Genomic DNA, 72,089 nt, shown 5'->3' on the forward strand with positions numbered 1-72,089 from the left:
GCTAGGATTTCAATCCTAGCCGTCTGTTTTGATCGGACGGCGGTCCTTCTTTCTCGGTTGAAGAAAACCGTGGCAGGCTGCCCCCAGCCGAAAACCCTCGCCTCATTTTCCACTTTCTCTCGCGACAGGAGCCGTCGGTAGTCCCTCTCCCGACTCCTCTCCTTATCGGCGCCGGCCCCTTGCCTCCCGAGCAGCCCGTGGCCAGGAGAGGCACCGGCCGCCGGCGGCGAGGTCTAGCGACCTCCTACCACGTGCGCCTTAGGTCCTCCCTCCCGCGAGGTGCTCTGGAGGTGAGGAGCCCGCCCCGGTCGGTCTTGTCCGCGCAACATAGCGGCCGGAGCCCACGGCAGTCTCGTCGACCCCCCTCCTGCTTCCTGTCCACGGCGGTTCGCGGCAGGTCGAGGCCCCTCCCTCGCGCGGTGGCATCCTTGCCCCGCCAAGAGAGACTCTAGGGCCCCGTGAGGCTTGTCTTGGCGCCGAGGGAGATGGGGTTGGCCGACGGCCGTAGTAGCCGAGGGTTCCCACGCCGCGCGCTGCCTTGCTTCGTTTTTATTTTGGCGCCGGCCCGATCTGGCCTTCGGCCCCTTTGCATCCCCTTTCTTTGCAGCGGTGGCCTCCTTCACTCCTCTTGCCGGTGCGCGCCCTCTTCCGAGGGAGAGTGCGCCGCCGTCAAGGGAGGTGTTGGGGTGCCATCTTCCCTGCCGGGGTTGTTCCATGTGTTCGATTGAAACAACTCTTTTGCCACCCCCTCGCTGGTGGCGCGTCCGCCTTGTGGTGGGCGCGTCACCGTCGAAGGATTTGGTGATGGAGTCCTTAGCCCCCGTGGGGTTACTTTGTTTTCGTTTGCATTTTCCCCTCCTTTTGCTTTTTCCGGATCCGATCCGTTTGCTTTCATCATTTTTTTTCTTTTGGATCTAGATCCATTATTTGCCTCCGAGGAGGTGGGTTCTTCTTCCCCACACCTCGGCTTGCCGATGCGTGTGGGGATCGAGAGGAACAGGTGCGGCCGAGGCGGCGCTCTTTGCCGGAGAGGACTCCGGTGAAACCTTCTTTTTGCTTTGAACTTTGCCCTTCTAGGGTTCATATCGGGGAGGGGAACTTTTTTCGCTTTCGTTATCTTCTTGCAACCGTAACAACATCGAAAGCCTCATGGCTCTGATACCATTGATAGATCCTGTGGATCGACAAGTCTAGATGTGTTCGGTGAGAGTAGTGGTATGTTACCTTGTGATGAACTCGATGAGCTCCCTCCGGTGACCGTCGTGAGGTGGTGACGACAGTGGGGAAGGAGAGAGATCCGGTAGTTGCGGTGATGGACTTCCCATCGCTTCAGTGCATCCCTCTAGATCGGATTAGGGTTAGAGAGTGGGGAACCAGTGGTGGCGGCGAACCTCGTTACCTGTGCCATGGTCCCCACCTTCTCCTTATAGCACTGCGCGACAGGGGCCCACCAACCTTCTTGGGCTGGACGCCCCCGATTAGGGCGTGGGTCAAGGTTCCAATGGGCCGTTGGGCCCATTGAACGAGGGATCAACCTAACATAATCATCACGCAGCAAATGTGTAATCAACTCATACAAAAATTTGAGCGAGCTCAAAATGTGTAAAGCTCAAGATCAGGCTGTAGAAACTGGCTCATGCTCAGCTTGTAACGATCTCGAGTCGATCCAAGCTAATTTCAAGCTAAATAAGATGATTTTAAAATTATTTTAAGTTTAATTTTAAAGTAAGATAGACCACAACAGAAAAATCATTATAAAATTCATGTTATTCTCTCTCAACCGAAGATTAGTATTTAACAACAATAGATTGTGGATAGTAGACAACAAAGGTGCGTCTGCTCTCAAAGTTTGGCCAAAATAACAAGATATAGTAATCACGGTTGCCCACGTGTCATACTGAGGCTAAATTCTCTCCACGATTAATTTCCATGTTTCTTAGTAGGTAAAATGAAGAAACAAATCGTACAGATCATATATGACAATGGATGATCCTTATTTTTCATAATAAACATGAAGATTACGTAATATAATTTAATCGTGTCGAGCTATTGAGCTGAAATTGAGCGAGCCAACGCTCGCTCAAGATCAACTTGTTTCTCGATCAAGCTACATAAAATGCTCATACTTAGCTCATTTCTTTTCGAATTGATCTCTTGAGTCGAGGTAAAATATAAGTCGATCTCTCGAATAGCTCACGAGCCTTAACCTTTTTTTGCAACCCTACCTATGGCATAAGAAAGGAGACGGAGAAGAAAAGGAATGTCTGGACGAGCGTGGCCGATAGAAGATAATGCAAATGATTCCTGCCAAAAAGAAAAAAAAAAGATAATGCAAAGGAGAGGTATCTCTCTCTGTGTGTGAGGTGCATGGCTGCACGGACGAGGCAGCACCGGTTAATGCACTGTCATGAAGGACAGATCTGTTTGATTGTTGGTCGGCGGATTTACATCCCTTTCCTGTTCTTTGATGCTAAATATAAGTTTTTTTTAAAATTCACTACAGATAACATATGGATATAGATATATTTTGAAATGTAGATTCACTTATTTTGTTAGGTATGTAGTCTCTAATAAAATCTCTAAAAATTTATACTCCCTTGGTCCAAAAATACTTGTCCAAAAAATAAATGTATTTATATATATTTTAGTTTTAGATGCATTCATTTTTATGCATTTCTCGCGCAAGTATTTTCGGACGTAGGGAGTACTTATGTAACGTCCAAGATACGATCGTATCCTTATTTTGGCACGAGGTCCTCGACAGGGATAGAAGCGCATCCAGTCGTTTTGCAAAAATGAATATCGTTACAAGTACATGTACTGAAAAGATGAGTATATGAAATTGGCTTACATTAGCCACAAACTACATCAGAGTCACATCAGTACACAATAACATACAGTCATTATGAAGAAGAGCAGGGTCCAACTACGGGAGAAAACAAACGATAAAAAAACGACGTACATCCTTGCTATCTCAGGTTGCCGGCTTGGAACCCATCCTAGATCGACGGAGAAGAAGAAGAAGAAACTCCAAATGAATAATCATCGCGCTCACGTCTTAATATCACTTTACGTGTACCTGCAACTGGTGTTGTAGTAATCTGTGAGCCATATGGACTCAGCATCTCATTTTTAAAGGTATCAAGACTAGCAAAGCTTAATGGGTGTGGTATGGTTAAGTGGTGAGGCCGCATCATGCGACTAAGCATTTATTTAAGGTGGCTAACTTACGAGTACAACAATAAAAGAGGGGATGATCTACGCATAACGGACGTGAACTATAATGATCAACTGAATGATCATGAACATCTACTTACGTCAAACATAACCTCACCGTGTCGTCGAGCAGAGCAGGAGCTCACGAAAGAGACGGTCACGATTACACACTCAGTTGGTAAGATATTAATTAAGTTTACTTTAAGTTATTTAAAACCGTATGTTAAACAAAGTTTCCAAGTTTGCCACATAACCACAAGCATGGCTTTCCAAAAGATTTAACCCTGCACGGGTGCTCCAACTAGTCCATCATAAATTACCACAAGTCGCATAGAAATCCTAGACCACGAAACTCGCGATCTCGTCGGATTCCTTAGTGGAAAACCTTAATCTGGGAAATCCCAAAGCATAATCGGAATCCTGATGCACAAGATATTTCGTAAAAGGTAAAACAAGTCTAGCAAGGTCGCCCGACGTGTCGGCGAACCAGATAGAAGCCGTGTGTCTCGTTCTCAGGACACGATCGGATGGGACTAGCTACGAGTAAAAATCAAACCTCGAGTTTCCTCGCGGTGGCCCCACAGGCAGCCTAGTTTGGACCAACACTCATGCAGAGCACTGGCCCGGGTTGTTGATTAATTATCCACGGGGGTCAACTGGTCCCTATGCAAGTTTATTAGTTAGTAGGCAAATGTAATACCAAAGTTGGGCCTTGCCAAACAAGCTTTAACTAAGACGAATTATCAAGGGGGTCTCCATAACAACCCCGATCGTGTTAGGAGCGCTCAATTATGGAATATAACACCGGTAGCCGAAACTAAGGCGGCAAAGGGGGAACAAAACACCAGTCTAGAAAGCCGAGTCTTGCATCTTTTACCAAATATATAGGTCCATTAATTTAAATAGCATCAATACGGTGATATAACAAGGAACCCATGTTATCACATGGAAGCAACTGCACCTGCAACTAGCAACGCTAACACATGGTTAAGCAAGCGATAACATAGTCAATCAGTGGTTTGCTAGGTTGTAGAAAGGTTGAAGGTTTCATGGCAATGTTGAGAGGCTGACATTTAACAGGTGGTAGGCAACGAGACATAACAAAAGAAACGAGACAACTAGCATGGCATTGATAGTAATGGTATCTAGGGAAATGATCATCTTGTCTGAGATCCCGTTTGGAAGAAGATCGAATATGTGAAGCAGATGAACCATCGTAGTCGAACGGGTCTTCATATTCCGACACGCCTGCAAACTCTAACGATACGAAGCAGACCAGAAACAAGAATCAACACACAATATTCATCATGGCACATGCATGATAGCACATGCATGATATGATGCACACCTTAATATGATGCATGTCAGTTAAATTATGCAAGGCAAGACACGACAATTCACATCACACAGAACACTACACATTAAGTAAAGCTCAATATGCAACGAGTTGCATATTAAGAAACTCCATATTTAATTATTTAGTTACTCTCATTTAAGTACACGACAATATTAAATGTTGTTAGACATGGCAAGAGGTGAAGCATAAATAAACTACCTATCTAGGCATTTCAAATGAGGCCGGAAATCCGATATGACCCCACGCGTTAACTTTAAAATCTATCCAGATTTGTCCTAAACATACTTTATGTTTCTTAAACGGCAAAAAAACCCGGTGCACGTGATTCTACACGTCGTTCTAGTCGATTTACATATATAGTTCAACTCCAACGGAGCTACGGTTAACTAACTACAAGTTAAACTGTTTCTATCACGTCGACACATAAACCAATGCAAACAGCATGCTAAACAGTTTTAAATATGCATAAAAGTTAAAAAGTATTAATCTACATAAAATTCTAGTCAAGTTACATATATAACTTGTCACAATCCGACGCGCGGATTAAAAGTTACGGACATTTTAAAATCATTTTTTTGAAAACTTGAAATTAGCAAATTCACAGGAGAAAAAAATATATACATGGACCGAATTACAACATTGTGCAGCGGTCTAGGGTTGGAATCGACCCAAATGTGTGTGTGTGTGTAAAATAAACAGAACATGGCAAAAATGAGGGTGCATGGGTTTCAAACCGTGGATCCCTTGGGTGTAGTTCGAACGCATTGTCCAGCTCAGGTACACACTAGTTTGTGATATATGCGGGATATATTCTAGATGAATCAGAACTACGTTAGGGTGCAGATGTGTTCGCTCGACAAAATAACCAGAGGAAAAACGAATTAGAACTTCGTCGGGGTGCAGATGTGTTCGCTCGACAAAATAACCAGAGGAAAACGAATCAGAACTACGCCAGGGTGCAGATGTGTTCGCTGGACAAAATAACCAGAGCGAAAACTGAGTTGCTTGGGATTTGAAAACGAATCAGAACTACGTGAGGGTGCAGATGTGTTCGCTCGACAAAATAACCAGAGGAAAAACGAATCAGAACTACGCCAGGGTGCAGATGTGTTCGCTCGACAAAATAACGAGAGGAAAAACGAATCAGAACTACGCGAGGGTGCAGATGTGTTCGCTCGACAAAATAACCAGAGCGAAAACTGAGTTGTTTCGGATTTGAACCCAGCACCTCTTGCTGTGTTTAGAGCATGGTTAATAGTACAGCCAATAATTGGCTATAAAGAGTTGTCATGTCATATAGAGCCAACCTAATAACTTCCATATACAATAATAAGTTTTAGACGTGTACTAATTTAGTAGTAGTTGGCCCACTTTACAATTTCACAAAATGTCTTGGGTCTCGTGTTGTAGCTGGCTACTCACCAAAAGCACACTTCTCTTCTCTCGCCTCCAACTAAGCAAGGATATAATATTTTAATCCTTATAGCCTGCTTATGTCACATTATTGTACTTGCTCTTAAGCGCATGCCACCACTAGGTTAGGAGCGGATAGTGATACAGAATGGGTTTTCCCCTAGATGAACCACACTTTGACGCTGAATCTATTCGAGCCAAAGCCTAAGTGGGTCAACGTCGGCTCGGACGGTGGAAAAGCGTGCGCGCACGAACGCTGGATGGCACAGGGGCCGCTGGACGCTCAACTTGGGCGTCAGATGGCAGGCTGAAGCCCCTCGCTCCGATGTAGGGACAACGACGTTGGCTCCCCGCTCCACGTGGCTGAGTCCTAAGGTCAAACGCGAGCTCCAACTTGAGGCGGCGTTGACGGGAGGCTACAGGGAGCCATTAGGCATGGCAGCTCCTTTTCACAACGAGAGAAAGAGACCTAGGTGAGAGAAGAAGGAGACGAACGAGAGAGGAGATGGGCACGGGGGCGACGGGTCCTGCATGCCGGCGCTGCTCCGACGGGTCGCCGGCTGTCGAACGGCAGGGTTGAGCTGGCTTGGCTGGCGTAGGGTTCCGACGAGGCACACACTCGAGGAGCTCGGGATCCTCATGATCCATCGAGCGGGGCAGCTCGGGCGCTGACTGCAGCTAGTGAGGGGAGGCACTAGATTGGAGGAGGAGTTGTGGATTGGATGGATTTGGGACCGGGAGGAGGTTCTATGGTCGGCTCGGCTTGCATCTGGGGGATCCCGAGGTGGGAGACAGAGGTGGCGGCGCCTGAGGGGATGGATGGGACAAGCTACCTAGAATTTAGGGCTGACAACTATTTATAGCATGGGGATTAGGGTAGATTGTTTTTGCCCCGATTTGGACCGTTGGATCGCGATCCGACGTCTCATATCGGAGGGGGTTTGCTAGGTGGGTTGGTGGGTTGTGTAGAGAGGGATGGGCCAAGAATAGAGGAAAGTTTGCGGTCCGGCCACGAGATTTTTAAACACCGAAAAAGTGTGTCGATAAACTGATGACGGTGCCGCTATGGTCGACCGTTCGGGTATCAACCGGACTCCGATCGCGACGAAATTCGATAAGCGGCCTACCTACACTATATTTAGATGGCACGCCAAGTTTCAATCCAATCCGAGAATATTTTACGGACACTTTTAAAAACAAATATTTAAACGATGTTGCGGGCGCGTGCGTGTGTGGTCGGGCTCAAAACAGTCGACGACAAACACAGAGATAACCGGCAGCTAATAATGGATGCAAGTTTTGAAAACTGACGGCAACGGAGTGCCGATGCAATGTAGATGATGCGCATGATGCGATAATGAATGCGACAACCAACCTAATCACAGGGCGGCAACGGAATAAAAGGGGAATCTTCTGGAGCGTCGGTCTCGGGCTGTTACAACTTAGCCGCGGACTCACGAGCATGCGGAGCGGTGCCGTGTGAACGCGTGGCAGGAACGGACATGACGTGCGTCGCCGCGCCTTCATCCTGTCCCCCATGAATCATTGGAAGGTTGACCAACGACGCAACATTCGCATTGATTTCGGCGGGAAACAAGACGATGAGGACGACGACCGCGCGCGCCAGTTGCTGACTCGGCAGGGCCAGGGTTTGTTTGCGCCAAAAATGTTTCTGCCGGGGCCAATTTCGACCCTAGCCAGCGAAAAAGGGCTTCTGGGATGCTACTGGACCATTTTTCCGTCGTCGAAAAAAAATGACCGAAGGAGAGCGCGGGTGGAGATGCTCTTAGGAACGGAGGGAGTAGGTTGCATCGCATGAACTTTAGCATCTAAGTCTCACCTTTGATAGACACATAGACGCCTAGTAACGACGTTGTAGTGGGCTGACACATTAGTTGTTGTGAATGTTAGTTTAGTTCGTTTGTTTTATTCTTTTTGTTTTATTTATTTTTCTTTTTTATATATTTTAAAATATTTTCAATATATATGGGTATAGGTCATAAAAAACTAATTCATTTATAGACTTAAAAAAATGCTCATCCACATAGAAAGAAAGATGATCTTGCCATGTAAAATATGCTCGCATAATTTTAAAAATTGCTCAAACAATAATAAAAATGTTCGTGTCATTTAAAAGTCTTCACATGTTTTAAAACTTGTCATGACGTTCTTAAAAAATGTCGATAAGATTGTAAAAAATAATTCACGTAATTTGCAAAATAATGTTCTTACCAATCAGACAATTGTTCATGTACATTTCAAAAAATTTGGGCGTTTGAAAATGTGTTTCAAGGCATTTAGTAAAATGTTTATCAAATAAAAATAAATTATTATTTATATTTATAAAAAAATCATAACATATTAGAAAAACTTTGTGTCAATTTAATTTTTCCTAACACTTGAAAAATGTTTGCATTTTTTGAAAAATTACATGGTTTTTTGATAAATATTCATCGTAAGTTTGGAGTTTTTTGTTTTATATTTTAAAAAGTATTCATGTATTCCAAAAATTCTCAATGTGTATTTTACAGAACGCTCAACACATACTCGAGTAAGTATGCATCTATAAAATTGTCTACGTGTATCAAGTGAAAAGTTGACATGTATTTGAATGAAGAAAAGCCAATAAAAATAAAGAATCAATGATGAAATAATATATAAAAGGCGCACAACAGAAAGAGGAAAATGCGCGGAACCTTTCCAACAAATCGTTAGGATTTAGCAGAAGTTAGAACGAACCGGTCGTTAAACCCTTCCAATTAGCCGGCCCACGTCAGTGATGTATATAGGAAATGCTATCGTGTACTCCCTCTGTTCTTAAATATAAGTCTTTTAAGCAATTTCATTATATGTCTACATACAAAGCAAAATGATTGAACGCACATTCGAAAATGCGTTTATATACATCCGTATATAGTCCATTACTGAAACCTCTAGAAAGACTTATATTTAGAAACGAAAGGAGTATTCAGTAAGCGAAATATAGGGTGTTTTTAGTAGAATGCATAAAGGATGCATGAACTTAAAAGTTCCCTTCTTGACCCATTATTTGGAGTTTGGTAGCGGCCTCCTCAGCATGCATAAACGCAACTCAAATACCCTCCTAACATGCACCAAGAAAGAACACCCCAACAGCCGTTCGCTGCTCATTATGCATCAGCGAAACGAGCGATAATGTGTTTCAAAAATATTTAGAATTTTAGAAAAATAATTTAATTTTTAGAAAATGTGCAGAATACCAAAAATTGTTTGGATTCAAAAAATGTCCAGATATTCAAATATTTGCAAAAAATGTCCAAATTTTACAAAATAATATATAATTTCAAATTTGTTAAAAATTTCGAAAAATGTTTTTAATTTCTTAATTTTGAATTTAAAAACATATTTTCAAATTTTGTTTAAATTTTTGGAAAGATTAATCCTTTAAAATTTGTTTAAATTCTAAAAAAACTTTTGAATTTGGGAAAATGTTTAAATTTTCAAAACATGCTATTTTTCCATGTTTCAATTTTCTCAAATTTTTAAAAAGTTTTGTTTACTTATTTGAAAATATCGGTTGCTAAAGTACCGGACGACGTGTCTAAACACATGCAACCTATCAAACAGAGGCTCGGCTTAGCATGTCTCAACACATACACCGCTACGAAACAACAGCGAATGCATGTGCTTAGCGTGTCTACACTCAGCATGTATTAGAGGAGACCAATAATACTAGGTTGGAAATACTACCAAACACACCCATAGTCTGTCTTGGGGATGGCCACCATGTGTGCTTAGGCCAGAGATCTCTCTTTTGTCTCTATAACGATTGTGATGGTTTAATAAAGGCTTCGTGAGATTATTTAAAAATAAGTAAGTGAAATAAGTAAGTGAAATAAGCCTGTTGCGCTTTAGTGCAGCCCTTTTCTATTCCATCTTAGAGTAAAGTTAGGCCTCTCAGAAAAGGAGAGTGCTCCCCCTGATTAAAAATAAGGAGAGAGAGTTCTCCCGTCCTAGCCTGGCCTTAGGCCAACTCCATCGCACGACCCCATCCTGTCCGAGCGCGTCCGTTTGAGGTAAAACGGACGAAGCAGACGACCCAGCGCGCGGTAGCAAACGGACTTTTGTCCGTTTTATATCCGCTTTCAACCCATCCTCGACCGAACTTTGCGCCGATTTTGGATAAAACGGACAACGTGCGGATGGGCAGGACGCGCGCGCTTGTCTGCCCTTGGCCCGCCTGTCGGTGGCACAAAGGAAAACCCATCCCCGCCCCCTTTGGCGCCATTTCCTCATAAACCCTCCCACGTCCCGCCGTCCCCCTCTCTCCCCCGTCCATGGCCGACGCCCATCCGAATTCCGACGGCCCGGCCGTCGACCCGCCCGGAATGGCCAAGAAGAAGATGGCCAAGGCACCAAGGAAGCTGCGAGCGGAGTGCACGCCGGAGGAGATCGCCAAGTTGGACGCGGATCAATATCATGAACTTCAAAGGAAGAGAGGCAAGAAGACGGCCAACTTCGTCGGAGGTGGAGATGGCGAGGCGTTGAAGAGGCCGAGGGGCAAGACCAACTCCAAGGTGGACGACATACGTGATGCCGCATCCATGGCCTTGCATGATGCTTTGCATGGCATGATGTCTCAAAAGAACATGAGGGACAAGAAGAAGCGGCAAAGCAAGGACGGGCAAATGAAGCAATACCTGGAGCTTCAAAGGAAGAAGCTTGAGATGGAGGAGGCGGCCAAGAAGAGGAAGATCGACCTGGAGGAGGCGGCCCGGCAAAGGCAGCTCGACATAGAGGCCGCCAATGTCGAGGTCAGGAAGAGGCGGCTCGACATCGAGGCCACCAATGCCGCAACCAAAGTGAAGGAGGCGGCCCTTACGATCATGAGCGTGGATTTGACCAAGATGAGTGAGAAGACGAGGAGCTGGTTCGAGGCCAGGCAGAAGGAGATGTTCGACGCCGACGGCCTGAACTAGGTCGTCCGATCGGCCGTGGCCGTTCTTTTTTGGAGGCTGACATGGGTGCCGCCCGCTGGGCCGCTCGCTGTGTGGCGGCGAGAAACAGATTCAATTTGGAGGCTGACTGTGTTGCCGCCCGCTGGCTGTGTTGTCAGGAACAAAACTATTAATTTTGTAGGCTGGCTGTGTTGCCGGTCACTGGCTTTGTTGCCGGCGAGGATGTGTAGGCCGTTGGCTGGATTGCTGGCGTGAAGTAGGACCGCTGGCGTGAACTAAGCCGCTGGTATTTGAAGCGTTGTTCTTTTGGAGGCGAACAAGATAGGGCAAACAGATGCGGCCGCGCGCTGAACGTACGGCCAGCGCATTCCAGGACAGACCCGGACACGATCCCATCGTTTTATCTTAACGAACGGAATTCAGGTAAAACGGACATCCGTTCGAAATCGTGCGGTGGAGTTGGCCTTAGTCCCAATGCATTGGAGAGGAATTCGACAGGAAGAGGGAGTCCGTCTCCGGACCGGAGCAGATCTACTAGGGTTAGCTTCATAGTATAAAGGGTAGCGAGAAGGCGCCGCCGCTCCACAAATCCACCTCCAGTCAACCTCCGGCGATAAGATCCGAGAGGAGCGATGGCCACCAGAGGTTTTTCGCCAAGTCCGTGCACCAAGTCGGAGGACGCGGTCTCCTGCGAGAAGGTTCAGTGCACCACCAAAAGGAAGGCCCGGGCCGCCGGTCGTTCCCATCCGAGCAAGGGCTGCAGTCTGACGGAGATAAGATGGGGGCGGTCGCCGGCTTCTCTGACATAAGTGGACAGTTTATTGGACATTATGGGATTTGTCCGGATTGTCCACAATATCTTATACGGGATTATGTAATTGTCCAGTTAACGTTTATGTGAGATATATGGCGCCCACGTACGACCACAAAATACAGCACTTTCAGTAAAAGCAGTTCCTAGCTAGTAGCAGCGCCGGTTCAGTTCATGGCCACTTTCAGTAACTGTACATATAGCTAAAAAATCAGATCCCAAAATGGGAGTACATAGATCATCTGGATACGCCAAATCCACATGGTGACACATAGGAGTTGATCTGGGTGGCTGCACGACGTGTGTCAAATTCATCAGAAACTCCTTTACACAAGTCAGCGGTATCGGTTACTTCGGTCAAGTCACGATGTTGAGAAAGCTGTCTCGCCAAGGAATCGACGTATGCATCAGCAACCTATGTCCTAGAGCAAGGCATGCAATTGACATATTGCTGGCTGCCGTGTGCCTGTTTGGAACAGGAGTTAGAACTCGCCAACAAAATATGAAAAAAAATTAACGGTTGAGTTAGAACCCACTGGGCATTTTTGGGCTGCCCATTTATGCCATTTAACTTTTTAAGTGTCCATGAAAGTCATTTAAGATTTATTTTAATGGATGGCATACGTGGGACTAGTCGGTCCCAGCGCCATTTACATCCCAATCTCTGAGGCACACAAGATCTCGAAGCAGAAGCAGGAGCATGAGGAATTGGCCTCTTATATTGTAGGTAAGAAGGAAGACGGTGAGCTCCTCTCCGCCCAAGAATTCGATGCGTTCATAGCTATGATGGAAGAGAAGCACGAGAGACTCTGGGCAGAGGAGACAGCTGATGGAGTAAAAGTCATGGAGTACAAAGATTACTCGTCGTATCCCAAGGATAAAGATGGTTTCGTCGTACTGAGAGGTTGAGTGTTCAATTGTGCCAATTTGAGATAATGCCTGCCTTTCTATATACTTCGATGTAGTGCCCATCCGTATTATTACCGATCCAGTGTCATCTTATATGGTGTGGTGTGCTGACCCCATCTTGTTGTTCTCTATTAATGTGTGTATAATAATCACTAGTGGGGACGGGGCCTTTAGCCCCGGTCCGTAAGGGGCTTTAGTCCCGGTTCACCAACCGGGACTAAAGGGGCGGGACTAAAGGCCTAACCTTTAGTCCCGGCCCTGTTACAAGCCGGGAATAAAGGTGCTTTACGTGGACGCCTCGTAGCGCCCGAGGGGCAGGACCTTTAGTCCCGGTTCGTTACAAGGGCTGGGACTAAAGAGTTTCAGATTTTGTTTATTTTTGGGTTTTTTTGAATGAAATTATTTTTGGGTTTTAGGGTTTAGGTGTTCGGGAGATTAACGTGATGCCTCGTTTGTTGTTCGGGAATTAGTTTTCATATAATTTAAATAAAAATAATTATGCATATATATATAAGATTAACTTATCTTACAAGCGAGCATATATATACAATTATATGGAGATCTGAATTATCGGGACTAGAGCCCGTCTATTCGATTACATGGACGAACATCAGTAATGGCCCCTAGCTACACTAAATCATCCTTTGTCATCTATAGCTTCCGTCCTCAGAAAGGTCGCAAGCTCCTTTGCAACAGCAATCGCGCGTTGCTCTGGTAGGACCTTCGTCCTCATGGCCGTGTACTATATAAGAAGAGGAGATGAATATGAATATCAATCATGATAACAAAGAATGACGGGTAAAAATAGAGGTGTGAATGTTCATTGCTTACGTCGAATCTGTGATCCTTGTGCTCAAAGGTAAACGTGCGAATGGTCTCGCAAACATAGTATCCGCATAGATGCGTTCCCCGTGGCTGCTGGTCGCACTTTACGAGAGTAGAATATATATAATCAAAATAATAATCTAGCATCATAAATGTATTGAAAATAGAAGTATATCATACTACTACTTACCTGAGCCGCTCTAAAGGTCAGCTTCTCAGGAAAGTTACCGGGAGTCACGCACTTGAACCGCTTCCAAACCCTGCCCGACAAGGATAATGATTTGCTAAGTTTTTCATTAATTGATATATCAGAAAATCATCGAAAGAGACCGATAGAGCGCAAGAATGATTGAAATTACCCTTGAAGCATGTCCTGCAGGCTTTGGAACTATTCCAAGTGTCTCGATAATGGGTCGAAGGCATCAACTCTTTCCTTATCAATTTGAATGTCCAAAAGAATCCAATGAAAGCTGCACATGTATGTATGTATATATATATATATATATATATATATATATATATATATATATATATATATATGTTAGTAACTTATCAATTACACTTATAAGTGAATGGACACAACAGAGTAAAGACCCTCACCTGAAGTTGTATGGAAACAGTATGTGGTCACAGAAATTTTGATCTGTTAGAAACCTTAGAAGGTTTTCCTCCGTCTCCTTGGGTTTATCAGTTAGCGTCACTATATGTATTTTATCTAGGTCAATAAACCCAATATTTAGGATGCTCTTACTTTTACAATCCAGAATCTTCATTCTGCATAATAGAGTACAAGTTATATATAGACAATGAATTGAAATAATTAAACAAGTTATATGTAGACAACGAATTGAAAAACTTACATCTGGAAGATCATCTTCGGGGGCGTCGCCATTGTACATCTGGAAGAGTTCATCAAAGTCGATATGGATTTCTTCGGGGCGGCCGTAGTACTCCCGTGGGACACTCAGCACGATCATTGTTCTCCCATTCTTTGATTCACTTAAGTACCATGTATGCAAGTAACGCATATTTGTTGGGAGATCATCTTTGCTGACCAAAGTCTCTCCCATGACAAACTGTGGCTTAGGGGCTACCACAGCCTTGGGTAACCTGTCGTCTTGGAAAGCCAGAACATCTTCAACCGAGACACCCCATTGAGCCGCCCAGTCCTTTGCTATTTCAAAAGCTTGCCACTGCACCGGAGGGGGAACATTCTCGGTTAACACCTTGAGGGGTGGGATCGACTGTTTGGCCTGTTGTCCAAGCTGAGGAACGTCTAATTTTTTTCTTGCTTGTAGTTGAACTTGATTTGCTCCCACTTGCACTTGCACGTGATCTGCTCTTTTTTAATTCCTTCTGCAATGTGCGTGTATAGTCATCAGGCTTATGGTGTAAGTCATACTGTGATGGAAGGGTCGTGAAGTATTTTGCCCATGCTATTTGCTTCTCGGTGTATTCCGGGCGGGGCTCGGGTTCCTTCTTTTTCATCTGCGCTTCATGATGTTCCTTTGCTATCCTGGTGTTTTCCTCGGGGGTACGATCATAAGGTCTGATAGGAAGATTAGCATGAGGTACCTTTGGGAGGGGCGACCGTTTGCGCTTTGGGGGGCTCCGTCGCTTAGAAATCGTCGGCGGAGCGTTCTTGGTGGCACGCTTCCGCTTAGTATCCTGTGCGGGCGGCGGCGGAGACGGACGACCCAAGTCCGGCGGCGGTGATCGAGATGGACTCGTGTTGTGCTGGCCGACGCCATGTGGAGGGCTTGGAGGTAATGGAGGTGTAGGTGACCTGCGACGACTCGGAGGCGGTGTTGTCCTTGGGGCCCAGTCTGGAAGCTTGATGTAGTTCTTGTCCCATAGGATGACTCCACCCAGTACTTCTCCGAGTGTCCTCTCATCTTCGGGTCCAGCTATGTCGAGCTCCATATCATGAAACCCCGCCAGGATTTCATCCACCCCGACTTTAGCAAAGCCAGCTGGAATTTCACGGCCATGCCAGCGTGCATCAGGGCCAGAAGGTAAACTTGTCCGACGGCCACCTTCATGGATATGTTCTTGAATTTCTGGTGGAGTTCACATGATGTTGACTCCTTGATTCCATCCACGGGGTAGCCGGAACTGCCCTCTATCATTCTTCGTGCATCGTCGGGCGGGGCCTCAGATTCAGCCACGCTGCTTTTCCGCTTAGATGGGGCGCCGGTAATATCAAGTGCAGGATCTTCCTGGCGCGCTACTCCTCTAAGCTCATCAATCTGCTTCTGTTGCTCGTTAATCCTGGCAAGCAACTGGTTGAACTTGTCGTTCTCCTCATCCTGCTGCCGCTTCTTTGCTCTCTCTCGGCTTCTGTAAGTGTCTTGGTCTCTGGCAAACCCAAGCCACCACGGGTAAGAAGGACCGAAGCCCCTTTCTTTGTCTTCAGATAGTTTTTCCATAGCTTCTTCTTCCAGCTACGGAACAGTTCGGCCATCTTCTTTAGAGTCCACTGCTTGACTTTGGCCCTCAGTTTGTCTGCGGCGTCTTCATTCTCACATTCTGGCAGGTTGAAATGTGACATGAGATCATTCCAAAGATTATCTTTGTACCTTTCGGCGACATAGTCACTATCGGCTGCCCCTTTGCGCTTATTCCACTCCCGAACGCTGATTGGGACGTGATCCCTAACGAGAACTCCACATTGCTTCTTGAATGTGTCAGCAGCATTCTTAGGAAGCTTGGGTTCACCCGTAGGCAATATCACCTCAAAGGTGTAATGCGTCCGTGCATCCAACTTTCTAGTCGGGCCTCGTTTCGTAGTTTTGCTCGATATGGAGGCCTAAGAGGGAGAAACATTCGTCAAATGAATGTATATGTATACAATATAGAGCTATCTCCAATATTTTTCACATATTACAAGTGATTGTCGAACTTCATATGTATACCTCGCCGGACTTTATTATTTCTTCACCGGCTTCTCCACCGGCTTCTCCATGACCCGGGACTAAAGGCCCTTTTTCGGGCAGAGCAGAAGGCGGGAAGCAGGGGACTAAAGGGGGTCTTTAGTCCCTGGGCGTGGCTCCACCCGAGAATAAAGCCCCTCCTCGGCTACACGATAAGTTTAGTCCCACCTCGCCCAGCGAGGGGGACTAACACTTGTTTATAAGCCCCGTCGCAGCTTCTCCATCGAGCTCCTCTCTAAAGCAGGCTTACGGGCCTAAACTCACTAAAAATTGAAACTATATTCGAAATTATGGAGAAAATTCAACCTGAATTCAAAGTGAGTTCACTTTGAATTTAGATTGAATTTTCTCTATAAATTCTCATATATTTTCAATTTTTTTCTATTTTCAAAATTAATTATTTTGACAATCCAAACTATTATCTATTTTGTTATTTTCAATTAAAAACTATGTTTATTAAAAATTCTTTTTGCATATTTGAGAATTTGACAAAACTATGATAATGAAAAGTGTTTGAAATTGAATAAATAATTCAAAACTATTTTCTATTTTCAAAAGTAATTATTTTGACTATCCAAACTATTAACTATTTTGTTATTTTCAATTAAAAACTATGTTTATTAAAATTCTTTTTGCATATTTGAGAATTTGACAAAACTATGATAATGAAAAGTGTTTGAAATTGAATAAATAATTCAAAACTATTTTCTATTTTCAAAAGTAATTATTTTGACTATCCAAACTGTTAACTATTTTGCTTTTTTCAATTAAAAACTATGTTTATTAAAATTCTTTTTGCATATTTGAGAATTTGACAAAACTATGATAATGAAAAGTGTTTAAAATTGAATAAATAATGCAAAACTATTTTCAATTTTCAAAAGTAATTATTTTGACTATCCAAACTATTAACTATTTTTCTATTTTCAATTAAAAACTATGTTTATTAAAATTCTTTTTCCATATTTGAGAATTTGACAAAACTATGATAATGAAAAGTGTTTTAAATTGAATAAATAATGCAAAACTATTTTCAATTTTCAAAAGTAATTATTTTGACTATCCAAACTATTAACTTATTTTTTTTGAGCTAGTTGACCCTGAAATTGAAAAGCACTACAAATGAACTTTGAAAATGTTGAAAGTTGGCATGATATCATCATTTCACCCACATAGCATGTGTTAAAAAGTTGAGAGGGCTACGACAAAAACTGGATGCACTTCGTGTACAAAACGGACAATCTCTCTCGAAGTATCAGTGTTTCGAACAAGAACTCATCTCTTACAAAGGGATTTCATTTTTTTGAACTTATTTGAACTCCATACTTTTTGTGTGTTCAAAATGCACCATTCAAAGTCACATCACAAAATTTCAACAATTTCTGACTTCATTTGGTATTCTTCGTGCATTTACTTATTTTTTTTGACCTAGTTGACCCTGAAATTGAAAAACACTACAAATGAACTCTGAAAATGTTGAAAGTTGGCATGATATCATCATTTCACCCACATAGCATGTGTTAAAAAGTTGAGAGGGCTACGACAAAAAATGGATGCACTTCGTGTACAAAACGAACAATCTCTCTCGAAATATTAGCGTTTCGAACGAGAACTCATCTCTTACAAAGGGATTTCATTTTTTTGAACTTATTTGAACTCCATACTTTTTGTGTGTTCAAAATGCACCATTCAAAAGCATATCACAAAATTTCAACAATTTCTGACTTCATTTGGTATTCTTCGTGCATTTACTTATTTTTTTTGAGCTAGTTGACCCTGAAATTGAAAAGCACTACAAATGAACTCTGAAAATGCTGAAAGTTGGCATGCTATCATCATTTCACCCACATAGCATGTGTTAACAAGTTGAGAGGGCTACGACAAAAACTGGATGCACTTCGTGTACAAAACGGACAATCTCTCTCGAAGTATCAGCGTTTCGAACGAGAACTCATCTCTTACAAAGGGATTTCATTTTTTAGAACTTATTTGAACTCTATACTTTTTGTGTGTTCAAAATGCACCATTCAAAGGCACATCACAAAATTTCAACAATTTCTGACTTCATTTGGTATTCTTCGTGCATTTACTTATTTTTTTTTGAGCTAGTTGACCCTGAAATTGAAAAGCACTACAAATGAACTCTGAAAATGTTGAAAGTTGGCATGCTATCATCATTTCACCCACATAAGATGTGTTAAAATGTTGAGAGGGCTACGACAAAAACTGGATCCACTTCGTGTACAAAATGGACAATCTCTCTCGAAGTATCAGGGTTTCGAACGAGAACTCATCTCTTACCTGGATTTCATTTTTTTGAACTTATTTGAACTCCATACTTTTTGTGTGTTCAAAATGCACCATTCAAAGGCACATCACAAAATTTCAACAATTTCTGACTTCATTTGGTATTCTTCGTGCATTTACTTTTTTTTGAGCTAGTTTGACCCTGAAATTGAAAAGCACTACAAATGAACTCTGAAAATGTTGAAAGTTGGTATGTTATCATCATTTCACCCACATAGCATGTGTTAAAAAGTTGAGAGGGCTACGACAAAAATTGGATGCACTTCGTGTACAAAACGGACAATCTCTCTCGAAGTATCAGTGTTTCGAACAAGAACTCATCTCTTACAAAGGGATTTCATTTTTTTGAACTTATTTGAACTCCATACTTTTTGTGTGTTCAAAATGCACCATTCAAAGGCACATCACAAAATTTCAACAATTTCTGACTTCATTTGGTATTCTTCGTGCATTTACTTATTTTTTTTTGAGCTAGTTGACCCTGAAATTGAAAAGCACTACAAATGAACTCTTAAAATGTTGAAAGTTGGCATGCTATCATCATTTCACACACATAGCATGTGTTAAAAAGTTGAGAGGGCTACGACAGAAACTGGATGCACTTCGTGTACAAAACGGACAATCTCTCTCGAAGTATCAGCGTTTCGAACGAGAACTCATCTCTTACAAAGGGATTTCATTTTTTTGAACTTATTTGAACTCCATACTTTTTGTGTGTTCAAAATGCACCATTCAAAGGCACATCACAAAATTTCAACAATTTCTGACTTCATTTGGTATTCTTCGTGCATTTACTTATTGTTTTTGAGCTAGTTGACCCTGAAATTGAAAAGCACTACAAATGAACTCTGAAAATGTTGAAAGTTGGCATGCTATCATCATCTCACCCAAATAGCATGTGTTAAAAAGTTGAGAGGGCTACGACAAAAACTGGAAGCACTTCGTGTACAAAACGGACAATCTCTCTCGAAGTATCAGCGTTTCGAACGAGAACTCATCTCTTACAAAGAGATTTCATTTTTTTGAACTTATTTGAACTCCATACTTTTTGTGTGTTCAAAATGCACCATTCAAAGGCACATCACAAAATTTCAACAATTTCTAACTTCATTTGGTATTCTTCGTGCATTTACTTAATTTTTTTTTGAGCTAGTTGACCCTGAAATTGAAAAGCACTACAAATGAACTCTGAAAATGTTGAAAGTTGGCATGCTATCATCATCTCACCCAAATAGCATGTGTTAAAAAGTTGAGAGGGCTACGACAAAAACTGGATGCACTTCGTGTACAAAACGGACAATCTCTCTCGAAGTATCAGCGTTTCGAACGAGAACTCATCTCTTACAAAGAGATTTCATTTTTTTGAACTTATTTGAACTCCATACTTTTTGTGTGTTCAAAATGCACCATTCAAAGGCACATCACAAAATTTCAACAATTTCTGACTTCATTTGGTATTATTCGTGCATTTACTTATTTTTTTTTTTGAGCTAGTTGACCCTGAAATTGAAAAGCACTACAAATGAACTCTGAAAATGTTGAAAGTTGGCATGCTATCATCATTTCACCCACATAGCATGTGTTAAAAAGTTGAGATGGCTACGACAAAAACTGGATGCACTTCGTGTACAAAACGGACAATCTCTCTCGAAGTATCAGCGTTTCGAACGAGAACTCATCTCTTACAAAGGGATTTCATTTTTTTAAACTTATTTGAACTCCATACTTTTTGTGTGTTCGAAATGCACCATTCAAAGGCACATCACAAAATTTCAACAATTTCTGACTTCATTTGGTATTCTTCGTGCATTTACTTATTTTTTTGAGCTAGTTGACCCTGAAATTGAAAAGCACTACAATGAACTCTGAAAATGTTGAAAGTTGGCATGCTATCATCATTTCACCCACATAGCATGTGCGAGAAAGTTGAGAGGGTTACGTTAAAAACTGGATGCACTTCGTGTACAAAATGGACAATCTCTTTGGAAGTAGAAGCGACCCCCACAATAAGAGACGACATTCTTCTTCTCTCATATATGGTGGACACTAGCTCACCTGATTTTTCAACCGTCGATGATGGTCGCTACTCCTACTTCCCCTAGTGCATAACCAATATCTAGCACAAGGAGAAGAAGGAGAAACGACCCCCCACTGCAAGAGTCGACATTCTTCTTCTCTCATGTATGGTGGACACTCCCTCACCTGATTTTTCGACCGTCGATGATGGTCGCTACTCCTTCTTCCCTTAGTGCATAACAAATATCTAGCACAAAGATAAGAAGGAGAAGCAACCCCCACAACAACAGTCGGCATTCTTCTTCTCTCATGTATGGTGGACACTCCCTTACCTGATTTTTTGACCGTCGATGATGATCGCTATTCCTTCTTTCCCTAATGCATAACAAATATCTAGCACAAGGAGAAGAAGGAAAAGCGACCCCCACAACAAAAGTGGTTCCGCGGCACGCCACGTGGTTCCGCTGCACGCCACGTGGTTCCGCTACACGCCACGTGGGACTAATGGTCTTTCATTTTTAAATGACTGTTTTAATCAAAAACAGATCTGTTACAAAAGGGATTTCATTTTTTGAACTTATTTGAACTGAAGACTTTTTGTATATATATGTGGTCGAAATGCATGATACCATGAAGTTAGAAAGGGCTAAACCATTCAAAAGTAGCAAATGAAGTTAGAAAGGGCTAAACCATTCAAATTTGGAAACTATAATGGTACAAACAGAAACTAGACATATATAAATTGGTCCAAGCACTACATGATACTAGTCCAAACAGTACATAATAATAGCTATCATAGATATATAGTTGGCCATAGTTGATACTGGTCCAATCAGAATGTCCACCTTATTCAAGGTGACGCTGGCCATAGTTGACAACTCGAATCTTGCGGTACAACTCGTATGAAACGTATGCATCTTTTGCTGCATACTCAATGTTGATACGATCAAGTGGGGTCTTCTCCCAAAGTTTGTGCTGAGACTTTGGGAAATTGGTCTTCATATCACCATATTCCTCGTCGATCAAGGCAACTGCCATATGAGCCATCGAAGTCCTGACATGTCGAAGCCTGAATACCGTTTGGAGATCAATGAGGCAACCAGTTGGTATCTCAATACCGAAGCTGTACCTCATCTTCAGCTTGTCATTCGTTATGTCAACGGTAGCAAAAGTGATGCCGCTGCGAAGGAAGTCCATGAGTTCTGGACAATGCTTGTCACTACTGCAACAGAAACAAATTAAAATGGAACAAATGTTACATACTGCTGCAATAAGGAAATATGTTTCACTACAACTAAAGAGAAAATTATCTTTAGGATTCAAATAGAACATATGCAATGGAACCCAGAGAGATCACTATAGCTATTCAATGGAACCTAGAGAGATCACTAGCTATATGCAATTTTCATGACTATGACATATCATATTGCTATCCAATGGAACCTAGAGAGATCACTAGCTATATGCAATTTTCATAACCTTGGATCAAAGAACACCGCATAAAATTGTATCACTACAACTATGATTTCAATGGAACATATTGAACCAATCAGATTTTTCAGATTGTGGAACACTATTCCAATCAGATTGTGTTCCCTTCAACTAATCAAAATTGTTTCACTACAACTATTTGAAGCGAACCAACTATGATTCCAATGGAACATATTAAACACTAGTTGATTCTAATACGATTTTTCAGATTATGGAACACTATTCCAATCAGATTGTGTTCCCCTTCAACTAATCGAAATTGTTTCACTACAACTATTTGAAGGGAACCAACTATGATTGAAACAAATAAACTTACAATGTCATTACCTTGGATCAAAGAAAGCCTCAAAACTTACCTCGCCCATTGGAAGATCAAGACATGGTGTGTGAAGCATAGTTGGATGACGGCAACACCGCGTTGATCGGCCGTGTACTCCAGATCAAGCCCCAAGAACTTCTCATGATCCATTGCGGCGTCAAGCCATCGTTCCTTCAACTGTTCAAGAAAATACGGCATCTCGCTGCTCTCGTTCGTGTACACGACATCGAGCATGGTCGTGCCATGTGCGAGCACCTCTCCTAAGCAAGTTGGCATGGTGGAAGAAGAGAAGGGAAGAAGAGAGGAGAAGAACAGAGAGCGAGAGCGAGAGAGAAGAAGAAACAGAGAAATGGCGACTCTGCTTCGGTTCATGCTTTTCATCGCCCGAAACGACGCGGGATGCAAACCGTTTAGGGCCTTTAGTCCTGGGTTGAGCCACAAACCGGGACTAAAGAGGTATACCAACGGTTGCCACCACTACGGCAGGCCACGTGTTACGCCTTTAGTCCCGGGTTGAGCCACCAGCCGAGACTAAAGGGGGATACGAACGGTTGCCACCACCACTGCCCACCGCATAGCCCTTTAGTCCCGGTTTGGGACACGAACCGGGACTAAAGGCTCCTTATGGGCCGGGACTAAAGCCTCGAGGGAGGCATTGAGAATTGGGGCGACATGGCCGGGCCTTTAGTCCCGGCCCAGAGGCAGGCCGGGACTAAAGGGTCCCGGCCAAAGGCCCGTTTTCCACTAGTGAATCTTTTGTTGTTGTTGATGTTGCTATATGTGAAGTCGACTATGATATGTACCAAATGTTAGTACACCCTTTCTTTGGAGGATCACATTATTCACTACTTGGCTCATGTTTTTTAATATCATATTGTGATTCTTCTCTCCAAGAATCAGCAACAAGCTGGTATATAACCGGGCATATACTTCATGTTTACTACTTCCTAGCTGTTTACATTTGATATACCCATCTAGATGTTGTAAATAGCAGATATCTAACTATGTCAACTTTCGGATTAATATTTATGGCCGTCTGACGGCCCTGCCCGTGTGGAAGATTCATCTGTTGCCAATGGTTAAGGTATTTACTGTGGTGAACAACCAATAAGTGGAAATTTTCACCATATTTATTTTACAGCTTCATTCTTACCTGAATTCAGTTGCAGGTCTCATATACATCATGATCCAAGCAGTCATTAGGATTGTTGCTATGATACATTCTGGATATTTAATTTAATGGATTTCTACTTCATGAAATTGGGGCCATGATGGTCCTCTTTGTGGTGTTTTGCTTTAGTTTTGTAACGATCTCCCCCGTGTGCTTCTTCAGTATTGGAGGAACATAGAAATGTAATGATTTCTCCAATGTATTTCTTCAATATTGAAAGAACATAGAAATCTTATGTTAGTATATGGTTCATAGTTTATGTTAGTATATTGAAAGAACATAGAAATCTTATGTTAGTATATGGTCCATAATTTATGGTTTATTGTTGGTTTTTATGTGGTGTGTCAATTCCGCCTTGCTGTCCCACCTGACCGACATGGATTATGCCGCTGTCAGAAGCCCATCTTGGGCTGCCCACAACTGCGTTTGTGGATAAACCTGCGGGTATTTGAAAATTTGCTTCTCGTCGCATTTATTGCCTTCTAATACAGCTAAAGCTACAGGCACACCTCATTCAGTTCTTGAGATTATTTTTTTGTAGGAATGGATAAACAATCAGAAGTAATGCTCAGGCTTCTTTCATTTAGTTGCAACTTGCAACAGTCCTCGTGATTTCTCTGCAATATACTGAGCTATTTGTTTTAAACAAAACATTTCATCTGTCTTTTTTTCAGATATTTATGGTGCTACTATTTTGTTCCTCAATGGGATCATATTTCTATTGTGCCTTTTCTGTCTAAATGAAGAACAATGGCATTTTCTTCCCAGCAAGTCAAATTGCACATTTTAATAAGTTCCGAATTTTGTAAATAGAAGTGACCAATTGTTATGACCGGTACAACGTACCAACGGAGGAGGCCCAATGGACAGGGTTAATTACGGGCTTAGCCCAAGTTATCTTACCTATCTTAGAGTCCAAGTTATATTAGAGTCCAAGTTAGAGTCCAAGTTATCTAGGGTTTAGTGGAGGCTGTCCTCCTATATAAACACATGTACCCCTTCGATATTAAGCAGACAATAAACAATATATTCTGTTGTCGTCTCCCTCAGGAGACGAGAGCCCCAAACCCTAGCCGCCTCTCTCTCTCTCTCTCTCTCACGCCGCGACGGCGCCCAACCGCCGGCGCCGGCGTCCCCAACCTCGCAGTCCGCACTTCCACCCCTACAACCTACGTCCGAGACTTGGTAGAACCCTAGCCTCTACCAATTTGGTATCAGGTAGCTTGGGTTCGATGAGTTTGTCGGACCTTCCCACCACCACCGCCGCCGCCACCACCGCCTTCCCCGCCACCTCGCAGCAGCCGCCGCCGCCACACCACTCGCCGCCGCCGGCCACCTCAGGTCCGGCCGCCTCTGGTCTCGCGGCCCTGGCGGCCGAACCCGCCCCCGTCCTCTCCCCGGCGGAGATGTCCTCGGCGATCCGCGACCTCAACCTGGTGGTCTCGAACCTCCGGACTTTCCTCCAGGCTACGTACGCAACCCCGCCACCACCGCCTCCGCCGGCGGCGCCCTTCGCGCCACCGCCCCCGGCCACTGTCGCGCCCCAGGGCCTGCCGATCACCCAGGTCCGGTGGCCGCCGTCGCCGTCCCCGCTACCGACATGGATTGACACGCCGACCTACACGACTGCGCCACTACAGCCGACGGTGTTGCAGCCACCCGCCCCCACCTTCGGGGGGTTCGGCGGGTACACTGATCCGTACGCCGGGAGCTCCGTGGTGCCGCAGCACTCTCCTTCCGCCGCGTTGGGTCGTCACGAGGGCACCTACGCGGCCTCGCCACACGTGCAACAGCCACCCCGCTTCACCAAGCTGGAGTTCGCCACCTACGACGGCACCGTCGACCCCCTGAACTAGCCCAATCAGTGCGACCATTTTTTCAGGGGGCAGCGGACCATGGCCTCCGACCGCATGTGGATCTCCTCCTACCACCTCCGTGGAACCGCCCAGACTTGGTACTACGCCCTCGAGCAGGACGAGGGCGGGATGCCTCCGTGAGAGCGCTTTCACGACCTGTGTCTCCTCCGGTTCGCCCCCCCATACGTGGGAGCCGTTTGGCCGAGCTTGGTCGCCTTCCCTTCACCACCTCGGTGCAGGACTTCGCCGACCGCTTCCAGACGTTGGCCTGCCATGCGCCTTACATCACGGCTCGCCAACGCGCGGAGTTCTTCGTCGGCGGCCTTCCCGACCACATCCGCATCGACACCGAGATGCGCGACCCCCAGGACCTGCAGACGGCCATGTATTACGCACGCGCGTACGAGCAGCGCACCAACGCCCTGCAGCAGGCGTTCCCGGGCCGCGGCACGCGTCCCTCGACCCGCCCCGCCCCGGCGGCCGCCACCCCGACACGCCCCGCCCTGCCGGCCGCTACTGCGGCTGCCCCCGCGCCGACACGGACCTTCCGGCGCTTGACGTCGACCGAGCAGCTCGAGCGGCGCCGCAAGGGCCTGTGCTTCAACTGCGACGAGCCGTATGCGTCGGGTCATACGTGTGCCCGCCTGTTCTACTTGGAGACCGTCGACGACGTGGAGGTGGAGGCCCTCACCGCGGAGCTCGACGCCACCACACTCTCCGAGGCCGGCGTCACGACCTACAGGCCGGTCGACGCGACCGCCTTCGTCGTCTCCCTTCATGCCATGGCTGGCATCAAGACGACAAAGCCGATGGTGCTTCCGGTGACGATCAACGGGGAGCGTCTCACCGTGCTCGTGGACACGGGTTCGATGCACAACTTCCTGTCCGGGGACGCCATGCGCCGCCTCGCACTCCAACCGGCGGGCTTGGAGAAGTTCAGCGTCACCGTCGCCAACGGGGACCGCCTTGCTTGCCAGGGGGTGGCGCGGCAGGTTCCCGTCCTCATCGGCGACGATCCGTTCTCCATCGACTGCGTCGACATCGACCTAGGCTGCTACGACTTCATCCTCGGCATCGACTTCCCGTCCACTCTCGGCCCCATCCTTTGGGACCTCGATGTGTTGTCCCTCATCTTCTGGCACGAGGGCGGCCGTCGCGTTCAGTGGACAGGCATCGGCGGCTCCGGCGCCGTGACTCCACGGCTCCAGTTGATGGCGGCCGCACTGGACGAGGCGCATCCCCTCCTGGCCGACCTCCTGCAGCAGCACAGCGACATCTTCGACGAGCCACAGGGCCTCCCTCCCGCGCGGCCCTATGACCACCGCATCCACCTGCTGCCGGACACGACACCTGTAGCCGTGCGTCCGTACCGGTACCCTCAGCTACAGAAAGACGAGCTCGAGCGTCAAGTGGCGGTCATGCTCGCGCAGGGCATCATCCGGATTTCGACATCGCCGTTCTCCGCCCCTGTGCTCCTTGTGCGCAACCCCGACGGCACATGGCGCTTCTGCATCGACTACCGCGCCCTCAACGCCCTGACGTCCAAGGACAAATTCCCCATCCCCGTCATGGATGAGCTCTTGGACGAGCTACACGGAGCGCGCTTCTTCACCAAGCTCGACCTTCGCTCGGGCTACCATCAGGTGTGCATGGACCCTGACGACATCGAGAAGACGGCGTTCCACACTCACCATGGCCACTTCGAGTTCCTGGTGATGATGTTCGGCCTCTCCAACGCGCCGGCGATCTTCTAGACCCTGATGAACGACGTGCTCAGCCCATACTTGCGCCGCTTTGTGCTTGTTTTCTTTGATGACATTCTCATCTACAGTGCATCTTGCGCGGAGCACCTACAACACGTGGCCATCATCTTTAACGAGCTTCGAACGCATCGTCTTCACCTCAAGCGCTCGAAGTGCTCGTTCGGCACGACCTCCGTCGTGTACCTGGGGCACGTCATCTCGGCGGACGGGGTAGCGATGGACGCGGACAAGGTCGCCGCCGTCGCCACGTGGCCGATCCCGCGGTCACCGCGGGCGCTCCGCGGCTTCTTGGGCCTCGCCGGCTACTACCGGAAGTACATCCGGGACTTCGGCCTCATCGCCGCGCCACTGACGCGACGCCTTCTACTGGGACGAGGAGGCGACTACGGCATTCAAGGCTCTCCAGCGGGCGCTCACGACGGGACCCGTCCTCCAGATGCCAGACTTTGATATGTTGTTCATGGTGGACTGCGACGCCTCTGGCATCGGCTTCGGCGCCGTCCTCCACCAGGGCGAGGGACCGCTCACCTTCTTCAGCCGCCCCTTCGCCACTCGCCATCACAAGCTCGCGGCCTACGAGCGCGAGCTTATTGGGCTGGTTCAGGCGATGCGCCATTGGCGGCCTTATCTTTGGGGCCGGTCATTCCGCATGCGCACGGACCACTACAGCCTCAAGTTCTTGCTGGACCAGCGCCTCTCCACAATTTCGCAACACCAGTGGATCAGCAAGCTCTTTGGCTTCGACTTCACCGTTGAGTACTGCCCCGGCCGTCTCAACACGGTCGCCGACGCCTTGTCCCGCCACGACACTGAGGATGTCGCGGACGATGTCGCCATGGCTGGCACTACCATGTGCATTCGCTCCGGGCCATCTTTCGCCTTCATCGACGACATTCGTCGGGCAACTTCGACGGTCGTGGACGCCCAGGGCCTGCGCCAGCGCCTTGACGCCGGCGAGCTGGACGCGCCCTGGCGCTTGGACGAGGGGCTGCTCCTACATGGCCACCGCATCTTCGTGCCCGACCATGGCGACCTGCGCCACCAGGTCCTGACCTTGGCGCACTCTGCAGGGCACGAGGGCGTGCAGAAGACTCTCCATCGTCTCCGTGCTGATTTTTACATCCCCGGTGATGGCGCGATGGTCCGCGACTGGGTGCGGTCGTGCGTGACGTGCCAGCGGAACAAGAGGAGACACTACGACCCGTGGGTCCAGCCGCTGGACGTACCCTCCCAGGTGTGGGCGGATATTTCCATGGACTTCATCGAGGGCCTTCCCAAGGTGGGCGGCAAGTCCGTCATCCTCACGGTGGTTGACCGCTTCTCCAAGTACGCGCACTTCATCGCCCTGGGTCATCCATATACAGCCGCCTCCGTGACGCGGGCCTTCTTCGACGGCATCATCCGTCTCCACGGTTTTCCATCGTCCATCGTCAGCGATCGTGATCCCGTGTTCACGGGACATGTCTGGCGGGATCTCTTTCGACTGGCGGGCGAGAAGCTCCGCATGAGCACGGCGTTCCACCCTCAGACAGACGGCCAATCCGAGGTGGTCAACAAGGTGATCGCCATGTACCTGCGCTGTGTTACTGGTGATCGTCCACGAGCTTGGGTAGACTGGTTGGCGTGGGCGGAGTACTGCTACAACATCTCCTATCACTCCGCCCTGCGCACCACGCCTTTCAAGGTGGTCTACGGGCGCCCACCTCCGGCGATGCTCCCTTACGAGCCTAGGATGGCTTGGTCCGAGACGGCGGGCGACTTACTCCGCACCCGCGACGACATTCTGGCTGAGGCACGCCAGCGTCTTCTCCAAGCACAGCAGCTGGCTCGGAAGTACTACGATGATCATCATCGCGAGGCAGAGTTCGCGGTGGGCGATTGGGTGTGGCTGCGCCTCCTCCACAGGACCACGTAGTCTCTGGACCCGCGCTCCAAGCGCAAATTAGGACCTCGCTACGCCAGTCTCTTTCGTGTGCTGGAGCGCGTCAGCACACTTGAATACCGCTTGGAGCTGCCAGCTGGTCCTCGCCTCCACGACGTCTTCCATGTCGGCTTACTGAAGGCCTACCGCGGGGACCCTCCTGCAGCGACGCCGGCCCTTCCTCCTACTTCGGATGGCCGCCTCCTTCCAGCTTCCGCACAGGTGGCGAAGGTGCTGCAGGCGCAGCAGCGTCGTGGCGTCTGGCATGTCTTGGTACAGTGGACCGGCCTGCCAGAGGAGGAACCGACTTGGGAGAAGCTCGACGATTTCCGCCAGCAGTTTCCAGATGTTCAGCTCGAGGACGAGCTGTTTGAGAAGGCGGGGAGAGATGTTATGACCGGTACAACGTACCAACGGAGGAGGCCCAATGAGCAGGGTTAATTACGGGCTTAGCCCAAGTTATCTTACCTATCTTAGAGTCCAAGTTATATTAGAGTTCAAGTTAGAGTCCAAGTTATCTAGGGTTTAGTGGAGGGTGTCCTCCTATATAAACACATGTACCCCTTTGATATTAAGCAGACAATAAACAGTATATTCTGTTGTCGTCTCCCTTAGGAGACGAGAGCCCCAAACCCTAGCCGCCTCTCTCTCTCTGTCACGCCGCGACGGCGCCCAACCGCCGGCGCCGGCGTCCCCAACCTCGCAGTCCGCACTTTCACCCCTACAACCTACGTCCGAGACCTGGTAGAACCCTAGCCTCTACCATCAATGTACTACGTTTTTCTTCGAATCACTTCATCTCTTCATCCACTTATGTGAACCAAGAACATCCTGAAAGCAACTGTAAACATACATCCAAATAGGGCTCGAGGCTTTCGTCGAGACCGAGGAGCAAGCTTGCTCATGACTTAAGTGTTGTTGAACCAGAGGAAGACGTGTGTGTGTGTGTGGGTGGGTGGGGGTGGGGGGGGGGCAAACAATTGGATCGGCGAAGCACTCAGTAAACAACTGTGATATTTGTTACGTTTATCGCAAGTTCTTGCGGGATTTCTTGCTTTGCTGCATTTGTATGATACTACGTTGGTTTCCCCTGTGAGACAATTGCTAGAAAGCCTGTTCTCTGAAAATTCCACACCTGTTGGAGTGTTGGGTAAAGCTTTACGGAGCAGCTGGACCGGCTCTGACTGATACATAGGCCGAACATGGAATTTTGCTCCAAGTATGATCCAAAATGCGTAGGAACATGCGTGGTGGTAGACTGGTAGTAGTATACCTTAGTATAGGTACTGATATGATTGGTTACGTCCCTTAGCGACAAAAAACAAGGTCACTATTATCGTCTCCTGCTGTCATTTTTGGGCGTCCATCGTGTGTGTCTGTTTGTTGTGGGTTCAGTCCTGTACTTAAACCTGAGAATGGTTTCATACTTGAACCATACTTGAATTATACCCATTCATTTATGTCTCAAAACCATACTTGAACCATACCCATTTAGTGTCATTTTTAGCCCAACCAAAACCAAACCCACTATTTTTTCCACCCAAACCAATTTAAACCCAAAACATAACCATGGGTTTAAACCCAGTACATAACCATGGGTTTGCTTTAATGTACATATGATTGTACAAATTGACATATTAAAAAAAATAAGATAGATAAGGCATAAGTGCATCTACAACAGTTTAGAAACAAAGTAATCCTTAAGATACAGTCAACACACAGTAAGAGGCAAAAAAAACATGCCCATGACTGATAAGCTCACTAACAAGTGTATTAAAACCAAATTGCTTAGCGAAAGCACAAGAAAACACTTCCGATTTTCATCTGCTGTTTCTCCATAATACATAATTACATAGTGCATTACAGCATGCACGCGGATCAAAGATACTCGTTCACGGTCGTAGTTGATTATTGCATATAACCAATGCCTAGAAATCGGTTTGGACCAATAGTTTATAACCGCTAATAACCAAACCATTTAAACCCATAACCAACTATACCCAAACTGGTTTCTCCACATACCCATACCAAAATCAAACTAAAAAAATCTCAGCCCAATAAAACCTAAACCAATCAAACCCAAAGTAAGAACCGAACCGTTACACCCGGTTTTTTAATAACCATTCTCACGTTTACCAGTACTAGTACCAACCAGGTTTTGGATACAGAATAAAATTTTAATATTTAAAACTTGACAAGAATAATTAAAGTTATCAAAAATTATTTAAGCGTGGTCTTGTTTGAATGTCTCCGTTGCAAGGAACACTAGTAGGCAAATAAAATATAAATTGAATTTGGTTCAAAAAATATAGTAGATTCAAATTTGATGATAAAATGAAAAGGCATGGGAGGTGTGTTGGATGGTGTATGCAATTCTGAAAAAAACTATCGAAAGCATGCATACACTTAAGTAAGCCTAAGAGCAACTCTAGCCGAGGATCCGGCCGAGTTTAGTTAGTGGAGTAAACTTTATTCATTTATAGATTATAGATGGCTGCACCTAGTCATCCCCTAATTTTAGTGGAGTAAAAAAGTGTGTAGATTTTGTGTCCTAGCCGCATGGACTTCAAACATTTCACAATACATGTCGTAAAACATTTAAATTAAAACATGCATACCATTACATAACCGTTAACAAGCATATAGTTTCATCATCGTAATTTTCAGATTAAAACATGTATAGTTCATCCAAAAGGCACCACTTCAAACACAGCGTTTGATTCAAAATCACCATAAACATACCATGTGTATGTTATGGATCGAGCCAATAAAATGGCATGCACAAACTGGAACAATGTCCTTGTCGAAGCAAAACCATCGCCACCAGTACCACCATCCTCTAGGTCATCATCACCACCTCCACCACCACAACACTAAAAGGAAAAACCCTATACGTGGAAGCTTATCAATAGCACGCCCTTTGGAACGGGCGCTATTGCTAGTTATAGTAGCGCGCTTTTGACACAGCCGATACTGCTACAACATTAGAAGTAGCGCAACTCTGCCTACACGCACTACGGCTATGCGAGCCAGGCAGGAGTTATCGGGCTTACCAGAGTAGCAGCGCGGGTCAATGTAAGTGCGCTACTGATAAATACTTACCGTAGCGCTGGTCAAAGACCCATCACTACAAGTAAGACTGTACTGTGCCACATGGTGGGTCCTGAGTAACAGTAGCGGAGCTCACATACACGTGCTACTGATAACATATTAGCAATAGCACGTTTTGCGAATCGGCGCTACTATTAAGCCGCAACAGCCACCTTTTCCCTCCCTTTCCCTCTCCCTTCTCCTCTCTCCCTTCAATTTTCCCTCCCCCCTCCTCTCTCGCTCACTTTGCTTCTTCCTCACTACTTCTTCTCCCCCATTACTCTCTTTCTTCAAGATCTTTTTTTCTCTCGTTAATGTTCCTAGCCATCTCCTTCCCAACTAGCTAGATAGATCTATCCATTTAAAGAAGTGACATGTCTACCTCCCTAACTAGATCTAGCCCATGTGAAGATCACTAGCTAGCTAGAGGTGTTTGGAGACACGTAGATCGACCTCATCACCGTGCTCGATCTTAGGTACGTGAGTGAAAATTTGTGCTTTGCAAGAATGGAAATATATTTTGTGTGTGTGTGTGCGCGATATATTTACCTAATCGGGCAATAAGATGGAAATAGTGCGTGTGTCATGAGTTGCCGCCGAATTGTGCTTGAGTTGCCTATGTTTTGCCAAAATGTCGATTTATTTTCATTCCGGTGAATTTCAGGCAAACTCTATATATCCTTTTTTTAGGGAAGGTCATGTCGAATTTTTGTATGACTTCGATCGATGCACATGCATGCATTTTTATAATCAATTTGCTTATTATTATCGTGCAGGCGATCATGATGGTTAGTGAAACGATGGTGGAAAGGTGGTTGCGATCGGCGGTGCAGGACATGAATGAAAATAAGATAATATGCAAAGGAGGAGTTTGGCTCGACCCCTATGAGCATGCTCGTTTGAAGGCGCACCTGCTCATGACTGGTTTCATGGATGGCTATACTCGGTGGATAATTGAATATGATGATGATGAGAACGCCGACGAGGCAGCCAATGACGACAGAGGGCGAGACAAAGAGATGACCGACAATGGCAAAGAGGCCAGACATGGCAACGGAGAAGAGCTAGAGGTCAGACATGACGGCAGAGAAGAGGCCAGACATGACGGCGGAGAAGAGGCCAGACATGACGGTGGAGAAGAGGCCATACATGGTAGTGGAGAAGACATGGACACGCCACAACCTTCATCTCTACTAAGTTCAATCGTGCGGGACCCTCATGTTCGAGACCTCCTTTGCAAGGAGACGAGTACCGATAGAGCTGCTTATTGAGAGGAGGCCAAGCTGGAGCAACTCAAGGTAGACTCGGACACTCCATTATATGATGGTTGCAATCCTAAGGTGGACCGCTTGAGTTTCACGCTCGAACTGCTAAAGATGAAGGCTAAAAATGAATGGACCAACATAGGCCTCGATGAGCTTCTCAAGTACCTAAAGAAGGTTCTTCTCGCGGGGAACCTACATCCTACTAGTGTGGATGAGGCCAAGAAGATAGTATGCCCTCTTGATCTGCCACACATTAGATATCGTGCATGCATCAACAATTGTGTCATTTATCGGAAGGAGCACACAGAAAAATCGAGCTGTCCGATGTGCAATGCTTCTCGATACAAGAAGGCCGGAAAGAAATCTTCCCGGAAAGTTGTATGGTACTTACCAGTCACTCCCCGTCTGCAACGTTATTTTGTAGATCCTAAGGAAGCAAAGCTCATGCATTGGCACGCGGAGATGAAAAAGCCCGACAATGGAGATGATCCAAAGTTGAGACACCTCGCGGATGCAGGCCACTGGAGAGCGTTCAACGCCGAACATCGATATTTTCTAGGTTATGCAAGGAACATCGTGCTAGGCATGAGTATTGATGGCATGATTCTGTTTGGCAACCAGCGCACCAACTATAACACATGACCCATGTTTGTATGGATGTACAACCTCCCTCCCTGGTTGTGAATGAAGTCAAAGTACATACACATGAGCATGCTAATTCAACGGCCAAAATAACCGGGAAATAATATTAATCTTTATATGAGGATACTTCAAGAGGACTTAGACACGTTATGAAAAACACCAACCAAGACATGCGACGCCAGCAAAGGCGAGTATATATAAGAGTCGTGCTAATGACGACAGTGCACGACTATCTCGGTTGCGGATATGTCGTAGGCCAGGTGTGCCGCGGATATTGCGGATGCACACGGTGCATGGATGATACATCATCTCAGTAGCTAACGTCAACAAAAGATGGCGGGTCTGGGAAAATCGTGTACATGGGGCATCGAAGATGGCTCGCGAAGAACGACCCGTGGAGAAACCATGGAGATCTATTCAGTGATGAGATTGAGCATTGAGGACCTCCATGTAAGCGAAGCGGCTCCGAAATCGATGAGCTATTGAAAAACTAGGAATAGTGCCCCATGACGGGAAAGACGATGAAAAAGGCGTTGGAGCCGTTGCCGAAAGTATGGAAAACAAGGTCTGTTTTCTGGGACTTGGAGTATTGTCCCAAACTCGACACACCTCATTGCCTTGATCAAATGCAAGTCATGAAGAATGTCCTTCAGAGTTTGCTTGCGACACTGATGAACATGTCGGATAAGACCAAGGATGGGCCAAAGGCAAGAAGAGACTTGGAAGATTTGAAAATCATGGCAGACCTCCACATGCCGCCCCGTAAAAATTCAGAGGAGACGAAGACCGAGGCACGGCACAAGGGCAAAAAAGTGAACAATAAGGAAGAGAATTATTGCCCCCTTCTTGCTTTACCTTAATTGCGAAGGAGATCGAACAATTGTTCATGTGCCTTAGTGGAATCAAAATTAATTTCGGTTACTATGGGAAGATAAGAAGATTTCTAGACACGAAGAAGAAAAGGTTCAGCGGAATGAAGTCTCATGACTGTCATGTGATGATGAGGCAGATACTACATATTGCCCTAAGAGGGATAATGGACAAGCACGTCCGTGGCATGTTTATTGGTCTCTGCAACTTTTTTGATGTTATCTCTCAAAAGTCGATTATTGTGAAGCAGCTCTGAAGGCTACAAGAAGAGATCATTGTGATACTAAATGAGCTTGAGATGTACTTCTCGCCGCGTTGTTTGACGTCATGGTGCATCTGTGTGTCCACATTGTGGACGCCATAATAGACATGGGACCGACATTCCTACACAACATGATGTCGTTCAAGAGGATGAATGGGGTCATCAAAGGATTCGTTCGTAACATGTCCCTTCGGATGGAAGCATCTTGCACGACTATCTGATCCAAGAGTGCATCTCTTTCTACGAGAATTATCTATATGGTGGAGACCCTGTTGTTGGTTTGCCCGTTAAGAAGCACCTTGGGAGGCTCGAAGGAAAGGTCACTCCAACGGTCACAGGGCACTGCATGTGGGTTACTGAGATCGACGCAACGACTTTGACATAGAAAACTTTGTAGTTCTACAACACCTAGATGTGCTAGATCCTTTTGTCTTCAACCGGGACTAAAGGTCCCATTTAAACCGGGACTGATGCCCGACCGGCGCCCTTGCCGCTCGAACCGGGACTAATGCTAACATTAGTCCCGGTTCGTAATGAAACTGGGACTAATGTGTAAATCGAGCTGGGACGAAAGCTCTGTTTTCTACTAGTGTTTGTTTCTTTTTGAGAAACCAAAGAAGTTTATTTTAATCCGAATTCTACAATAAAAATTTGACCACTCTTTGTGTATCTATGGAGTGCATATATTTGATCCATAATTAGATAAAAACTTTATAAGACAAATGTTACATATTTAAATAGTATAATTTGTGTTTTTCATGGATTCACGTCGCAACCCAGTGATTTAATACCAAAGGGAAGATAAGGGTGTCAAAAGCCAACTGAATGGGAAACATGGCAGGTAAACTCTCAAATACCACGAAAGCTCAAACTTATTTTATAGTTTCAATTGCTACATACGGTATGTTTTGCACATATAATTTTAGTAGACTACATATGCGTTTTGCGTCATATAATTATTAATACACGTCATAGTTTTTCCTACTGCAAACACATAAGCATTGGTGGTAGGCTGGCTACAAATGATATGGGACTGAAAAGAAGCAGTGTTGGAGTTGGCAAGCTAGGGTTTGGAGCCCGCCACGATTGGAAGGGGAGGTGTTGACAAGTTATCATTCCTGATCTCGCCTAACCTAAACAAGCATGTTTTGCTTGCTGACAGTGTTACTCCAAATTTATCTGCTCGGCAACTTACTTTGAATTTATTTGCAACATATTTCCTTTAATTTACTTTTAAATTTAGCTCATGGCATCAGGCACAACTTTTTTTAATTTTAGAACGAACTAATAAGTTCAACTAAGTTGGCTCGGGACCACATCTCATGTTTCAAAATGGCATCCCAGGAAAAAAATACCCTCAATAGATCCATTGTATGTCATGTTAAAACAGAGGACGTGCATTGCTAGTGTTAAAAAAAAAGACCAAGAGCCCAAGGCAGTCGCACGAATTTCCACGGAGACAGCAACCCCCGCCTTACGTTCCAACTGCGGTACGACGCGACGCTCGCCCCGTTCCCACTGCGGTACGTCGGATACTTGCTCCGGCTGGCCGGGCTCCCGTACCCTGACAAAGCCGCGCACGCGCACGGAGGCATAATTTTCCCAGTTGATGAATACCACCCCCATAGGTCGCCTTCACAGGCAGGAAGGAATCCGCATACGGTTTGAGATACGCCCATCATCGTTTTGTACGCTTCAATCTTTGCCGCAGGAAAATTAGTCAAGTTGCAAATACTCTGATAGAAACATTCCGTCCCGCTTTTCTTCCTTCCCCACCAAGAAAGAAAGGCGATCTCCCCAGCAGCTGGGAGCATTCCCTTCTGCCGCGGTCCATCGTCGGCTCTCCTCCCCCGACGATCTCGATCATCGCTCGTGAAAACAGTTGTTGATTCTATGCATGTGGGTCGTGTAGCTTTAGGTTTTAGGCCCTTGTAGCTTAGATTTTAGTCCGCTCATGGGCTTCGCTTCGACGATGATGATGGCGATGATGAATAAACTACTTTCATAGCTTTCTCCAATGAGGCGGTCGGTCCTATGTTTGTAGAAACCAGTTTATTCATGTAAGGATGATGTGGCGACTGGGGCATTCTCGCGATGGAGTTGTGTCCTCAGGCTCCGTTGTTTCGATTGTATTTGCTCCGGCGCTAGCATGGCTCATAGGAAGTAGTCTAGGACCTGATGCAGATTGTGACCTGCATCGACGTCATCTAAAAAATGATGGATCGTGTGCTAGGTTCATGGTTCGTGGCTGACAGTATAATTTTCTTCTCTGACATCTTAGTCATGCGGGGGCACCAGATCTGAAATTCAATGGCATGTCTAGATTGTTGTCTCGCTCTAATTCGTTCAACGATAATGTTTTCATGTTTGATGAGACACCTTATAGGTTCGCAAAGTTGCACATCAACGATGAGACCGCATCAAGCACAGATGAAAAGGTGATCTATCATTTTTTTTATTGTTGGTGTGATGGTACCAGAGGCAAATGATAACTCACCCACTGCATCTCAGCAATTTTTCATGTCCTCTCGCATCCTGGGAAGAGAAGAAACATCCCACACGACAAGTCCCGTCCATCCAGTTTTTCTTTTTGCAACAGGCATATTGTTTTAGAAGGTTCCTGCAACAGAGATATAGTTTTAGAAAAAAAAAGGTTTGATGATGAAGTTTTTTCAGCAATATGTTAGTTTTAGAAGTTTTTTGCAACGGGACTCTTGTTTCAAAAAGAAGAAAAATGATACAATAATGAATATATATTTTTCTGCAACAAGGGTCTTATTTTAGAAACATAACCCCGGTTGCAGAAAGTGTCGAAGGAGCGCCCGGTGTGAGAGCGTACAAGACCAAGCATTGCAACAGAACACATGTTTCAAAAATATACCTTCGGTTGTAGAAATTGTCAGAAGAGTACCCAGCGTGAGAGCTCGTCGTAGTTGTGATGGAGTAGAGCCAGTTGCTCGGGGTGCTGAGTCGAAGGAGGCGCGACAACTCCGCCGGCCGTCGGCGATCCATGGCCAAGGCGTTAAAGCCATGGCGGGGCAACTTTGATGTCTCGATGGACCTTTACAACAAGGTCCTTGTTGCAAAGCCCGTGAACACAACAAGCTAGCTATTGTAAAAGTCATTAGTTGGTTGGGATAATAGATCGGACGGTTGTTTTGAGCGGCATCCGAAGCGCTGTTTTTTTTAAAAGCCCTGAAATTTGTCTTTTTTAAGAAACAAAAAAACATTTTTCACAAAATGTGCAGGAACGTGCCCTCTCGGCATATGTGTGTTTCGTTTCAACAAGTAGACCGTTGTGGGTACCCCATTGCCTAGTTGCGTTCACACCGAGGCAAAAAAAAAAAAAAAAACCGCTCATGGTGCTCCTGTCCGCCATATAAGCATGGCCCATGGGCTACCATTCTGAAGCTCCAACTCACTCGCCATGGCATCTGTTTCGAAGCTTCTGCTTCTCCTTCTGTGCACCTATCTTCACACTCTCATTGCTCACGCAGGAGACGATCTTCGCAGCTACAAGTTTCTGCCCGTCGGCTCTCTGAAATCTGCCGCCGTCAGCTGCTCCCTGCCCAAAGGTGGAGCACTGTCCATGAACGCATGCACCTGCCTACAGTTCAATTAGTTGATATTTTAAGAAGCACGGTTGTAATCGTGTTTGCCTGTCCTGTTGTTTCAGTGGCTCCATCGTCCGGCGTCGTCACCGTGCCGTTGCACCACCGGCACGGCCCATGCTCCACTGTCCCGTCCACGAATGCGCCGACCTTGGAGAACATGCTCCGGCGTGACCAGCTCCGGGCCGCCTACATCACACGGAAGTACTCCGGCGTCAACGGTAGCGCCGGTGACGTGGAGGGATCGGACGTTACCGTGCCGACCACGCTGGGCACCTCCCTGGACACGCTGGAGTACTTGATCACCGTCGGCATGGGCTCGCCGGCCGTGACCCAGACCATGCTCATCGACACCGGCAGCGACGTGTCATGGGTGCAGTGCAAGCCGTGCTCGCAGTGCCACTCGCAGGCGGACTCGCTGTTCGACCCCAGCTCGTCAAGCACCTACTCCGCGTTCTCCTGCACCTCCGCCGCCTGCGCGCAGCTTCGCCAGAGAGGCTGCTCCAGCTCCCAGTGCCAGTATACTGTCAAATATGGCGATGGTTCGACCGGGAGCGGGACGTACAGCTCCGACGTGCTCGCGCTGGGCTCCAGCACCGTCGAGAACTTCCAGTTCGGGTGCAGCCAGTCTGAGTCCGGCAACCTTCTTCAAGACCAGACCGCCGGGCTCATGGGGCTCGGCGGCGGCGCAGAGTCTCTCGCCACCCAAACCGCGGGGACCTTCGGCAAGGCCTTCTCGTACTGCCTCCCGCCGACTCCGGGCTCGTCCGGGTTCCTCACCCTCGGCGCAGCAACCTCGGGTTTCGTCGTCAAGACGCCGATGCTCAGGAGCACACAGGTCCCGTCGTACTACGGCGTGCTCCTTCAGGCCATCAGGGTGGGAGGCAGGCAGCTCAACATACCCGCCTCGGCCTTCTCCGCGGGGTCGATCATGGACTCCGGCACCATCATCACGCGGCTGCCGCGGACCGCCTACTCTGCGCTGTCGTCGGCGTTCAAGGCCGGCATGAAGCAGTACCCGCCGGCGCAGCCCATGGGCATCTTCGACACGTGCTTCGACTTCAGCGGCCAGTCCAGCGTCAGCATACCGACCGTCGCGCTGGTGTTCTCCGGGGGCGCCGTCGTCGACCTCGCCTCTGACGGGATCATTCTGGGCAGCTGCCTCGCCTTCGCGGCCAACAGCGACGACACCTCCCTCGGCATCATCGGCAACGTGCAGCAGCGGACGTTTGAGGTGCTGTACGACGTCGGCGGCGGCGCCGTGGGGTTCAAGGCTGGCGCATGCTGATCGGCTAACACCGTGGGTCTCCGGCTCGTTGTATGCCTGTTTGCTGCTGCGAGCTATAGTGAACATGATGCAAGCCAGCAAACTACCAACCAAAACATAGTCTTGAACTCGTAGTCGGAGTTGGAAATGAACTCTGAACTCTCGTAGTCGGAGTTGGAAATGAACTCTGAACTCCAAATCTGTGAAATTAGCACACTCTACTCCTAATATAATCCCAGCTTGCACCCCAAAAAAATATAATCCCAGCTTATCCGGGCTCTTTTTCCATCCTACACCGATAACTACGGAACGTCGGATTTCAAGAGACCTTCCAGCACCACCAGAGAATCGTTCGCTAAAAGGACACCTTCAACATGAACCCTCCACGTGGACAAACTTATCGCTAGCAGAAAAACATAAGGTCTCGAACAAAAAATGGGCAAAAAAAAAAACAGTTTTACCACTAGTAAAAACAGGCCTTGGAAAAACTAATATTTTGTCCGCTTATAATATATTCCCTCGGTCTCAAAATAAGTGTCTCAACTTTGTACTAGCTCTAATACAAATTTGTACTAAGCTTGAGGCACTTATTTTAAAATGGAGAGAGTAATTAACTAAAATATACAGTTTTATAATTGATTTTATATTGAAACTATTCGCATAGCCAACGATTTTTTGAACACAGTACAAACGCAAGCGTTCATATACATACGCATACACTCATCCTTAAAGCAACTCCAATAGCCGCGCTAAAACGGCCCCGCACGCAAAAAAAGCCAATATGGCGATCGCGCGGGAGAAAACGACGCTCCAGCAGCCGCTGCATAATCGTGCGCGTGGTTTTTTTTTGGCCAGCGTGCGGGATCGTGGGAGGCATATTTTAGGCTTTCGCTCCAGCGAGCGGGCACGGTACGCTCGTCGCGCGAAAGCCAACTGCCGCTGAAGTCACCGTCCCGCACTCGCGCCCCCGCCCCATCCAACCCTCCGGCGCCGCTCCAACGCGAGCCACGGCGAATCCCGACGCTGGCGCTGTCTTGCCGCTCGCCAAGCACTCCCGCCGTCGACTGCATGGCCGCGCGGGAGCCGCCACCGCGCTGAATCGGACCTCTGGCGGCCGCTTCCGCCGCGTGAATCCGGCGGCGGGGCGATCACTCCTAGTTGCGCTGTGGCCGCGGAAGGCCCGCGCAGGAGCTCGCCGCCGTCACCGCCACTAATTTCTGCGCACAGTCCGGCGAGCAGCGCCAGACAAGCGTCATCGTACACCCCGCACACAAGGTGTTCGACGAATTTCTTACAAGGTATGAAATTCTTGCCCGGCAACCGTCAAATGCATTTTTTGTTTACTGCCGCTTATAGCTAGTTTATATTGTTGTTCGTAGATGTCCTACGATTCTTTCGATGAAGAATTCGACCTTCAAGAAGAAGAGGAGCTAACTTTGATCCTAGCTTTGTACAAGAAGAGGAAGAGACCGAAGCACGGGGGTTCGGTTTTTGGTCGTCAAAGATTGATGAGGAATAGAATCGAAGCCGACAACAAGTTGATGCAGTGCTATTTTGTGGAGAATCCCACATACCCCGAGCGATATTTTCGTCGACGTTTTAGGATGAGCACAAATTTATTCAAGCACATCGCAGAGAGGTTGACGAGCCATGATCGATTTTTCCAACAAAAGAGGAATGCTGGAGAGCTTGTGCATAGCACCTACCAAAAAGTGACTACCGCTTTGCGTATGTTGGCATACGGAATTCCAGCGGATTTAATTGATGATCACTTGACAATGGGGGGAGTCAAGCTATCAAATGTGTGAAGCGCTTCGCTGTTGGAATTGTTCAAGTGTTCGGTCCGGAATATTTGAGAGCTTCAAATGCTCAAGACACGGTTAGACTTTTAGAGTTCAACAAAGCTCGGGGGTTTTCAGGTATTCTTGGCTCAATAGATTGCATGCATTGAAGTTGGAAGAATTGTCCAGCAGCATGACATGGACAATTCCAAGGTCACCATAAGGATTCCACTATAATCCTAGAAGCCGTGGCTGACCACGAGACTTGGATATGGCATGCTTTCTTCGGAATGCCCGGTTCACTCAATGATATCAATGTTTTTAATCGGTCACCACTCATGACAAGATTGCAAAGGGAGAGACTCCATCGGTCCAGTTTACTGCAAATGGCCACACATACAACTATGGTTATTTTCTTGTGGATGGCATCTATTCGAGGTGGCAAACGTTTGTGAAGCCGGTTTGCAAACCATAAGGTAAGAAAGAAGTTGATTTTCATAATGCACAAGCCGTTGCTAGGAAAGATGCGAAGAGGGCATTTGGCATTTTGCAATCCCAATTTGCTACTGTGAGAGGACCGGCTAGATTCTGGGATCAAGATATGATATGGTACATCATGAACGCTTGTGTCATCATGCATAACATAATCATTGAGAATGAGCGTGGACAAGATTTAGACTACTTCCAATATGAATTGATAGGATGTTTCGTGCGAGTGCGGAGGAGGGAAGAGAGGATTGCCCGCTTTCTTACCTCGTATCATTCCATTCGAGAGACCGATACGCACGATGAGCTTCAAAAAGATATCATCGAGAAGTGGTGGTCATGAAGAGGGCAACAAAATAACTAGTGCATGAACTAGTTGGTTGTTCGTGTCTTTATTTGATGGCAACTTTATGAACTATTTGTTGTATTATTAAACTGTTTGTTTATTTATTGATGCATTATTGTTGTATGAATGATAAACTATTTGTCTGTGTTGTAGTAGTAACTAAACTATTTATTCTTGATTTATTTTTAATTTATTCCATTTTTGTTTGATCTTTGATGTTGTATACATGTTTGCAATTGTTGTTTGTGCTGCCACGCGCGCTGCACTCCAGCGCCTGTTGGAGCGTTGCGTTTCTGTCGCGCTGTATATTAGAGCAGCCGTTGAACCGCCCCTGTATCACGCGCACTATACCAACGAAGCGGCACTGCAAACGTAATTTGCCGCGTGCGATAATGCATCGCCTTTTGGAGTTGCTCTTAGAGCATCTCCAACAGACGCGCTACGAAGCCGCGCGTTAAAAAAATTTACCGCGTCAAAATAGCGTTTTACAGCGCCGGATGACCGAACATCTCCAACAGACGCTAAAAAATATCCCGAAATCATCCCTGCCCCGCCATCTCCAGCGGACGCCCAAAATCATCCTTGCCCCGCCATGGCCACGCCCTGCCCCGCCGCGCCGCCGCGACCTGCTCCGCCCCGCCCCGCCATGGCCGCGGCCTGCTCCGCCCCGCCCCGCCATGGCCGCGACCTGCTCCGCCGCGCCATGGCCGCGGCCTGCTCCGCCCCGCCGCGACCTGCTCCTCCCCGCCCCGCCATGGCCGCGGCCTGCTCCGCCCCGCCGCGACCTGCTCCTCCCCGCCCCGCCATGGCCGCAGCCTGCCCCGCCGCCGTGGCCGGCTGGCAGGCTGGCGCGCGCACGCGAGGTTGCCGGCAGCGGGCGCATGCACGGAAAGGAGTTTCAGCGCGCACGAGCTCGCGCACGAAATATGCTGCGTCCGATTCAGTTTTCCCCGGCGCGCTGAACATTTTTTATGGCGTGCTCTATTATACAGCGTCTGTTGGAGTGTAAATTTTAACTCCGCGCGCGTTAAACTTGTGATTTTTTGGGCACGACGCTAATATTGGACGTCTGTTGAAGATGAAGTAAACCGCGCTTTCTAATCCATGATGAAGAAAGTATACATGATATATATTCATACATCATCTTTATTATTTATTTATTATAATATATATACCATGTCATTTATATTGTATGAGGATGCGTGATACTCTGTGAGAGGTCTTAGCTCCCAGCAGCAAACAAGTACTTGTGCGCGATCAGCATGCACCTGCCTTGAACCCGATGGCGTGGCCGCCGACGTCGTACAACACCTCGAACGTCCGCTGCTGCACGTTGCCGATGATGCCGAGGGAGGTGTCATCGCTGTTGGCCGCGAAGGCGAGGCAGCCGCCCAGAATGATCCCGTCGGCGGCGAGGTTAACAACAGCGCCCCCGGCGAACACCAGTGCGACGGTCGGTATTCTGATGCTGGACTGGCCGGTGAAGTCGAAGCACGTGTCCAGAATGCCCATGGGCTGCGCCGGCGGGTACTGCTTCATGCCGGCCTTGAACGCTGACGACAGCGCAGAGTACGCGGTCCGCGGCAGCCGCGTGATGATGGTACCGGAGTCCATGATCGACCCGGCGGAGAAGACTGAGGCGGGTATGTTGAGCTGCCTGCCTCCCACCCTGATGGCCTGAAGGAGCACGCCATAGTACGCCGGGACCTGCGCGCTCCTGAGCAACGGCGTCTTGACGAAACCCGAGGTTGCTGCACCGAGAGTGAGGAACCCGGACGAGCCCAGAGTCGGCGGGAGGCAGTACGAGAAGGCCCTGCTGAAGGTCCTCGCGGTCTGGGTGGCGAGAGACTCTGCGCCGCCGCCGAGGCCCATGAGCCCAGCGGTCTGGTCTTGAAGAAGGTTGCCCGACTCAGACTGGCTGCACCCGAACTGGAAGTTCTTGACTGTGCTGGAGCCCAGAGCAAGCGTGTCGGAGCTGTACGTCCCGGTGGTGCTGGAACCGTCGCCATAGTTTACAATGTACTGACACAGGGAGCCAGAGCAGCCGTTTCCTTGGCCGTCCTGACGAAGCTGCGCGCAGGCGGCGGAGCTGCAGGGAAACGGGGAGTAGGTGCTGGACGAGCTAGGGTCGAAGAGCGGGTCCGCCTGCGGGTGGCACCGCGAGCACGGCTTGCACTGCACCCATGACACGTCGCTGCCGGTGTCGATGAACATGGTCTGGTTCACGGCCGGCGAGCCGATGCCGACGGTGATCACGTACTGCAACGTGCCCAGGGAGAGGCCCAGCGTGGTCGGCACGGTAACTTCCGATTCCTCGACATCACCGGCGCCACCCTGCTTGACGCCAGAGAATCTCCGTCTGATGTGGTCAGCTCGGAGCTGGTCACGCCGGAGCATCTCCTCCAAGGTCGGCGCCTTCGTGGACGGGACAGGGGAGCATGGGCCGTGCCGGTGGTGCAATGGCACCGTGACGCCGCCGCCGGATGGTGCACTCACTGCTGAAACAATCCAGATCGACATGGAAACGATTAGAAATGTGCACAAAATAGTCGTACGTACTACTATATGTATCTTATTCGTCGTACATGGACCGATTGCAATGGCAAGTACTGCACCTTTGGGATCGGTGCAGTTGACGGTGGCAGATTTCAGGGAACCAGCGGACAGAACCATGTAGGAGCTGCGAAGATCATCGTCTCCTGCTTGAGCAACGAGGGTGTGGTAGGCGCACATCAGGAGAAGCACAAGCTTCGAGATAGGTGCCATGGCGTGCGTACGTACGTGCTGTTTCTTTGCTTCCCAGGCTCAGCTGCAGCTTCATGAATGACAGCCATTCTTATATTATATAGATGAGGCTCCTGCCTTGTGATCTTCTCCAAACGGAGAAGTTGCAGCCAGTTTTGAATTCGTCAATTGCACGGTGGAAGGATTAGGCATACGTCATTTTTTGTTGACAAAATTATCGAGAACTCTGTTGTCTGGCATATGTACGTACTATACAAGATATAAATCCCCATGCTAGTAACAAAAGGTACATCTCGAGGATCGACGTCGACCGTGGAGATAATTGTGTTAGGGCATCTTCAGTCTATCCGTATGGACCCAGCTTTTTGGACCCTACAAACCTTGATCCGATCCATGGAAAGGAACAAAAGAACATAATATTTTTAAGCCAACATTCGTTTTTGGTTTCATGAACACAAGCATTTCGAATGCTACTCCGACGCATTCACCTGCAACCGTGGCATAAAGTCTCTCAAACATCAAGGATAGATCATTCAAGAAGCCGTGTCAAAGTATCGCGACCACTTGAGGCAACTCATCACATGGTGGCCAAGTGATGCGCAAATAACTAAGTAAGTTACTAATATAAACTCCCTCTGTCTTACAATAGTGTCTTAACTTTATATTAGCTTTAATATAAAGTTATACTAAGTTTGAGATATTTATTTTAGAATGGAGGGAGTATTCATCATTTAATCGGATATGCATTTTTTTGTATTTAGTCCGATATGCATTGTTTTGTAGATCAATGTGTATTGTGACACGTTTAAGGGATGTGCATGTGGGAATGTCTTATTCTTTTTTTCAGGGACTTTAGAGACCTTTATTCAAACAAAACAATTCCTCGGACAATCAGCGAGAAGGCTCGTCAACAGGAAAGGAAGTTCAGAGTCCAGCTAGCTCTCGATGACCATCAGCGAGCAAGCACGCCTAGCGCTAAGATGGGACGAAAGGTTAGCCGTCATGCTTACATGTTGAATAACTACAAAATTAAAAGACAACGCTAGCTCTCCAAATATCTAAAAGTGTCGGTGCCACAACAGAACGTGAGTTGTGACGAGTGTTCTAGAGGTTCACCACCTCGAGACAATCTGTTTTCATTATCACATTTGAATATCCTCTCAAATTTGCAAAAATGACTCCATCTCTTAGTGATCAGGCCTCGGCGGTCATCAGATCAGTCACCCCAACGTGGGGTTTGCACCAAGCACCCAACAGAGCCGTAGCTTGCGCGACACCACCAGCCCCTGCTATGCTAGCCTCGGAGTTCAATGCACCATCTGTATTGATCTTTACCCAGCCTTGATCAAGCGGACACCAACCATGACCCGGAAGACCAATCACTTGGTGTTTGGGTATGTCATGTAGAGCTAGATCCTCCCTAATGCGCTGAACGGAATGAACCAGATCATTTTTTCCTTGTCATCCGTCCATCTGTTACGTGAGTTGCGAATGGACCACATAACCGAGATAATCTTTGCCCGGTCATGATCCGTAAACTCCTGGTCACAAAGGATGTCTCGTGACCAAGTATCAGGATGCAACCTCAGCAATCGGAAATCAAAGCAGGAATGTGCTTCATCCCAGATTAGCCTTGCATGTGAGCAGCGAATCAACGCATGCATCAGGTCCTCCTCCTTAGCTAAGCATACATTACATATGCTCAATGGCTTGATATGTCTGTGCTTCAGGGTAGCTTCTTCGGGCAGGATCCCACAAACCACTAGCCACCAAAAAACTCTCACCTTTGGCATCACTTTGAGCTTTCATAGGGTAGTCCACATCTGTTCACCTGTATGTCAGGTTCCGATAGCCGTCCCTTCCTCTAGAGTTGTACGCTCATTCGGAGTCACTAGAGCACGGTACGCCGATTTAACAGAGTAAACTCCCGAATATTCAAAAGCCCAAGCAAAGAAATCATGACCACCACCGTTACGAATAGGAATGTTAAGAATTGCATCCACGTCCGGAGGCATGAAAGTGTCACAAACTAGTTTTGGGCGCCATGTTCAATTATCTTCATAAATAAGTTCATCGACACTCTGAATTGGTGCAGGCACAGGTCCGAACATTGGTCTCATGCTATGTGTCGAGGGGATCCATTTATCCTGCCAAACAGATATATTTCTCCCGTCAACCACACGCATTATAAGCCCTGCCTGAAGAGCCTCACGCCCATCATTAATAGTTCGTCACATTGGTGAGGCTAAATGTGGCGTAGTGGCATGCATAAAATCCATCTCGAGAAAATATCTACTCTTCATCACACGAGAGCAAAGAGATCTTGGGCTCACCATAAAACTCCAGCCATGCTTACCCAGGAAGTGCAAGATTAAACACCTCAAAATTTCTAAAGCACATTCTACCTTGAGCCTTAGGGGTTGCGAGTGACTTCCATGAAATCCAATGCAACGATATTCTGTCTAGAGAGGTGCTCCACCAGTATTGAGCCATGCTAGATGTTAAGCTTTTACACACTTCCTTTGTCAGACAAAAACAAGAAATGCTGAATGTAGGGATGGCCTGAACATTAGATTTCAACAAAACTTCACTCCCTGCACACGCAAGATTCCTCTCCGACCAGCCACACATATTACTGCGGGATCTCTCAACAATATGATTGAATATGCCACTGGAGATCCTACCAACAGGAGTAGGCAATCCTAAGTACAGCTCGCTGAACGCCTCAACGGCAATACCAAGTCTCCCCTTCACTCTAACACGCTAAAAGTATGGGGTATTAGGAATGTCTTATTCTTTGCTCACGAAGAATAGTAACCAGAACCGTACAATTTGTGCACCCTCGCTGGGTTTGTTCGTTTTCCTGGTGTATAGGAGTGTTATTGTCCACTCGTTATATCTTTTTGTTTCTCATCAAATTTTTACCATTTTTTCAATGGACAGGTTTTACTGATTCTGTATGGCTTTTTATTTATTAAGCTTTTTTCTCTTTGCATTTATTTTATGCTTTCTATTTTTTATTCGCTCCCATTAAAAATGCTGAACATTTTCAAAACAATTACACACTTTATTAAAAGTTTATCAACATGTTTTTACTTCATGGATATTTTGAACCTTAATCATATTATGAAAGGTTTTACATATTTTGTGAACCTTTTCAAAAATTTTAAAATTAATGAAATTTTTGAACTCACATTTTTTTCCAAATCTATTAAAAATGGTTACCGACTTTTCCAAGCTAAAAATTACAGGCTTTTCTCCTAGGTTTTGACCGACGGGATAAATGTGACTGTCGAGTTCTTTTTGTTTTAGGGCAACTAGGGGCCTTAGCGAGTGGCGTCGGAGTAGCGATTGAGCGGCACTGGGCCAAGGCTAAAAATACATTACGGTTCATATTCTCGCCTGATGGGCCGGCCAATATGGGTTCGTGGGTTAGCAATAATTTCCTTGGTTCCCGATTGGGCCAGCCAATATGAGCCGGTACGGTCCTGAAAGCTCATGCATTATTATTTTTCTTCTTTTCAATGTATTTTTGTGTCAGTTTTTATCATTTTTGCGTGTTTCTTCACAAGTTCTTCCCGTTTCCTTTCTTTCCCTATTTTATTTTTCCTATACACACGTCCTGAAAGTTTTCGAATACGTGTCAGACACTTTTCAACTACGCGTTGACCTATTTTTCAAATACGCCGCAGGTGAATCTCAGCTAGCTGAGTCTCAGGTGCTCCCTATTTTTGTTTTCATGATAGTACGCTTATTGAGCCCGTGATAGAAAAAACATCAAAAAAAAAGGAAGAATCAGTAGTAGGAGCAAAGTGGCGTACGCAACGAACGCGCGCGTGAGGCTAACGCTCGGCACGACGTCCGACTGTCGGAGCCCTCGAACCAGCAACTCAAAAAAAAAAAAAAACTTGAACCAGCCTGCCAGGCCAGCTATAGCATTGTTTCTTCTTGTCTTTCTTTCGTCGCAGGGGGGGCCAATCCCAATCACGTTCTTATCCTGGCGAGCGATCCCGATTCCCGACCCGGCCGGGCGCTGCCAGCCACTCACCGGCCACGACGATGATGGTGATGGTGATGGTGACTCTGATCCCGATCTGTTACGCGCGCGGCACGCGCCGCTGCTCGCGCAGTTATGGTCACGCTCACGTAACTTGCTGTTTTGCGCAGGAAAAAAAAAAAGAGAAAGGGAAAAGGTGTTCCCTGCCGTGGAGGCTCTCCCGTCCAGGGGCACGTGTCTCACGCACGCGTCGGCTCGCTCACTGCCCCGGAGAGCAGAAACCCGACCAACCAATCCTGTGTTCCTGTGTTGACGTAGTGCCACGCAGAGAGAAAAGGTTGTCTTGAAATCTGCCATGACACATTATTTTGTCTCAAGCTTCAGTTCATGCGCTTGTGCTTGGTCCGACTCTCTGTAGGCGCTTCACCCTCGGTCGATGCAACGGCAGGCCCGTCATAAGGGCTACTCTGGGGTGCACTCTTGTGCAGATGTGAGGCCGTTGTAGCTAGCACCGGCCAAATTCCATTGTTTCGACCCTTTTGACATAGCTAGGGAGGATTTGTTCCTGGTTGGAAGGTTTTTTGTGATCTGACCTTTGTCATATTGTCGGGATGGATGAAGGTGAGGTACAACAGCCTATCACCCAGGCAGAAGCGAACAGTCATCTAAGCGTTGCAAAACTCGTAAGATAGCGTACCACCATGCAAGCTAGAGCCTTTTATTTTACGGTAGGTTTAGGCCTACCACCAGGGCTCCTCGTGGTAGCTTGTAGTTCCCTACCGTCAACCTCTCTGGCGGTAGGTGTCAAAGAGATGTGCTGAAGCAAAAGTAGGTTTTGTATCTGAAACTTGACGTTTTTTTACGATAGGGTGCGCAACCCTACCGTCAGTTGCTTCCGTGGTAGGGTCCCGTCACATTTAAATTTTGCTTTTCTTTGAGCAAAACGTGATCAATTTAATTCTAAAAATTCATCACACATAGTTTGCAAATCAACATATTAGGATCTCGACGAATATGTTGGATCTATCCGGCTGCACTTTAGAATATATATTTTATATTTTTTGAATAAATAAGAAAAGGGTGCACGATCTTGCCGAATTACTTCTGAATATATTCAATAATCATATGAAAGAACCATAGCATTTCGCGACTCATTGGTAAATCAACTTTGATTCTCTATAAACCAAGAATGTGAGACCATTAACACGATTAAAGCTAAACTGCTTGAAGTCTAGGCAAAAAGAGGTACTCTTTCTACAACTATATTAGTATTAGTACCGAATTTAAACGAGAAATGGCTAATGTAAAATTTATGTGATATAGAACGCTCATATCAATAAAATGATTTGAACTATTTACTAGAAAAAGAAGGGGCACCCTACCCTTTTTTAAAATTTAAATGGCGACGTAGTTTGAGCTAGCACAATTCCCAGGACATTTCCTTGTGGTTATGCCTGTGTTGAGGATTTCTTTGTTCCTTTAGGTGGTGGTAAGTGTGGGAGCTGTAATCTGGATTATGTCTGCTTCATTTTAACAAAATGGGGCAGGGGGCAACCCCTTTCTTTCAAAAAAACGTATTAGGATCTCACACATAATAATATTCATTAGAGCATCTTTAGCACACACCGTAAAAGAGAGACATGCTAAATGGGTTTGCACGTCGCTGCAGAGCGATTTTGCGGGGTCATTTCATGCGCCAAAGATCAGACCCCGTATATGAAACTGTAAAATTAAAAAAATCGCAGAAAGCAACTACTACATTATTCATCAAACTACAACATGGTTCTTCATCAAACTACATCAATTCTTCATACTACTACTAGGAGGGGGGTCTGCGGGTCGTGCAGAGTACCCGAGCCAATGCTACCAAAAACGCCGGGTGCGGCGACGACGACGCGGTGGAGGAGCCGGAGGAGCTCAATCCTCGTCCGAGTCAAGGTCGATCCAGATCTTGTCCTGCTCGGCCTTCAGGACGCGCTCGCCTGTGATGCCGTGACCCCTTGCTCGAGGAAGATCTGCTCGATCTCGAGCTCGCGGCGGTTGCGCGCGACATCCTCCGCCACCTCCTTCATCGAGCGCTCCATGATGGCGCGCATGAGGTGATCCTCCTGCCTCGGAGGGAGGTAGTCCTCGGCGCCGATGACCCCTCCACGCAGCTGGCCAACGTCGTCCTCGAGCTTGACGACGAGCGACCCGAGCTCCTCCGCCCTCTTCTTCACAGGTTTGACGGTCTGCGAGGACGAGGCGCCCGCGGACGAACTCCCAGCAGCAGAGGAGCCAGAGGAGCCGATGCGTCGAGCCGCGAGCTCGTGGTCGTACTCATCGACCTCGCAACGTTTGAAAACCGGCGGCGGCCGGAGGCCATACTTCAGCCACCTCTGTGATCCCCGCTTGCATGCAGCGTTGGAGGCACGGCAGTGACGGGGCTCGGCATCATCCCCTCCATTTTCGTGGCCGTCCATGGTCGGGACGGCCCGCTGGTGGTCTTTTGTCTCGCCGGCGGCGAAAAATTAGGGCGGAATGGGAGTTGAATCGCGGCGGAGGATAGTGTTTGACCCGTAAAAGCGTTGTGAAACCGCATATGTGCCGGCTGGAGGGGTCGTTTTGTGGGCTGCGGTAAAAAAATTACGGGGCGGATGCGCGATACGGGGTTTGTTCTGGCCACTAAAATGGACCGAACCCGTATACTCGCCGGAATTTTGCTCGTTCGGCCCTTTTATGGTGTGTGCTAGAGATGCCCTTACACATCCATATAAAGGATGGTTCAACATAGAAAATAGTTTCACAATTTCTCTATAGCAAAATAGTTTAACAAATCCAAGATAATAGGTACTCTTTTAGTTCAACACAAAGCCAGTAGTTCAACATGACCATATCACTTGGTCTTCCTCCCTCTTTTTGCGATGTGCTCCTCATTCCTCTTTGAGCGAGTTTCTTGTGTTGTTGTTGTGCGATGATAAGTGCGCTCCCTTAGAAATGTGAAAGTGCGTTATATCGACTAGAGGGGGGGTGAATTGGAGATTTTTAGAATTTCATCACTGAGGAAATTCCTTTTGAGGAAATTCCTCACTGATGACTAACTTACAGCGGAAACAGTAAAGGATCAGAAGTGCAAAGTTTCACAACAGCAGTTTTTCAGTGTGAGGAATGTAAAAACAGATTGCACAGTGAGCAGGCACGCAGAAAACAGATGAGGATTAACTAGCGTGAAGAATTTGGGGTTGAGGAATTTCAGAGAAAGTCTTCAGCAAATTCTTCAAACAGTAACAGTGAAAGTCATCAACAGATAATCTGAGGAATGTAAGGAGTTGAGGAATTAGAACCCGTTTCACAGCGAAGACAGTAGTTGATGACCCAGTTCCAACTGTTGTGACAGTTGTACATCTGGTTTGGAGCGTCTTGGTATTGAAACCAAAAGACACACAGTCCCGGGACACACAGTCCCTACCGTATTCTCCTTGGGCTAAGAACACACAGTCCTCGCCCAACACTCGTGGTAAGTCTTCAGGGCAGACTTCCAAACCCTCACAAACTTGGTCACCCGGCGATCCAAAATTGAGTGCTGGATTGCTCTAGACCATGACACCTAACCGTCTGGAGGATGCACAGTCCTCAAAGGTAAAAGGCTTCAGTCCCACACAGGATCAACTTCTTCAGTGATGCTCAATCACTTGGTTCTAGGTTTGTGGTTTGGTGTTTGGGGTATTTCCTCACTGATGAATTACTCTCGAAGACTCTGAGGAATTGGGTTGCTCTTATGACAAGTGTCAGTTTCTAATGGAGCAGCCAACCAACTAATGGTTGTGAGGGGCGGCTATTTCTAACCTGGGAGTATCCCGACATGATTTGACACTAATGCCCTTAAATAATATGACAGTTGGTGTGGATAAGACCAATGATGTGGCGTGGCTATCGAAACGGTCGGAACCCTCAACTGTGAGAGTCCTCATGTCACTCGTATTCCTCACTTGAGGCTTTTGGTAGGATTAGGCTTGGGCTGAGCATCATGAGGAAATTCATTCCAAAGTGTAACTTCGACCCCCTTTAACAGTACGGTGTTCCTATTACTCAAGTGTGAAGAAAACAAAACTGAAAGAGTAAATCTTCGTGCTTCAAAGTCTTCAGAATGATTTTCTTCAGGACACACTGAATTCCTTAATTTCAATATCTTCATGAGGAATATCAATTTCATCGCAGATTCTTCGCGGTTCAATTCTTCAGTTTCAGACCAATTTCTTCAACCAAAGATATACATTTTTAGGGGTCGATATTCATCAAATAGTTCAAACTCCTCAGTGACTTATAGATCCTGTGTACACTCATGAACACATTAGATACTTAACCTATAAGTCTTCAAACCACCAAAATCACTAAGGGGCACTAGATGCACTTACAATCTCCCCCTTTTTGGTGGTTGATGACAATTAGGTTAAGCCTTCAACAGGGATAAAAACATGAAGTGTAAATGCTCATTTGAGGAATTTGAAATCAAGATTCAGAGAGACTCCCCCTGAAGATGTGCATATCTTGAGGATTTTGCTTTCCACAGCAAATGCACATTGATGATTTATATCATGGAGATCTCCCCCTGAGTCTTGTAAATCATGCATACATATAACATATAGTATGAAGAAAATGAAGATGCATGATGAGAAATGGTATCTGACGAATTCCAGCATGCGTGCATTAAAAATTTGAGGAATAAGCATGCGAAGAAAAACGTTCAAAAGCGTCAGAGTACCATCGGGCTTAAGTTACAACTTATTACATAAAAACTTCAGAAGAGCCAAGAGTTTGTAACTTAAATATAGTTCATAAGCCCCAAAATATCCCGCTTGAAGACTAAATCTCAAGTTTCTCCCCCTTTGTCATCAAGTGACAAAAAGGGACAAACTGAGGACTAACGCCTGTGAAGACCTCACTCCTTGGCGGTTGATGAAGATGCGTGGTGCTTCTTGGGAGTAGTCTTCTTCCGTGGATCGGTGGTAGTGTCGAGCTGTTCTTCATCAGATTCAGCAGTGCGGAATGAAGAAAAGGAACTGTCTTCAAGATCTGGAACTGGAATTGGCCTGAACTTCTTCTTGGGTGGTCACGACCAGTCAAAGTCACGCTCGAACTCCAATTCTTCAAGTTCTGTGTGAGTCTTCAGATGAGCAAGTGTAGCCCAGGTGCGATCAAAAACCTCATGCAGATAGTGATGGTTAAGCTTCACAGACATCTGTGTTTCAGTGAGGGTTTTCACAATGGCGTCGAACTGGCGTTTGACCCACTTGTGATTGCGATCCACCTTCTGGTGAAGACTGAGGAGAAGCTCTCTTGTATTCAACACGCAAGGAGCAGCAGGGCTTTGAGGGTGACTCTTAGTATCATCCCATGAAGAAAATGCTTCAGGCTCTATGAACTGTCCATCAAGGGGCCTACGACCTTCATCAATAACTGACTTGCCTTTTCCTTCAACTGGCTCGAAAGTCTTCTTGTTGACCCTGATAGGAGGCATATAACCAACATGGTTGTTGAAATCAGCGTGGAAGTTGATGCCTATCCTTGTCCTGATGAATCTCATGATCCATGGGGCATATATCTTGTGATCAAATGGACACATAGCATTGTCGGCAAAAGTCCTCAAGAAGAAATCATGTATGTTGATAGGAATACCATGGATGATGTTGAAGAGGATATTCTTCATGATGCCTACGACATCTTCTTCATCATCATGGCCTTTGATCGGCGCAAGCACACTGCAGAGGATTCTGTAAACAGACCTTGGTGTATATTTGAGCTCGTGGATGAGGAAGGTTTTTCTCGGTGGTTGCCCTTTAGCCAAAGGCTTCATGAGGACTTCCATCATTCCATTGGGCAGCTCGCGCTCACCATAAAGCTTCACAGTCTCCTCTGAGGGAACTGATACTGGCAATTCACGCAGTAGCTCAGTAGCAGGAGCTTTGTAGTGAGTGTTTTTGCGTCATCCAGTCAAACACCCAGGTGTTAATGTCTTCAGGATCGCCAAATATGTGAAGGGTGGCATAAAACTGAAGAATGAGCTCACTGTTCCAATCAGAGATGTCCGAGCACATTGGTAGCAGTCCAGCTTCATGAAGGACATTGAGGATTGGAGCTAGGCATGGTATTGCTTCAAGTTCAACGTAAGGAATATGCCTGTGCTGGAATATCTTATTTCTTCCACACAGCACAGAGGCATAGTAATTCAGATGTATCCTCGTCCAATACTTCAGATGTCTGATTTGAGGCTTGTCATAGGGATTTTCTCCAATGAAGTACATGCGTTCTTCAAAGAAGTTCTCCTTTTGAAACTTGGGTCGCTTGGAGAATGGCTAACGTTGCATTGGCTGAAGATTTTGCTGTGGAGCTGGAGGGGAGACAACAATTGCAGTGTCTGGATTGAGCACGGCGAAAGCATTGTCTTGGTCTGGTGCATTTTCCTCAGCATTTTCCTCAGGGTGAGGAATTTCATCAGCTTGGGCTTCAGGCTGAGGAGTTTGCTCATGTTGTGCTTCATGTTGAGGAATGGGATCTGGCTGGGCATCAGGCAGAGGAATTTCATCAACAGGAGCATCCTGTTGAGGGTTCTGCTCCGGAGAAGGAATAGGTTCATTCTGAGCCTCAGTGTGAAGATCTTGCTCAGGAGGAGGAGTTGGGTCAGCCTGTTCCTCAACTTGAGGAATTTTCTCAGGACTTTGAATTTCATCAGCTTGAGGAATTTCACTTTGCTCTTCCTCAGCTTGCTTGGTGATAGAGGCAGTTTCATCAGCTGGTGCACGTGATCCTTGTGCAGTGTCTTCCTGAGGAATGGAGGGCTGAGGACTGTCGTCAATACGAATTTCTTCGTCAGTATGTTCCTCAGATGCAGCATCCTTCATTTCCTCATCTGGCCCTTTCTCCTGGTCTTCAAAGGTGACCATGTCATAAGATGGAGCGATGTTGAGGGGCACAGGGTCTAGTGGAGCATTTTCTTCAAGCGCTTTGAGGCGCTTGGCCTCAGTGTTTTCTTCTGCTGAGGAGGCCTTTCTCTTTTTGGCTTCCTTCTCAGCAGCCCTTGTCTTCTTCACGTCTGATGCAGACGGAATCATCTTCTTCACCTTTGAAGCTTTTGGTGAAGGTGTTCTCTCAACAGATTCATCAGCTGGTTTTGAGGAATCAGCTGGAACAGAGTCATCAGCTTGCTTTGAAGCAGCAGCTGGATCAGGGGCAATCTCACCAGGTGTAGCAGATTCATCAGCTGGATTTTCCGTGGTGATTTCTTCAATAGCAGGTACATCCACACGACTTTCTTGGGGTATTTCCTCAGCTTCAGGAGTTTCATCAGCTTGAGGAGATTCATCGGCTGGCTCTTCAATCAGAGGATGAGGAGTTGGTACTGGAGGGGCAGCCTTCTTGTTGTAGTGGTCAATAGCTTTAGTGGCAAATTTGATGAAACTGCTTTTGAGACTCTGACGATCAGATAGCTTGGAGTACTTATCTGTCAAAGTCTTCAACTCAGCCTGTGTTGACACCAGTGCATCAGGCGTCAAGTTGAGGAGATTCTGCTTGAGTAATTTTTCCTTCTTGAGCTTAGCAACTTTGGCCTGTTTGGCTTGCTGCTCCTTCCACTTGGCCTCGTTGATGAATGTGGCCACCATGTGGCTGATGCCAGGGGGAAGTTTCAAATCATCAAGCGGAGTGTTGGGGTCCTCATACCAGATGTTTATGTAGTGTAGGAGGACCTTGGGGTCCATGGCTAGAGGAATGGCGCTACCCGAAGCTTGAGCTACCCTCTCCTGCTTGTTTCTGATTATAGCTTGCAGGGTTTCATCATCATATTCATCACTACCCTCTGATGCAGACGGGACTGTGATGATTTTGCTGGGGCTTGGTTGTGTTTCTCTTTCAGTAGACACCTGAGTCTTCACAGGAGGTGGTGAAGACTTTGTCTCCGAGATGGTTGCAGCTGGGAGTGAGGAGTTGGAGGTAGCGGGCAGTGGCTTCATGACCGGGTTTAGTTCTGGTTTTGAAACCTGTGGTGGTGCTGAGGATTTTGGCGCTAAGGGTTTTGTAACTGATGCCTGAGCTGGTTTCTCTTGAGGCTTTGGAGCCCTTGGTTTTGACGACACAGACTTTGGTTGAGGAATTGCTGAACCAGAGGTCTCAGCGGTAGAGGAAGTAGCTGTAGTTGAAGCAGCAGCTGAGGATTCATTGAATTTCCTAACCACAACATCTGCCTGCTTCTTAAGCTTAGCCAAGTGCTTGTCCTTTTCATCAGGATAGTCATCAAGGGTCTTGAGGCTTGAGGGATGTGCTACTTGATGAGCCTCAGGTGGAGCCCGTTTGCCAGGAGGCTTCACAACGAATTTCTTCGCATACTTGGCAGTGACAAATCTGTATTCCTTCCATTCCTTAGCCCATCGGCGCTCTATCTTCTGAAGCAGAATCTTTCTTTTGGCCATTGTTTCATTTTCATCAGGTGTGCAATAGTCCAAGTAAATATACTCAGGGATATCCAAGGCTGTATTCTGCTCAAGTTTCTTCCCTCCCTTCTGTTTCCTGTCATCCTCCATTTTCTTCAGCTGAGGATTTTGCTGATGAGATTGAACTCTTGAGGATTCTGATGAGACTTGAAGATTTTCTTCAAGAAACGCTGCAAATGAGTTAATGTGATGAGAACCGAGAGATTCATCAGCTGACATGTGTGTACCTATGAACAGAGTATAGTTGCGAGGAATTTGGAGAGGTCATATGCGTTCTCAGATTTGAAGAAAATGAAAAAGTTTGACAGTTGAGGAATTTAACCAGTGGTTGAGGAATTTGCCTAAGCATACTGTTCTTGGGTTCCAGAGTTGTACAAATCCAAAATTCGCACAATTGAGGAATCTCGTGAAAACCTTAGATGCCTAGTGAAGTTCATCAATGGTGTGGTGATAGGCAGTGTTTGAGGAATCAGATGCATATGGATTCTTGAGGAACAACAGATTTCACATCACAGATGTAAAATAGTAGATCTAACTTGCTGTAAAAATAGGGTTTTTATTTACCCTATATGGCGCGCACGAAGAACAGAGGAAAGTTGTCGGGAGAAGCTCTTCGGTGCGTGTCCAATGCGCCCTAACCCGGCAGCAGAGGACGTCTACGGCGGCGGCGGACGAAGATGGTTCGACTCCGGCGTGGTTTCGACGACGGAAAAGTCGAGGCAGTGAAGCTCTTCTTCGCCGGCGACGAGACTTCCAGCGGTGGCGCTAGGGTTCGGGGCTTTTGCTGTAGCGGGAGAGCGATGGAGCAAAGAAGTGTTTGCCGAGGGGGATAAGGACATATTTATAGCCAGGCAGTTACTGTTGGCGCGAAGAAATCGGACCAAATAGCCCCTGCCTCTACGTCTCCGCAGGACACGTGTAGCTTCCGAGCGAGGCGGTGGAGATAGTGGAGATCATGGTTATCCGAACGTGGGAAGTGGGGTTCAGTTACTGTGCATTAAAGATACATTTTTGAAGATTTGAGGATTTTGTTTCAAAATCATCAGCTGACAAGGACGCAGTGAGGATTTTGAACAAAGTTTCAAGTAGAACGCATATGAAGAATTGAATAGACTCGATGAGAATAGCATACAGGGAAAGTAGGGTCCGATCACATTCACTTAGATGAAATATCAACTTGAAGAAATAGCTATAAGTGAATGATGTTGAGGACTTGAAATCACAGTCTATCTAGTTAAACGAAAGTCATCAAGTGTTTTTGAAAATTTGACTAACTTGAGGATTTTGTGATAAATCGTCACAATGAAGAAAAACTATTTTGAAGAAAAACAAGTTTTGAGGAAATGGAACTTTGAAGAAAATCAACTTTGAGGAAATTCACGTAGGGCGGTGGCGTGACCCACCATATAAGAATGTTGATTACAGACGCCGCGTACAATTATCGTAGGGCCCTGAGAATCAATTTCTTCGTTGATTTCTTCACATTCAGAGTGATATTCTTCATCAGTTGAAGAAAGTCGATTCATCATGTGTTGCACATCTAAGTCATCAATTTTGCATAAGTGTTAGGATGTGTGCATGTTTTTACAAAACATTTGAAGATTCTAAGATATTTAGCTCACATCGCAACTTGCAAAACCTTTTCTCATCCAAGGGCTTAGTGAAGATATCTGCGAGTTGATCATCAGTCTTCACATGGTCGATGAGGATATTTCCCATGAGGACATGGTCCCGAAGAAAATGATGACGAATCTGGATGTGCTTAGTCTTCGAGTGCTGTACTGGGTTGTATGCAATCTTGATTGCACTCTCATTGTCGCAGTAGAGAGGCACATTCTTCATGTTGATGCCGTAGTCCTTGAGGGTTTGCTTCATCCATAGTAATTGAGCACAGCATGAACCAGCGGCAATGTACTCAGCTTCGGCAGTGGAGAGTGATACACAGTTCTGCTTCTTTGAGGACCAGCAAACTAGTGATCTTCCGAGGAAATGACATGTACCAGAAGTTGACTTGCGATCCACACGATCACCAGCATAGTCAGAATCAGAATACCCTACCAGATGAAGATTTGAGCCCTTGGGATACCATAATCCTAGTGTTGGTGTGTGAGCTAAGTATCGAAGAATATGCTTCACAGCCTTATGGTATGATTCCTTCGGTTTTGCTTGAAAACGTGCACACATGCAAACACTAAGCATTATATCTGGCCTAGATGCACATAGATACAATAAAGAGCCAATCATAGAGCGATATACCTGCTGATCAAATTCTTTACTATTTTCATCAGTGTTGAGGTGGCCGTTGGTAGGCATTGGAGTCTTGGCACCTTTGCATTCATGCATGTCGAATTTCCTCAGAACATCCTTGAGGTATTTCTCCTGTGATATGAAGATTCCATTGCGTTGTTGACGAATTTGAAGACCTAAGAATAATTTCAGCTCCCCCATCATAGACATCTGATATTCTTCACTCATCATGTAAGCAATTTCATCACTATATCGTTTGTCAGTACAGCCAAATATGATATCATCGACATATATTTGGCACACAAATAGCTCATTATCATAGGATTTAGTGAAAAGAGTTGGATCGAGTGAACCAGGTTTGAAGCCTTTCTTCATGAGGAATTCCTTCAATGTATCATACCATGCCCGAGGGGCTTGCTTGAGACCATAGAGCGCCTTTTTGAGTCTGAAGACTTTGTCTGGATTCTTTGGATCCTCAAAACCTGGGGGCTGAGCAACATATACTTCTTCCTCAAGCTTACCATTGAGGAATGCACTTTTCACATCCATTTGATATAAGATGATGTTATGATGATTAGCATAAGCAAGTAGTATTCGAATAGCTTCAAGTCTAGCAACAGGTGCAAAAGTTTCATCGAAATCTATTCCTTCAACCTGGGTGTAGCCTTGGGCTACGAGTCGTGCCTTGTTCCTCACCACTTGACCATCCTCATCTTGCTTGTTTCGGAAAATCCACTTGGTTCCGATGATGTTATGATTGCGAGGATCTGGTCGTTTGACTAGCTCCCATACGTCATTCAACTTGAATTGAAGAAGTTCGTCTTGCATAGCTTGGATCCACTCCGGTTCCAAGAAAGCCTCAGCCACTTTTGAGGGTTCTGTAATAGATACAAAGGAAAAATGCCCACAAAAGTTAACTAAGTGTGAAGCTTTTGAGCGAGTGAGAGGACCTGGCGCGTTGATGTCGTTGAGGATTTTATAAAGTTCTACTTCATTTGCAATCCTCGGATGAGCTGGTTGAGGATTTCGTTTGGGCTGAGGAAGTGGTTCTGGAGCAATTTCCTCAGGAGCATCTTCTTGATTTTCATCAGTGATGGGGATGGTTTCTTCATCAATTTCCTCAGTGGGAACAATGTCTTCAGTAGGTTTGAGCTTTATTGCTTCCTCAGGAGACAACTTATCTGGATCAGAAGGCAATTGCTCTCTTTGCGAGCCATTAGTTTCGTCAAACCGCACATCTACAGTCTCAACAACTTTGTTGTGATAGTTGTTGAAGACTGTGTAGGTGTGTGAGTCCTTTCCATAACAGAGCATAAAACCCTCATGTGCCTTAGGTGCAAATTTTGAGCTATGGTGAGGATCTCTAATCCAACATTTTGCACCCAAGACTTTGAAATAACTTACATTGGGTTTCTTATCAGTGAGGAGTTCATATGAGGTTTTCTTGAGGAATTTGTGAAGATATACCCTGTTGATGATATGGCATGCAGTGTTTATTGCTTCAGGCCAAAAGCGACGAGGAGTCTGATATTCTTCAAGCATAGTTCTTGCCATCTCAACCAGAGTCCTGTTCTTCCTTTCGACGACACCGTTCTACTGAGGAGTGTAAGGAGCAGATAATTCGTGAGTAATACCAAGTTCATCAAGATAATCATCAAGACCAGTGTTTTTGAACTCTGTTCCATTATCACTCCTGATATGTTTGATCTTGATGCCAAAGTTCGTCGAGGCCCTTGAAGAAAATTGTTGAAGATTTCCTGCACTTCAGTTTTATATACGATGATATGCACCCATGTATATCTGAAATAATCATCAACTATGACGAAGTCATATAAAGATGCTGCATTGGTTAGTGTGGCATAGTGAGTAGGTCCAAATAGATCCATATGAAGCAATTCGAAGGGGCGTGTAGTGGTCATGATAGTCTTCGAGGGATGCTTGGATCTGGTCATTTTCCCAGATTCACATGCACCGCAGAGATGATCCTTGAGTAATTTGACTGATTCGACACCGATGACATGCTTCTTCTTCGCAAGCGTGTGCAAATTCCTCATGCCTGCATGACCTAGTCTTTGGTGCCACAGCCATCCTTCTGAGGTTTTTGCTAGTAAGCAAGTGGCTGGTTGAGGACCTGTAGAGAAATCAACAATGTGCAAATCCCCTCTTCTTACACCTTCGAAGACTTTGGATCTGTCAGATTCCATGATGACCACACATCTATATCTACCAAAGATAACAATCATATCAAGATCACAAAGCATCGAGACTGACATGAGGTTAAAACCAAGGGAATCAACAAGCATCACTTTGTCCATATGCCTATCCTTGGAAATAGCCACTTTGCCAAGTCCCAATACCTTGCTTTTACCTTTGTCAGCATATGTGATTTGCTTCAGAGGTGATGGAGTTAGTGGCATATTCATCAGCAAGCTTTTATCACCAGTCATATGATGTGTGCAACCACTATCAAGAACCCACTCAGTATTCTTGGGTTTGTCATCCTGCAGATGAATTAGTACAGCTTCCCATCTCATATGCTTCAGATTTGAAGAATATGATATCAATTTCATCAGATAAGAATTTCATCAATATTATAAGGACGCGTGAAATATTTCTATTTCATCAATATTAGCTTGCATCCTATCAAGCATTTCCTCAGGTCTCCAGCAAATTCTTCAGATGATGATTTTCATCTGGAGACTTGACCTACAGAAGTGATTAGTTCGATTTCTTCACCACCCACATCTGAAGGGGTGGTAAAGCATTCATCATCCTGCGAGCACCATATGAGAAAGGTGGCATTGAAGCTAATGCACTTCTCTTAACAGTAGGGGGGTTAAAGTACTCATATGAATATGCAGAGAACTGGTTTGAGTATTTATGAACATAATTATTTGAAGAGTAAGGCTCATATTCAAATTACTTGTAGTTTCCATGCATGTTAGACGCATTAGCACGGGTACGGGCATAATTTTGACCAGTTGAGGATTTTGATCCTCTTGAAGATTTTGGTCCTCCGGAGGAATTTGATCTGGGGTTCAGATTCTTCATCGGTGGTGTCATGAGGACATTCACCTGAAGATTTTCAAGACAGCTTTTGGGAACCCAGATTTTCCTCAAGGGAGGACCATTCCTGCAGTTAGTTCCAACATATCGAGCAAATACTGCACCAGATTGATTTTTGAACAGTTTATAGTTGGAGTCAAATGACTCATCTGAGGAATAGGATAATTCACATGAAAAGCCAGTTAGATTGGATGGATCAAAAGGAGGCCCAGTAGCAGCAACCCATGAGGTTTTGGAATACTTCTCAGGTTTCCAATAAGATCCATCAGCATTTAATTTCCTCTCAAAGGCAATTCCTTCTTTCCTCGGGTTCCTGTTCAAGATCTGCTTTTTGAGCACATCACAAAGGGTTTGATGTCCTTTGAGGCTTTTGTATATGTCTGTCACATACAATTCCTTCAACCCTGCATTTTCATCAGTAACATTTGTGTTTTCCTCAAGTGAGGAAATAGACACTACACGTGCAGTTGAAGAATTTGTAGCAATAGAAGCATTTGATGATTTTGGTGAAGAATTAGCAGTTTCGCGTTCAATGCATTTAAGACATGGAGGAATGAATTCAGCTTGAGCAGTGCTGATCTGTTGAGCTAGTAATGAATCATTTTCCATACGAAGATCATCATGAGAAATCCTCAGCTTCTCTAGATTAAGCTTCCTTTGAAGAAATTCATAGGAAAGTTTCTCATGATCAGCGAGGAGTGTATCATAACGATCTTGAAGATTATCAAATCTAGACTGAAGACTTTTCACATCTTCAGTGAGGATTTGGGTAAGATTCATTTCATCATTCAACAGATCATCACTTCTATCTAGCAGTTTCTCAAGCTTTTCCAGGGCAGTTTGTTGTTTAGTGGCAATGATAGCAAGTTTACTGTAATTGAGTTTTTTATAATCATTAGGTTCACAGTCACTTGAATCAAAGGAGGAAGCATCATTCAGTACCTTTGAACCTTTTGCCATGAAGCAATAGGTTGGAGCGAAGTCATCAGCATAGTCATCAGTGTGGATGGTGTTATCATCTTCTTCAAGGTTGAAGATTGACTTGCTGACGAAAGTGGTTGCAAGTGCAAGACTGGCATGTCCGGATTCTGAGTCTTCATCAGAACCCTCTTCTTCATCACATTCCTCTAATTCTGCCTCGGAATCCATTTCCTTGCCAATAAGTGCCCGAGCCTTTCTGAAACTAGTCTTCTTGTCCGATGAGGGCTTTGAAGATGAGGATTTTGAAGATTTCTTGTTCTTCTTCGAGTCATCAGAACTGTCATCCTTGTATGTCTTCTTCTTTGATTCCTTTCCCCAACGGGGACAGTCAGCAATGTAATGACCTGATTTCTTGCATTTGTGGCAGGTTCTTTTCTTGTAGTCCTCAGATGAAGATTCTGATTTCCTCATGTCTCTTCTTGAAGATTTACCGAATTGGCCACATCGTGTAAACCTATGGAATTTCCTCACGAGCATTGCAAGCTCCTGTCCAAATTCTTCAGGGTCACCAATTCTATCATCCGAATCTTCTTCTTCAGATGAGGAAATTGCTCTAGCCTTCAGTGCACGTGGTCTAGAATAGCTTGGACCATATAGATCTTTCTTTTCTTCTAGTTGGAATTCATGAGTATTAAGTCTTTGGAGTATATCAGCTGGATCAAGCATCTTGTAGTCTGGTCTTTCTTGAATCATCAGAACTAAAGTATCAAATGAAGAATCCAAAGATCTTAGCAGTTTCTTCACAACTTCGTGATCAGTAATATCTCGAGCTCCCAGTGCTTGCAGTTCATTTGATATGTCAATGAGGCGATCAAAGGTATCTTGGCAGCTTTCATTGTCATGCCTCTTGAAGCGATTCAAGAGATTGCGAAGAATATCAACACGAGAGTCACGCTGGGTTGATGCTCCTTCATTCACTTTGCACAATCTCTCCCAGATGAGTGTTGCTGAGCCCAAAGCACTCACTCTTCCAAACTGGCCTGGGCTCAGATGGCCACAGATGATATTCTTCGCTTGAGAATCAAGTTGCTTGAATTTATTCACATCAGCATCAGAGACACTAGCAGAGATGATGGGGACGCCATGTTCCACAATATACCAGAGATCATTATCAATAGCTTGTAGATGCATTTGCATCTTGTTCTTCCAGAAGGGAAAGTCCTTTCCTTCGAAACTAGGACATGCTTCAGTAACCTTAAACATGCCTGCAGTCGACATAACTAAAACTCCAGGTGGTTAAACAAAAATCACACAGAACAAGGGAGTACCTTGCTCTGATACCAACTGAAAGTGCGTTATATCGACTAGAGGGGGGGTGAATAGGAGATTTTTAGAATTTCATCACTGAGGAAATTCCTTTTGAGGAAATTCCCACTGATGACTAACTTACAGCGGAAACAGTAAAGGATCAGAAGTGCAAAGTTTCACAACAACAGTTTTTCAGTGTGAGGAATGTAAAAACAGATTGCACAGTAAGCAGGCACACAGAAAAAAGATGAGTATTAACTAGCGTGAAGAATTTGGGGTTGAGGAATTTCAGAGAAAGTCTTCAGCAAATTCTTCAAACAGTAACAGTGAAAGTCATCAACAGATAATCTGAGGAATGTAAGGAGTTGAGGAACTAGAACCCGTTTCACAGCGAAGACAGTAGTTGATGACCCAGTTCCAACTGTTGTGACAGTTGTACATCTGGTTTGGAGCGTCTTGGTATTGAAACCAAAAGACACACAGTCCCGGGACACACAGTCCCTACCGTATTCTCCTTGGGCTAAGAACACACAGTCCTCGCCCAACACTCGTGGTAAGTCTTCAGGGCAGACTTCCAAACCCTCACAAACTTGGTCACCCGGCGATCCAAAATTGAGTGCTGGATTGCTCTAGACCATGACACCTAACCGTCTGGAGGATGCACAGTCCTCAAAGGTAAAAGGCTTCAGTCCCACACAGGATCAACTTCTTCAGTGATGCTCAATCACTTGGTTCTAGGTTTGTGGTTTGGTGTTTGGGGTATTTCCTCACTGATGAATTACTCTCGAAGACTCTGAGGAATTGGGTTGCTCTTATGACAAGTGTCAGTTTCTAATGGAGCAGCCAACCAACTAATGGTTGTGAGGGGCAGCTATTTCTAACCTGGGAGTATCCCGACATGATTTGACACTAATGCCCTTAAATAATATGACAGTTGGTGTGGATAAGACCAATGATGTGGCGTGGCTATCGAAACGGTCGGAACCCTCAACTGTGAGAGTCCTCATGTCACTCGTATTCCTCACTTGAGGCTTTTGGTAGGATTAGGCTTGGGCTGAGCATCATGAGGAAATTCATTCCAAAGTGTAACTTCGACCCCCTTTAACAGTACGGTGTTCCTATTACTCAAGTGTGAAGAAAACAAAACTGAAAGAGTAAATCTTCGTGCTTCAAAGTCTTCAGAATGATTTTCTTCAGGACACACTGAATTCCTTAATTTCAATATCTTCATGAGGAATATCAATTTCATCGCAGATTCTTCGCGGTTCAATTCTTCAGTTTCAGACCAATTTCTTCAACCAGAGATATACATTTTTAGGGGTCGATATTCATCAAATAGTTCAAACTCCTCAGTGACTTATAGATCCTGTGTACACTCATGAACACATTAGATACTTAACCTATAAGTCTTCAAACCACCAAAATCACTAAGGGGCACTAGATGCACTTACAATCTCCCCCTTTTTGGTGGTTGATGACAATTAGGTTAAGCCTTCAACAGGGATAAAAACATGAAGTGTAAATTCTCATTTGAGGAATTTGAAATCAAGATTCAGAGAGACTCCCCCTGAAGATGTGCATATCTTGAGGATTTTGCTTTCCACAGCAAATGCACATTGATGATTTATATCATGGAGATCTCCCCCTGAGTCTTGTAAATCATGCATACATATAACATATAGTATGAAGAAAATGAAGATGCATGATGAGAAATGGTATCTGACGAATTTCATCACTGAGGAAATTCCTTTTGAGGAAATTCCTCACTGATGACTAACTTACAGCGGAAACAGTAAAGGATCAGAAGTGCAAAGTTTCACAACAGCAGTTTTTCAGTGTGAGGAATGTAAAAACAGATTGCACAGTGAGCAGGCACGCAGAAAACAGATGAGGATTAACTAGCGTGAAGAATTTGGGGTTGAGGAATTTCAGAGAAAGTCTTCAGCAAATTCTTCAAACAGTAAAAGTGAAAGTCATCAACAGATAATCTGAGGAATGTAAGGAGTTGAGGAATTAGAACCCGTTTCACAGCGAAGACAGTAGTTGATGACCCAGTTCCAACTGTTGTGACAGTTGTACATCTGGTTTGGAGCGGCTTGGTATTGAAACCAAAAGACACATAGTCCCGGGACACACAATCCCTACCATATTCTCCTTGGGCTAAGAACACACAGTCCTCGCCCAACACTCGTGGTAAGTCTTCAGGGCAGACTTCCAAACCCTCACAAACTTGGTCACCCAGCGATCCACAATTGACTGATGGATTGCTCTAGACCATAACGCCTAACCGTCTGGAGGATGCACAGTCCTCAAAGGTAAAAGGCTTCAGTCCCACATAGGAATAACTTCTTCAGTGATGCTCAATCACTTGGTTCTAGGTTTGTGGTTTGGTGTTTGGGGTATTTCCTCACTGATGAATTACTCTCGAAGACTCTGAGGAATTGGGTTGCTCTTATGACAAGTGTCAGTTTCTAATGGAAAAGCCAACCAGCTAATGGTTGTGGGGGCGGCTATTTATAGCCTGGGAGCATCCTGACATGATTTGACACTAATGCCGTTAAATAATATGACCGTCGGTGTGGATAAGACCAATGATGTGGCATGGCTATCGAAACGGTCGGAACCCTCAACAGTGAAAGTCCTCATGTCACTCATATTCCTCACTTGAGGCTTTTGGTAGGATTAGGCTTGGGTTGAGCGTCAATGGGAAATTCATTCCAAAGTGTAACTTCGACCCCCTTTAACAGTACGGTGTTCCTATTACTCAAGTTTGAAGAAAACAAACAGAAAGAGTAAATCTTCATGCTTCAAAGTCTTCAGAATGATTTTCTTCAGGACACACCGAATTCCTTAATTTCAATATCTTCATGAGGAATATCAATTTCATCGCAGATTCTTCGCGATTCAGTTCTTCAGTTTCAGACCAATTTATTCAACCGAAGATATACATTTTTAGGGGTCGATATTCATCAAATAGTTCAAACTCCTCAGTGACTTATAGATCCTGTGTACACTCATGAACACATTAGATACTTAACCTATAAGTCTTCAAACCACCAAAATCACTAAGGGGCACTAGATGCACTTACAAAATGGGGATGGACTCTCACATTGCTTCTTAGGTTGTGTCCCCACTTTTGTACTGAGTTGAGTGAGTGGGTGGAGATTTACCATCCTCCCCGTCACCCCCTTCCTCATCTTTCTCATCTTATTCTTCCTCTACTTTCTCCTCCTCCTCAACAATGTGATACGATTAGGTGACATGACTAGGGGAACCTCCACAGGCATTGCTCGGCGCAGTGAGGGTAGATGCTCCAGGAACATGCACATTAGCTCAGGTAGCGCACCCAAGCATGCCTACTAGCTTGAGACAATGGTTGATGAACTTTTGCAATAACAAATAAACAACAACATGATATGGATCATGTTTAGAGTTACGGATCTAATAGTGACAAACACTAAACTAGATTGTGATTATCTCTAGTAGGCTCAAAGCAAGTGACAATACCATGGCATGGATCAGTTTTGTGGTTAATCGAACATAAGTCTAGGGATCACTGTTGTGATTATGCCTAGTAGGCTCAAAGAAAATTTAACTTCATTGCTTCCCTCACCTTGTTGTTAGATTCCTCAGTCCCAAGGTCGTAAGCAAGCGCACTCGAGCCATCGAAAATGCTTATGTTCATCTCTGAAGACTAGAAATGACATCATCGTGAATAAGTTAGTGACAATGACTAAAGTAGATTCTCATCCAACTTGTCGCCTCGAAACAATTGAACACGACTTACCACTGTGTTGATCAGGGGTGCATACTCCCTAAATTCACCTTTGTTCTCTCTGATGTTTGTGTTGTAGGCGTCATCATCGGGGTCATCCTCCTGAAGTGATGCGACATTGGTTGTCATCCATTGTGGCAGGTGCAGACGGTACATCTCGCCATCGCCTTACCAAATAATGTGTTGGTCGTACACATACGAGTTAACCCCTCCCCTCTCTCCATCATTGTGATACCTTCTCTTGTACCACCCTTCACGTGCTTCGCGTGCTCATGTCTGTCAGAATCGGGGCTCCGGGGATCTAAGAGGTTCGAACTCTGGGGTGCGCGGGCTCTCCTGCTCTACTCTATGACGCAACCTTGCAACAACACTCCGGCGTGTTCGAGGTTAAGGAAGAAGAACAGTGGAGACGACAGCTTACCCAGGTTCAGGCCACCTCGCGGTGTAAGACCCTACTTCTCCTTGTTTAGGTTGCTTGAAGGTGGATGGGAGTACAATGGTGTGTTCTTGCTAGCTCTTTTGTTCCCTCCCTTCTATGGAGATTGCCTGCCCTCTCTTATACTGGCCGTAGTCCTCTTCCCCGAAAGCACAAGGTGAGAAGGGTTGCCACAACGGCCAGTTTGAAGGGGGGCATGACTGGAGCCTATCCTGACTAAAGTGGTCCTCTCCTGCAAAAGCTTCCTGTTGGGGCGTGCTGGCGGGATCATGCATGACCTCTGCCCTGGTGACCTCGTTTGCTTGCAAATAACGAGATCAAGGGGATTGACAACCCTCTTGCCTGCGTTGGTTGCAAGTTGTTTGCTCTTTTGTGTGCAGCCGTTGAACACGGTTGAGGATTGATATTCCTATTGGTTTGACAAACCTTGGTTTCTTAATCGAGGGAAATACTTACCCGCATCGTGTTGCGATAACCCATTCCTCTTCATAGAAAATCCAGTGCGGATCACAAGTATAAATACCCTCAACGACAGATGAACGCAAGTCCTAGCCACCGAAGAATGGTACGTGCATGAGCGGTAGGGACAAAACAAAAGTTACCCGCGCCACCGGTTATTGTCAGAATTTGATGATGGGGCCTTTGAGCGTGCACTCCTAGACACACTCAGGACGACCAGCCGTACCGCCCCCCTCGAGGACAGGATACGACGGCTGGAGAAGCCGGAGACCGACCCGAACCTGCCCGCAGAACAAGGCAAGAGCCAGCGTAGCCCGAAGACCCGTTCGACCTGCGACACAACTTGAATGCTAGAGCAGGACAGACAAGATCCATATATGGATACAGAGGGCGCGTTCTCGCTAGACGGGACGGGTGCCAAGCTTGGCTCGACCAGAACGATAGAGTTTGTGAACAGCACCAAGTCAGGATTCCATCCGACCTCGAGCATGACGTAGCTCGGCCAAGGGGTGTACTCACCCAATGTGTTTTACAGACAAGGTGATGCAGCACCAGTTCCTCGAAGGGTTTAAACCCGTAAATATAGAACAATATGAAGGGCCAATAGACCTGGACGTGTCGATCAAAGACTTTCTTCTCCACATTCATATGGGTTGAGGAGATGACCTTCATGCCATAAAATACTTACCACTCAAGCTCAAGGGACCAACACGACATTGGTTGAACAGCCTCCCCGAAAACTCCATTGCGAGTTGGGAAGAGCTTGAAGATGACTTGAGACACATCATCAAACAATCCGGTGAGTCATCCCGACAATTCTTGAACTGATTCCTGACCAAGAAAAATCAAATCGCCGACTGCTCGGACGCCTAGGCACTAGCCTCTTTCAAGAACAATATCGGGGGCTAATGGCTAGCTCGGACGCTTGGGTAGGATAAGCCGAGAACAATGATAGCCCTTACCTCGCTTATGTCCCGCTTTTGCACGGGCGAGGACAACTCGCTAGCTCATTGAAAGAACCCTCCCGGAAACCCGGACACGGGACGACAACGGGAAGCCACGACACAACAAGAACAAGCGTCGACATAATGGTAGTGAAGCCGAAGACACGACAATCAATGTTGGATTCAGGAACTCAAGGTCTGGACCGCGAAAGAAACCCTCTAAGGGGAATCGGGATGGACTGACCGTGCTACACAAGATACTGGGCAAGCCCTTCTAGATCCACGACACCTCAAACAAGCCCGCTATCCACACCAACCGCAACTGTTGGGTGATCAAACAGGCGAGCAAACCTACAGTTGAGGACCAGGGCAAGAGTCCCCGCAGCAAGGACGATGACGAACCTCGCAGGCCAGACAATGGAGGCCAAAAGGAATTCCTTCCCAAGGTCAAAACTGTGAACATGATCTACGTCACACACATACCAAAGAAGGAGAGTAAGCGTGCGTTTTGGGATGTCTATGCCATAGACTGTGCGGCTTCGAAGTTCGGCCCAGGGTCGGCATGTCCGATCACCTTTGACTGCACGGACAACCCCAACTAGTATTCGCCATGGGGGTTCGATTGACCTGGTACTTGACCCCATTATCGATGGGTACCACCTCACTACAGTCCTCATGGACGGAGGGAGTAGCCTCAATCTGATTTACGCAAATACAGTGAGGAAAATGGGTATGGATCCATCAAGGATCAAACCAAGTAACATCACCTTTAAAGGAATAATACCCGGGGTCGATGCCCGCTGCTTGGGCACCATAACTTTGGAAGTAGTGTTCGGCTCGCCCAATAAATTTCGTAGTGAAAA

General features: G+C 46.1%; 2 protein-coding genes across 2 annotated transcripts; one reads left to right on the forward strand and one right to left on the reverse strand.

Annotated features, from left to right (window-relative positions):
• The first annotated feature begins 38,690 nt into the window (after positions 1-38,690).
• Positions 38,691-40,540, forward strand: LOC123410179 (aspartyl protease family protein At5g10770-like). The gene is made up of 2 exons (XM_045103074.1): positions 38,691-38,949; positions 39,051-40,540. The coding sequence occupies exons 1-2, from the start codon at positions 38,802-38,804 to the stop codon at positions 40,271-40,273; spliced, it is 1,371 nt and encodes a 456-aa protein (XP_044959009.1). The 5' UTR covers positions 38,691-38,801; the 3' UTR covers positions 40,274-40,540.
• Positions 40,541-43,961: 3,421 nt separating this feature from the next.
• LOC123411737 (aspartyl protease family protein At5g10770-like) lies at positions 43,962-45,669 on the reverse strand. Its single transcript, XM_045104702.1, has 2 exons — positions 45,481-45,669; positions 43,962-45,360 (listed from the first exon to the last, which is right to left on the reverse strand). The coding sequence occupies exons 1-2, from the start codon at positions 45,629-45,631 to the stop codon at positions 44,123-44,125; spliced, it is 1,389 nt and encodes a 462-aa protein (XP_044960637.1). The 5' UTR covers positions 45,632-45,669; the 3' UTR covers positions 43,962-44,122.
• Positions 45,670-72,089: the final 26,420 nt, after the last annotated feature.

This window comes from Hordeum vulgare, chromosome 7H, assembly GCF_904849725.1.
Source record: "Hordeum vulgare subsp. vulgare chromosome 7H, MorexV3_pseudomolecules_assembly, whole genome shotgun sequence".
In the NCBI taxonomy this organism is placed as follows: Eukaryota; Viridiplantae; Streptophyta; class Magnoliopsida; order Poales; family Poaceae; genus Hordeum; species Hordeum vulgare.

Bases quoted from the DNA above. Each gene is read 5' to 3' on its own strand.
- LOC123411737 (XM_045104702.1), bottom strand. From the start codon at position 45,631: ATGGCACCTATCTCGAAGCTTGTGCTTCTCCTGATGTGCGCCTACCAC. The intron at 45,361-45,480 runs GTGCAGTACTTG...TTGTTTCAGCAG, and splicing joins CAACTGCACCGATCCCAAAG to TGAGTGCACCATCCGGCGGC.
- LOC123410179 (XM_045103074.1), top strand. From the start codon at position 38,802: ATGGCATCTGTTTCGAAGCTTCTGCTTCTCCTTCTGTGCACCTATCTT. The intron at 38,950-39,050 runs GTGGAGCACTGT...CTGTTGTTTCAG, and splicing joins CAGCTGCTCCCTGCCCAAAG to TGGCTCCATCGTCCGGCGTC.